Source organism: Hibiscus syriacus, unplaced genomic scaffold, assembly GCF_006381635.1.
Source record: "Hibiscus syriacus cultivar Baekdansim isolate YM2019G1 unplaced genomic scaffold, ASM638163v2 tig00110783_pilon, whole genome shotgun sequence".
Classification (NCBI taxonomy): Eukaryota; Viridiplantae; Streptophyta; class Magnoliopsida; order Malvales; family Malvaceae; genus Hibiscus; species Hibiscus syriacus.
The window spans coordinates 996,962-1,059,250 of NW_024062861.1; the positions used below are offsets into that span (position 1 = coordinate 996,962).

The following is a 62,289-nucleotide window of genomic DNA, read 5'->3' on the forward strand; positions in this document are numbered from 1 at the left end:
TCATTCTTGAGTAGATTTTGATCGGAGAGTTGTTTGACGAACCACAAATTTACAGTATTGATCACTACTTGGGAAAGGAATTGGTCCAGAATCTGGTAATCAATGTGTAAACAGGTGCTTTGTATTCGTTGATTTCTTTATCGGCTCGTCTAATATCCGGCTTTATGGCACTTGCAGTTGGTGCTTCGTTTTGCTAATCGACTCTTCTTGCCCCTTTGGAATCGTGACAACATTGATATGCGGATGTTTGAAAACCATAAAGTGGTATGGGGAAGGTACTGTACTGTTGATTAGTTTATGATATGCGGATATTTACCGTTTTTGGACTGACAGAACTTCATTAATTGTGAAGCTATAAATATTCTTTTGATATTAATCTCTACGTTCGTCATTTCTTCTGGTAGATTGTATTCAGAGAGGTTTTCGGAACTGAAGGTCGTGGCGGGTATTTTGATGAATATGGGTATTTTCCATAGCACTCATCCATTTTATAGCAAAACTTACGAAGAATCACCATGTTTGTGATTTTTATGTTGGATATCCACTTGGTTCTTTTTTCTTTTGTATCCTCGATATTATCCAAAATCACCTGTTCCAGGTAATTGTTATAAACCGAAACAAAAACAAGCTCGAGGAAGAACATGCTATGTATCATTAGCCTATTTAAGTTATTTATCGAGTTCATATCAACCACAGGTTCTTTGTCTTGTCGCGATGAAAAAGTGAAGGTGCACATCCTTTCACTCTATACTTTTGGAAGTGACTTCTAATTGTTTCATATCTATACACGCAGGACAAGCTGATTAAGTTCCGGATTACTATATTATGAAATCTAGGTTCTTCGATCGGTACTTCCAATTAAAGATGAAGAGGTTGTACTTGGACAATATGAAGGTTACAGAGATGATTCAACAGTTCCCGATCACTCGAATACCCCGACATTTGAAACCGTTATTCTCCATATACATAATGAAAGATGGGAAGGTGTATAACTGCATCATTCTTTTTCTCCCATATATAGACATTTCGGTGGCTTGGACCTAGAAAATCCGAGCAGCTTACCAAACTGTAAATTTAATTTAATTGGATTAGTTGGTTTCACTTATTGGTGTGTTTCAAACTTTCCAAGTGTCCCATTTATACTAAAGGCCGGGAAAGCATTGAATTCTAGAAAGGCGGATATATGCGTTCAATTTAAGGATGTTCCCGGTGATATATTCAAATGTGTGTATGACAATAGAACTCTAAGATTCTTTATAATTTTGCTTTCTTCGATTAAATTGTGAGGAAATGTGATAATCTTTCTTTAGCTAAAAAGCAAGGGAGAAATGGGTTCGTTATATGCCTGCAACCTTCTGAAGCCACGTATATGAAGCTAACGGTGAGTTTGCTAATCTTGTCGCGTTATCTAAAAGCTAATAGAACTAGATTAGCTATGCATGAGGATCTTATGAACTTTCTTTCTGAGATATTTTCAAAACCAGAAACTTTCGTTTCCTTATCGGAAATCTTTAGTTGTGGCTGGTGACGAGATGTGATGGTGCTCATTGTTGTGAATTTCGTGCTTTTGTTATCAGATTTCAGAAGCATTTATTTGCGTTGTCTAGTTTTTATTGACTTGCAATTTTTCTCTGGTGCAGGTGAAGCAGCCCGGACTGGAGATGTCAACGGTGCAAAGTGAGCTAGACTTGTCATACAGGCAACGCTATCAAGGTGTTACGATCCCGGAGGCTTATGAACGTCTTATTCTCGACACATATGATCCTTGCCCTTGCTCCGATCCTTGAAATATCATTGTCTGCAATGCTTACTCATAAAGCTAGTAGGTTCCGTATTGCAGATCAGAACCATGATAACTAGTTTCACTTTTCGGTTTACTGTTCTCATGTAATGAACAACTGAATTTTTTTTTTGTCACATAGGATAAGATGTGATCAGCAGCATTTTGTTCGTAGAGACGAGTTGAAGGTAAGAATTCGTATATTCTCAGGAAGACGATAACTTATAGGGGATTCAAACTAAGGTTCATGTTGCTTTGTTCGTCAGGCGGCATGGGAGATATTCACGCCTCTTCTACATAGAATCGACAATGGTGAAATGAAGCCGATTCCATACCAACCAGGCAGCCGTGGACCAGCAGAAGCGGATGAGCTTTTGGCTAAAGCCGGTTACGTTCAAACACATGGATATATCTGGATTCCTCCTACCCTGTAGATAGCTGTTTGCGGCATTCCGTCACCGTTGTTGTATGAGTTGAGGTTTCGTTAATGGCGTGTCGGTAACACATAGAATAACCAGGCCAGCCGTTGTAGCAAGTTACGGTAAGCCTAAGCGCATATTACCCCTTTTATGTTTGAAGTATGTACACCATGTATTTGTGGGTAGAGCATGATTCCGTATCCCTTTAAATCGTATTTGGAACAGTTTGTTAAGCGTAAGACTTCGATTTTGGTTTGGTTTTTCGATGGGTATAAAAATCAGGTTGCCTTGATCCTCGAGTCGTATCATAAGTTACTCGAATTTAACTTGATTAAAATTTGGTCAATACTCGAAATAAATAGACTCGATTCGAACTCGAATTATTAACAAGTCGAAATGAGTTACTTTACACTCTACTTTAAATCTCATAACTCGAAAAAATAATATATTAAAATTTTAATTTTTAAAATTAAATTATTAGTAATATTAAGACTTAAGGTATAATTTTACCTATGTAGTAGACTTAATTTATCATTTTCAAACTTATAGTATTTTTATATTAATTTAGCTCTCGAAGTTGTTTAAGGGTATCATCCTAACCCTCGAAATCCGTTTTGACTAAGATATCCGTTAATCTTTTGTACATGTGGATGTCAATAATTTTCACGTTAATTAATATTGATGATTTAGTTTGATTATGATATGAAATTTATTAAAAAAAAGTAAATAATAAAATATTTACTAAACACAACGGTTAAAAAAATCTCTAAATTTTTAACATAATCTCTTAATCTCACTTAAATAAATAATAAAATTTTGGAAAAAATTTCTAATCGTTGTGTTTAGTAAATATTTTAACATAATCTCTTAATCCACAAACGCATAAGACTAACGATTCTGCTAGTCAAAGGTCAACGGACTTTAAGGGTTAGAATAATGCCCCTAAACAACTTCGAGTATTAAATCGATGCAAAAATATCATAAGGACAAAAATATTAAATTGGGTCTACTATAGTGACAAAAGTAACCCTTAAGTCTAATATTAAAATGTATATGTTATTTAAAAGAATGTAATATAAGGTTTTTATGTAATTAAAATTTAGATCTAAGTTCGAGTTCCAATTGAACTAAGTTTGAAAAAATTTCAAGTTCAAGTATTTTCAAGTTCGAATTAGATTTCAATTTTTTATTTTAATATCAAATCAAAAAATTGAATTAAACTAAATTTTTAACTTTTCGAGTCTAATCAAATTTAGTAATACTCGGACTCAACTTATTCCATTTACACCCCTGATAACACTGATTTAATCAACAGTTTTATAATAATAATAATAATCTGCTAACCAGGTATCAAATCAGTGAAAATAATTGAAAATTAGTGTTCCAATCATAAAATTTTAATTTAATTTCATTATATTATTAATTTTTATTTAATCATGGATTTTAAATTTATCAATGGATTAATTGAGGTTAGATTTTGTAAAAATTATGTATGATATAATTTTTTCAACCTTATTTATTCAGCTCATTATTAGGTTTTTTGGTTCTAAATTATCAGAAAAATCAACTTTCCGGTACAAGAATGAAATTACAATAACTTTAATCAATTTGTAAACCTATCAATCTCATTCTTCACCAAATGGCAGCAATTGATAGGGTATTCTTTCATAAAAATAATAATATAGTATGAGAGTGATGAAGAATATTCAAATCAAATAATTCAAAGTTTGGATGATTATACAATTAGGAAGAAATTTCGGTTTGAAATTAACTTGGGATTTAAGAACACTATTTCCCTCAAATTTTGTTGCCGCCATAGTTAGCACTTTAAGCACTCCTCTCTATTTCTCACAGTTTTTTTTTCAACGAAAAGAATCAGCCCATGGAGAACGGAGAAATCCCAGAAAACGCTAATGAACGTATGCTCTTTATTTTCTTTATTCAATTTTGTGGATTAATTTTTTTTCTTTCTAGTTTATTAATTTTCTTCATTTATCTTCAGATTGTCCGGGCCCTCAATCGGAGTCGGCGGGTAAATCCGATGCATGCCAAGGTTGCCCTAATCAAGAAGTTTGTGCCACCGCCCCTAAGGGCCCTGATCCAGGTTTCCTCTTCCCAATATTTTCATTATATTTTCTGGGTTTAGTTTTTTGTTCCTTTTCATTAAGTATTATTTTCATGGTGATTTAGTGAACTGTTTTTTATGGCTAGAATAGAATTTTAGGTTTCTTTAGCATATGGAACTTTACTAAAGAAAATAGCTGCTGTTGATTAACCTGTATTGTTCTTACGTAATCGATTGGAGCTAGAATTTGTTAGATGGAGTTTTCCTGTTTTGAATGATAAGTTAATGCTTCAAAAGTTATAGTGTTTTATGTTAAGGAAGCTTACTCATGATGCAGGGTCGAATAGCATAGTACTTTAACTGGAATTTCGTGTAGGAAACTGAAATTTCTATTGGATGATTTTGAATATTGAGTCTTCGAAGTTCTTATGCTATGGTGGTAGTTCAATGGTTTCCCAGTATCAAGCTGCAGAGGGTTTTGACTTCTGAGTCGGGTTATCACCCTTCAACTGTCAAGTGTTTTGGTTGTCCTTGTAATTTCATTTTATTATTTTCAAGTGCTTGTTTTAAATTATGGTAATCATCGATATGAAAATGTTCTCTTATAATTGCTTTATCTGTCTAAAATTTAGCAGTGTTAATGATGCATTCTGATCAGTTAAGTTTGTTAGATTTTACCTCATATCTTAAATTCTTAATGAGTGAACATATGTGCCAAAAATGAGAACTGATGAATGCTTTTGGGCTATGTAATTTGCCTCTTTCCATTGGGGTTGTTATGTTAATTTTTTTCTTTTCCATATGTTCAAATTTATATTTGGTATATTTTGGATTGACTATATTCGTAGGGCTAAACACATTGGTGACGGTTTACAAAACTTAAATGTTTTTCTTGCTTCTGTTCTAGTTTGACCATGTTATCCAACATATGAATCTATAATCTGAAATTCTAATATTTAATCCATTGCATTGTGCAGACTTGGTTGCAATTGCAGAGAGAATGGCTACTGTTAAGCATAAGATTCTGGTTTTATCAGGTAAAGGAGGAGTTGGCAAAAGCACTTTCTCTGCCCAGCTCTCATTTGCACTAGCAGCTAAGGATTTCCAGGTGGGTCTACTGGACATTGATATTTGCGGTCCAAGTATTCCGAAAATGCTTGGCTTAGAAGGTCAAGACATTCACCAGAGCAACCTTGGCTGGTCTCCTGTTTATGTTGAGTCCAACCTTGGGGTAATGTCAATTGGATTCATGCTTCCCAATCCTGATGAAGCCGTCATTTGGAGAGGACCGCGTAAAAATGGGCTCATCAAACAATTCCTTAAAGATGTATACTGGGGAGAGCTTGATTTTCTGGTTGTTGATGCCCCTCCAGGGACCTCTGATGAGCACATCTCAATTGTTCAGTTCCTACAGGCTACTGGAATAGATGGAGCAATCATCGTCACTACGCCACAGCAAGTCTCTTTGATTGATGTGCGTAAAGAAGTTAGTTTCTGCAAAAAGGTTGGAGTACCTGTTCTTGGAGTTGTTGAGAACATGAGTGGCTTGTGTCAGCCATTGAGAGATTTTAGGTTTTTGAAGATGACGGAGAATGGTGAACATAGTGATCTCACTGAGAAGGTTATTGAATATATGAGGGAGAAAGCACCTGAAATGCTAGATCTCATTGCTGCCAGTGAAGTCTTTGATAGCAGTGGTGGTGGTGCAGCAAAAATGTGTACAGAAATGGGAGTACCATTCCTCGGAAAGGTGCCATTGGATCCACAGCTTTGCAAGGCAGCTGAAGAAGGCAAATCTTGTTTTGCTGAACGGAACTGCAGTATTAGTGCTCCGGCGTTGAAGAATATTGTTGAGAAACTGATGACGAATTATTGGCGTGAAGAAATGTCTGTGGAACAGTAGCCGAGGGTGAACTAATGTTCAGCTTTGCTTGGAGATCTTTGTGTAACAGAAATTTGTTTGCACGCCATGTAATCTTATAATTATTCCCCGAGTTTTAGGAATTTTCTGCGAGGTATATAGAAGTTCAATACTTGTAGTCTGAACTTTACAAAATGTATGCTTAACTGCTTTATACTGTTAAATCAGGTGGGGATTGGGGATTGGTATGTTAATAGGTTCACTTGGCCATTAGAACAGATCAATTGGTGCTCACCAGGACATGCATCTATCCCCAACTGTCCTTTAAATTTATGGAGGGTTGGATCGATGTCAATAACCTTGATTGGGGAATCGTGTAAGTGGATATAACTCTTAGTCGATATGAAAAGCTTCATCATTTGGTTTACAGCTAAACTAAAGCAGGCATCAGATCATGGTGGTGACCCTCTGACCATTACCACCACTGATAGTCAAATAATTGATATACAGTGAGGGAAGCTAGGTACTAACAAAAATAAGAAAGATAACAGGTAATGAAAATAGGCTTTTGCACCTTGGGTTGTAACAACTTTTCATACCAACTCTACCCATAGCTTTACCTTATTTATGATGTAACTTTTGAGGCATAACCAATGCTTCGTTATGCAAAAAATTTGAAGGACATTGATCTTGCTCTTTGTCGGAAAAACAATTTCCATCTAACGAAGCAACCCTTTTCTCGAGGTTATGTTTTTGCAGACATTATGGTAAATCACCGGTCAAAAGATTGGAAGACAAACCAAACACAAGGTGTTTCATTGCAAGACACGTTGTGGAGCAGCTTAGCAGTGAGTTTATTATCAGAGATATTGATGTAATCAATCGGAGACAATGCGAACAAAGATGGAGAGAAGTGACCGATGAATGGAGATGTCAAGCTTCCGAAATTGAAGATAAGAGCTTAATAATTTATTTGGATTTCAATAGTGACAACCTTGGGATTTAAAACTGGGAAATTTGGTGGAAAATGATTCTTTTTCAAATAAAAAACTTGAAGATTTCTCAAGTTCTGAAGATTGGGTACTTGGTCATACAAATGATATCCAGAACTCATTTTTGTTAGGTTACATATAATCACTACTTTACCTTGTTATATATGTAACAGAGTTGTGCAAATTCCTTGAGGTATCTCTAGTAGTGCACCGCCATGATTAACTAATTCCTCTGAATAATTCTATTACCAACAAGAAACCAAACATTCAAGTGTCCTCGATAACGTATGACTGCATTTACTTGGGATCTAATACTAAAAAGACATATGTTCCCAATCATATGATCCTCAAAAACTTTATTTATGCTCCTTCCTCCTACACATGAGATGCTTTCATATCAGAAAGTTACCATCAAGGCCTAGATGGATTCATAGCAAGAAGCATGTTCTGTCCGCCGGGAAGGTATGCCACATTAGGTGACTTAGCAAGAGTTGCAGCAATTTCCCTCGACGCCTCAATCCTCCTTAGCTCGATCAATCCCATGCCAGCGATCGCAGTGGCTTCAGAAATTAATTTTGCAGCCTCGCTTTCACCTTCTGCTCGGATCACAGCGGCACGTCTCTCCTGGTCAGCTTTCATCACAACATACCTCGATCGCTCTGCCTCCTGTTGTGCCACCTGCTTCTGCTCCACCGCTCTTGAGAATTCGGCACCATATGACAAGTGTGTGATCGCCACATCGGCTAGCTCAATGTTAAAGTCACTGGCCCGCTGTGTCAGTGAACTCCGGACCAATGCAGACACTTGGGGACGCTCAGTAAGAAGCTGATCAGCATTGAACTGTGCCACCACTGCTTTCAGCACCTCGTTTCCATCGTACTCCAGACCAAGGCGTTGATAGATTTGGGAAGCTTATCCACCTTTTGTTCATCGCAAAAGATTCCACCAATGAACATCCCCAACATCCATCATGCATTAAATATATACATACATCAAACATACATGCATTAAATACATACATCAATGAAAGTAGAATCAAAACTGCATCAATAAGCCTTTTTCTTTTCTTAAAATGCAAAACAACAAATCTAGATGCTTCAATAACCCATTTTAAGAATAATCAATAGATTATTAGATTGAATGAAATGCTATATTTGTAAAAGAGAAGACATATACCTTGGGTTTAGAAAGGACTCGAAGGGTAAGATTAACCATTTGGAGATCCTTGGTTCCAGAAATAGAAGAGAAGGTGTGAGGCTTCATGCGGATATCATAGATGAAAGGCTTCTGAAGCCATGGCACCAGAAATTGAGTCCCTTCTTCCGCCGTTTTATCCAACACTCCCCTTAATCGATCGAATATCACTGCTCTTTCGCCGCCGTCCACCGTGTACATCGACGCATTGAGTACATTCGCCGCCGCTCCTAGACCGAAGGCGGCGCGTGATCGCTGCTTGATTGCTTCCCATTTTCTTGGATTATGAGGGTTTCTGATTTCTCTGGGGAAATGATGCTTCTTTCTAGGCGTTTATGTATGCCACGGAACTTGGATGAAGTTGAAACTATTTTAAAAGTGGGCTATTTTCTCCATTTTATGAGCCCAAATTAGCCCACGAGACATTTCTTCTTCTTCTTCCTCCCCTTAAAGCTCTTACATTTGAACATTAAAAAGGAATCCAACTTTAGGAGTTATCCAGAAAGTTATTGCGTTTAACTTATTAGACTTTCCTATAGTTTGCCATTAATTTCCTAGAAACCAAACATAGGAAGCTCGTTTCTTTTCTCATACACCACCAATTTATCCCCCATAAGAAAAGAAATTTAATTTTCCCCCATATCCAGCACAGGTCATCGCATATGAAGTGTCCTTATTGCTAGGGAGGCAGTTCAACGAACATTTGCTGCCGGGGCTGGGATTTGGTTACAAGCAAGGCCAAGCTGAACCTACATCATTTGTGAAGCAAGCAGACGATGAGAGAAAATCAATTGATTTATGTTGATGATACGATAATCATCGGATATTGAGACTTCCACGGGCAAAGTTTTCAGTTGATCGCTTCAATACTTTTCTTTAAAGGTGAATGCCACGTAACTAACTGCTCATCAACTTCATTCTTTGCCTCTTTTCCATGGCCAGAGATGACGAGGTGATAATTAAATAAATTTATATTGTTTACGTATCTTATTAATTTAATTTTAATTTGGGAAATCAAATTTAGAATGTGTAGTGGAGTGAAAATTAGGAGCATCAATCATTTTGTCAAATCCGCCGTTTGATTAAATTAATAACCTATTTTACTAAACGTTATTTTATTAATTATAATAAATTAAAGATGAAGTTGGAAGATTTAAAATGGAGTTGTAATCACTCTAAATTATATAGAACAAATTCAAGTCTGTTTAAATAAGAAACTATTAAAATCTAACAGTTGATTAAGATTGACATGTTACATATAACTCAAATTATAGTAAATAAACAATTAATATATTGATATATAATATTATAATATTGGTGAAAATCAAAATTGTCAAATTATTATTATTTTTAAAAAATCATATGTAATGTTACGATTGAGTTTCATTTTGGTCACTTATAATTAAAAAGTTAACATGACTAGTAACGTGACAATTTGTAATATTTTTAATAATGATGTTATATTATCTTATGATGACACATCATAACATAGTTAATTTTTTAACAATAAACGATCAAAATAAAAAAAATTAAAAATTATCTGAGATGCCTACAAAATAACATTTATTTAAATTTTTCTTAACTATTATCAACATGCACATATTCTGTAAATACTCATAATTAAAATCTCAAGGAAAAATAACTTCCCCTAATATATATATGGTGCCAACCGGCAAGTGGCTATAAAGAAAAGATCAAGATGAAAAGACAAAGACGGAATTGGTTTTCAGAGTCTTAGTTCCCGTCTCGCTTGTCATGTAAATGTGTCTGAATTTTCCACATTTGTACTTTATTCCTTTACCATGTTTTTCATTTTCTCTAATTTGTTTAGTGGGTGGGTTGCTGTCGGCCGTAATTACCTAAATTTTTTTATAATTATTAATATTTGATTGATTAATTTCAACAAAATATTTAAATTTTTTTTATTATAAAGACGATCTAAGATTAATGGAATTATATGATATAAAATTTGACTTGGACTAAATTAACCTTAGGTGGTAGGACGTGTCGTAAGAGATTTTGTGTTGAAATTTTGGAATAATATTATGATAAGAGATCATTACAAAATTAATCTTGGACTATGTAAAAAAGAAAACATGTTTTGCTGGAATTTCAAAACTACGACACCGACCGAGGCCCACAGTCCACTTTGAATGTGGGAACATGGAAGATTCAGCCCATAATCTAAACACAGTTTTCCCCCTACTTTCTGCTTCCATTGACCATCCACATCAAAGCTTCTCATCAACTAGTTGCTAACTATATGGTATTATTGCTTTTTATAAACTCAAATTTGGACAACCAGAGCTTCAAAATCAAAGGGTACATCATCTTCTCATTAATAAATTTCAACTTCTTAACTTAAATTTTAAAAAAAATATATATATATCTAAATTTATACTTCTGAAATTGCTTAAAATATAAAGTAAAGGGAATTTTTAATTTATAAAGAAACACCAAATTCCTAGAATTTTCCAAAAATAAATAAAAAAAACAATCATTTGCTTAGAAATGAATTGTTTTTAGTAGCAACTTGATCCAGCTAAGAGCGGAAGAGGGTTGAATATGGTGCCCTTTTTGTAAGGAAGACCTAAACAAAAACAACAAGTGGGATATTTTTGTTTATAAATTCTACGCCCAAATGGGTTTGTGCATTGCTTCTCTCTTCTTTCATCGACATGGGAACTGAAGCTTCAGATTATGGCAGAAGCAACAGCACTGTAAGTAATCAATTTCTCCCACAATCCATCTTTCTTTCTATGCATCTACCGTTTCATTCCTTGAAAAAGTTTATTCTTTTAGTTGAGTTGAGGTTTGCTTATCCTTCTTTAAAAGTAAAAGAATTTAATTAATTGAGTGACAGAATTCTCACCTGCTTTTCATCTTGTATGAGTTCGAATCTTAATAGCCACGGGTAATTCATATACGTCTTTACGAAAAAGATAAAAATCCCATCATAAATATTTCTTCACAAAAGTTAAATGCTGAATTTGTTTACAGTTATTATTATTATTATTATTATTATATGCCCCAAAAGTGTTGACTTTTATTACTTTCATGTTCCAATATTTTCTTGCAATTAGACAATAGCTCAGCTGTGGCTGTATTGTCTAGCCTCTAGAATTTTGTCTGTATTTGAAGAAACTAGGTCTAATTCTATTTTCTGTCCCTATAGTCTTCGGACTTTTGAACTTTAGTCACTCTTCTTTCAATCTGGGTAATATAGTTCCTCTACTTATCTGATTTGAGGATTCAAATTCTTTATTTTTTTTTTAATTTGAATGCGTGTTATTAAATTCGAAAACGATCTGAGGGCCAGTTTGAGAATGCTTTTGGTAAGGGAAAGTGATTTTTCATCTCATAAGCAATGCTAAACACTTAAAATTTGATTTAAAATTATGATCGAAAAAGTGATTTTCAATTCAACATCAAGAGCTAAAATTTTTAACTTTTAATATGAAAAATCAATTTTGGGGTGAAATTATATTTTTGTCCTCAATTATTTAATTTTACTTAGTTCTAAAATTAATACACATACATTTATAATTATTTTTGTATTAATGTTCAAATTATTCAACTTTAAATATTTTCATTGAATACAAAATGATGTATTTTTTTACGATATTTATGTTGAGAATACAATAATTTTTATTTTAATTTTATTTCGAATTTGTTATGAATAAGTGTAAATATAATTCAAATATTATATATTTAATTTAAAATACAATGTCTAAAATAAATATTCAATCTTTTCAAAATTATATTTTAACAATAATCCTAAACAATTCAATTTTAAATTTAATTTTTTAAAAACACTTCTAACTGCACTTTTAATATCATTTTTTCAAAAATAATATCAAACTGATCGGTAGTAGAGGAGATAAGCGTGTTGAGATGGGAACCAAGTAAGTGGCCGACACGGTTTGTTGAATCATAACTTATATTTGGATTTTTGCCCCTCCAACGACTAGGGGTTTCCTCCACTCTCAGCCATTGTAGTTATCACTTATCTCCACTTTGGCCTATTTTTTAAAGGTTGAAACGAAACAAAAAAGTAATCTTTTATCATAGTAACGAAGGATAAATATTATTAACACTTTATAAATTTTAGATTTATTTTAAATATTGGCATGTTTGAAATGGTTTGCTGTGCTTCAAGATGAAGGAAACAGTAATTATAAGTTTTGTTTGTTAATCACAGTATGACGACGAGCAATTAGCAAAGCAGAAAGCAATTGATGATTGGCTGCCGATCACTTCATCAAGAAATGCAAAATGGTGGTACGCGGCTTTCCACAATGTCACTGCCATGGTTGGAGCTGGTGTCCTCAGTCTACCTTACGCCATGTCAGAACTCGGATGGTATGCTCAACAACTGTTCGTCTAAATTACCCAATCAAAAGATGAAAGCAAAAAAACCCAACATTTCTAATTTGGTTTCAGGGGTCCCGGTGTTGCTGTTCTAGTCCTATCATGGATTATTACCCTCTATACACTATGGCAGATGGTTGAAATGCATGAAATGGTTCCCGGAAAACGTTTCGATAGATATCATGAACTGGGTCAATATGCCTTTGGTGAAAAACTTGGACTCTACATTGTGGTGCCACAACAACTTATTGTCGAAGTTGGTGTCTGCATTGTTTATATGGTTACCGGAGGCAGATCACTGAAGAAGTTCCATGACACGGTTTGCAGTACCTGCAAAGACATCAAACTAACATATTTCATCATGATTTTTGCCTCTGTTCACTTTGTGCTATCTCACCTTCCCAACTTCAACTCCATTTCGGGAGTCTCATTGGCCGCCGCAGTCATGTCCTTAAGGTACCATCAAATCATTTCAATTGCCATTTCGGATAAATTAAGTCAGTCTCGATGTTAATGTTTGATTATTGTCTTGACATACAGTTATTCAACTATTGCTTGGGGAGCTTCAGTGGATAAGGGAGTTCAACCAGATGTGCAATATGGCTACATAGCTAAAACTACAGCGGGAACAGTTTTCAACTTCTTCAGTGCCTTGGGGGATGTCGCTTTTGCCTATGCTGGGCACAACGTGGTCTTGGAAATCCAAGCTACCATCCCGTCTACACCTGAGAAACCTTCGAAGGGACCAATGTGGAAAGGCGTTATCGTTGCCTATATAGTTGTGGCCTTGTGCTACTTCCCTGTTGCTTTAGTCGGGTATTGGATGTTCGGCAATTCAGTAAAAGATAACATCCTTATCTCATTGGAGAAACCAGCATGGCTTATTGCTATGGCTAACATGTTTGTTGTTGTTCATGTTATTGGAAGCTACCAGGTTTGTATTTCACTAATGTCATTGAAGATAATGTCCTCAATTCATACCAGATGGTTGATCAAGTGTCTTTGGCTATGCAGATTTATGCGATGCCAGTTTTTGATATGATGGAAACTGTATTAGTTAAGAAGTTGCATTTCAGGCCGAGTAGAACACTTCGATTCATCGTCCGCAATTTTTATGTTGGTGAGTAAAACTCTTCATTTTGTTGGAAATGAAGTTCATGATATCAACAACAAAGAGGGGTTCTAATTTATATATCAAATCTTTATTGCAGCAATCACGATGTTCATCGGTATTACCTTCCCTTTCTTCGGAGGTCTTCTTGGATTTTTCGGAGGATTTGCTTTTGCACCAACAACATACTTTGTAAGTCGCATTCTTCTCCTTACAAGAAAAAAATACCTTTCTCTTTCTCTCTCTCGAAGAATGTAACTTAATCTCTTTTTTGTTCTTAGCTCCCTTGCATCATGTGGCTGGCCATTTACAAACCAAGAAAGTTTGGGTTATCTTGGTGGACTAACTGGGTATGTAAAACTTGATTTAGATTCAATTAACCTTATTGCTTCAACGTGCTTCAAAATCGGTGCTTATTCAGTTTTCCATTCTCTTTTTACAGATATGCATTGTACTAGGTGTTCTATTAATGATTGTATCACCAATTGGAGGGTTGAGGCAAATCATCCTTCAAGCCAAGAACTATGAATTTTACTCTTAAATTGTAATCTTACTGCAGTCTGCAGTAGAATGGGTGGGGGTGCGACAAATTACATAGCAGAAACAAATGAAGAACATGATAGTTATGAACATTGTCAAAAGTCAATGTTGCTGATCTTGTTCTATGGAAATCAAAGCTGCAACCTACAAACATGAGAGACTCAAGTGTTGAAACCAGAGTACATGCATTGGCCATCACTGTTGCTCCATGTGTTAGTGTACGAATACAAAATATAGTTTGTTTTATTGCTTGTGAAGAGAAGGAGTATGCAGTTGTAGATCTTCAAAAACAAGTTACTAAAGTTATGTAATGTTTATTTGCTTTCAACAATAGTTTCCAAGATTTGTTTTATAAAATATTCCAAAATCATTTAATGTTTATCTTTCAGGGATTCTTATATTCTTTCCAAGAAAATCACACATAAATGCACAAAACATTCCACAAACCCTAAGTTCTTCCTTCCCTCCACCAAAACGATGAAAGAAAAAACCCTTGATGCTCACCTTCCCAAATGCCAGGTTTTCAGCTTCCCAAATGAATTTTACAAGTAATTAAAATAAATTATTAAGTAATAAATTATTTTTTAAGGATATTAGTATTAAATTATTAAAATAAAATATAAATACATAATTGAGTGGAACTCATACATTAGTAACGCTAAAATTATAATTTGCTTCTCAGATGCAAAGTTGAAAATGAAAAAGCTAGAAATCATAGGTTTTGCTATTGGTTTCAAACCTCCGTTTTCACCGTAATTTCTTTTCATTTTTACTCGTTTGTCATTGATTTTGCTGTCAAAACGAAATCAAAATAATAGTTGAGTGACCAAATACGTAGTTTACCTGTAAAGTTTTTTAAAAAATTTAAAAAATATATTTGTAGTGTCTTAAATTTACAAAATCAAATATTTAAATTCAAATTTTAATATATATTCTTAAACTTTGTTCCATGGAATAGTGGTTAGATTTGAGGAGATGCATGCCATTATGCCAAGCGAAATCCCATGATTGCATAAATAAAAATACAAAGGAGTGAGATCTTTTTATTATTATTATTGTTATTTTTTATGATAGACATATTTTTATCACTGAATATTGGATATTGTTTGATATGTTTAGATTTGGTAGAATCTTAGGATAACACTGACGATGGTGACTCATTTAAAGGTATATAGTTTCCCTAGTATTTATTAAAGGGATAATGGTACTAATGCCCCTTAAAGTTTATAAAAATTTTAATATGTTGTTTGTAGTTCCAAAACATTCAATGTTCTTACTTCGTGTTTACCTTTAGGGTAAACTACAAAAACGGTCAATAAATTTTGAGTAAATTTTCATTTTTTACCCTGAAGTTTCAAAAGTTATAAAATAGCTACTAACATTATCATTTTCTTACCAAATGGTCACTTAGCCGTTAACACCTGTTAAATGTGACAGAAATCTAATGTGACAGTTAAGGAGCTGATTTGTCACCCTTTGACCCCTTTAAAATAAAAACAAAAAGAACAACGTAATTTTTTTAAATCCTAAGCTTGGAATATAGTAGATTTGCCAAGCATTTTACGGTGTTAGCAAAGAAATTTGGGGTTGGAGCTGGATAGATCGATGGATAGCAACGAGACCATGGGAAGTGAGGATTCATTCTCAACCTATCCACCAGAGGAAGACTCGCGGTCACGGCAGATAGGTAAGTAAATCCAAGAAATAGATGAAAAATCCAGCATCGAAGAAACTTTTTTTTGAAATTAGAAAAAATGCTTCATAAGTCAAATGGTGCCACAACCGACGGCTGAAATAGGAAGGATTTACAAAAACCACGTTGTGTTTTTTGTTTTTAAAGGGGTCGAGTGACCATATTGTTAGAAAACGATAATGGTAGTGATTGTTTGTAACTTTTGAAACTTAAATAGCGAAAACAAAAACTTACACAAAATTTAAGAATCGTTTATGTAGTTTACCCTTTCCTTTATTAGTCAAGACTGATACCGTTAAATAGTGATGTTTGAGAACACGTGAACAATTTACTTGACGAAATGTGGTACATAATTCTGTGAGATAAAAAGTCAGAACAGTAAATTGACCATTTAATTTATACTCTTTAAATATTCACCATCTCGTTCATAATCCTAATTCATAGGATTTTAGTGAAGTATATAAAATATTATAAGATGTGAAATGATAATTTTAAAAGTCAGTGCCGGAGAAATCGAGCATTCACCGCAACATGATTTTATATTAAAGGCGAATTTAAATTTATAAAATTTTAAAAAATAAATTTGTACTTATAAAATTTTAAGAGATAAACTTGAATTTATAAAATTTTAGGAGACATAAACATATTTTCAATAGAAAACTTAAAAAAATATAAAATATATAATAATTTTAAATTTTCAGGAACACCACTCCATCCTACCGTACATATCATCCTTTAAAAGAAAAAAAAAGTCTATTAGAAATAAATTGGTGCAAAAACTGTGGAACGACTCAAATTTCAATATTCGAATACCCTACATAGCATTAATTATTCAATCCATACTGCAGATCGACAAACATAAACTATTGTTTTGTAATCGCAAACGTCTTCAAATATTTTCACCCAAATTTACATGCACAAGTCTTTGCTTTGTAATTTGGTGAAGTTTGGTTGATTTTTGGACCAAGAATCACAACTCTCAAGCCTTAATCTTTTGTGAAAGCTTACCATGAAATTTATTCAACATGACCTTTCTATAATCCCCTATGTTCAATACTTACCATGCGTATAATACACTTGCAACGTTTCGTTCTTCATTTCCGATCCTTCGACGTTAAACGGCCTTCAATCGAAAAACCTTGATAAAACGAGAAGGAAATGGTGTTAGAAATTATAGAGGGTTTAGGGTTTACTAAACCGTGTAATGGTGAAGAAAAATGTATTAGTTGTCATGCAAAATTATTAGTTGTCATACAACTAATAATAATTGTATAATACACAATAATGGTTCATAATGCATTGTAAGTTGACAACAATAATGGTTCATAATTAGCACTAATAATGGTTGAAAATTGACATGGCAAAATCTCACATTTAGTTTTGTAATTTAGGATATTTTCAAGATTAGTCCTTAAAGCTTCTACTATAAATACCCTAGTTCATTTAGCTTCAAAACCATCCCAAAACATTATAGCTTTCTTTCAATACTAGAGAGAATTTAGAGAGTTTCTTGAGAGTTGTTTTCTCATTTTTATCAAGAGAGAATTATCATTGTTTTCTCCTTGGTAGATTGAGAGAAGTTCTAATTCCTATTTTCTCATAGTGAAATTCTTCTACCGTTGCACGTGGTTTTTCCACTATATTATTTATGGGTTTTTTACGTAAATTTTATCTCTTTTATCTTCATTTTTATTTTCTCAAACTATCAGTTGTGATTTTGCTTTATTGATAGGCGTCTTCCGCAACAATTGGTATCATAGCCAGATTTGAGTGTGTAATATCTGCTTATTGTCTTTGTGGTTGTCACCAAAAGGTGAATCCTCCAACATAAGAAAGTAAGAAGGTATTACTCATTCTTTGAAGGTTCCAGAGAACTATTCACGATAGTAAAATAGTAAGAGCTATCCGTAATAGAAGCTATGACAACGAAATTTGATATTGAAAAATTTAATGGGAGAAATTTCTCATTGTGGAAATTGAAGATGAAAGTCATCCTGAGGAAAGACGGTTGTCTAGCAGCTATCAGTGAATGACCGGTAGATTTTACAGACGACAACAAATGGATCGAAATGGACGAGAATGCTATGGCAAACTTTCATCTAGCATTAGCAGATGAAGTATTATCAAGCATCGAGGAAAAGAAGACAGCTAAGGAGATATGGGATCATCTCACCAAATTGTACGAGGCCACATCGTTGCACAATAAAATTTTCCTTAAGAGGAAATTGTACACTCTCCGGATGTCAGAATCTACTTCAGTGACGGAGCACTTAAACACACTGAACACTTTATTTTCTCAGTTTACATCCTTAAGTTGTAAAATAGTAAAACAAGAACGTGCTGAACTTCTACTTCAAAGTCTACCGAATTCGTATGATCAACTCATCATCAACTTGATAAATAGTAATGTCACCAGTCTAGTCTTCGATGACGTTGCAGCTGCTGTTCTACAAGAATAAAATCGGCGCAAGAACAAGGAAAAAAGACAGTAAATCTGCAACAAGCAGAAACGTTGACAACGATGAGAGGGAGATCAACAGAACGTGGCCAAAGCAGCAGTCACAAATATGGTAGATCAAGTCGAGAAGCAAGAAGAATTTAAAGTGCTACAACTGTGGAAAGAATGGTCACTTGAAGATGGATTGTTGGAGTCTAAATAAAAACTCCAATCCACAATGCAATATTGCAAACACTTCAGATGATGGAGATGTTCTATGCTGTGAAGCGTCAACCAACTTAGAAGGTAGAAAGAAATATGCAGACATATGACTCATTGATTCGGGAGCAACATATCACATGACCTCAAGAAGAGAATGGTTCTATCAATATGAACATGTCTCATGAGGATCTGTGTATAGTTGTAATGATCATGCCTTGGAGATCATTGGCGTGTGAACCATCAAATTAAATATGTATGATGGAATAATTAAAGTTGTTCGAGATGTACGGCACGTGAAAGGCCTGAAGAAAAATTAATTATCCTACGGATTGTTGGATAATAATGCAAGTAAGATTGAAACACGAAAAGGAATCATGAAGGTGTTTCGTAGAGCGCTTGTGGTGCTGAAAGGCGAAAAGATAGCTGCAAACTTGTACATGCTGAAGGGAGAAGCTTTGCTAGAAGCAGAAGCCTCTGTTGCCTCATGTAGTTCAGATTCTAAAATGCTATGGCATCAGAAACTTGGACACATGTCAGAACAAGGAATGAAAGTCCTTGTGGAGAAAAAAATACTTTCAGGCTTAACAATGGTATCACTTCCTTTGTGTGAGCATTACATAACAAGTAAGCAACATCGGTTGAAATTCAGCATGTCAAATTCTAGAGCCAAAACTGTTCTAGAATTGGTTCACTCTGATGTATGGCAAGCACTAGTTACATCCCTAGGCGGAGCAAAATACTTTATCTCATTTATTGATGAGTACTCCAGGAGATGCTGGGTATACCCTATTAAGAAGAAGTCAGATGTGTTTTCCACTTTCAAAAACTTCAAAGTGCGGGTGAAACTTGATTTTGGAAATAAGATCAAGTGTTTCAGAACAGATAATGGAGGAGAATACACAAATGGAGAATTTGATGACTTTTGCAGGAAAGAAGGCATCAAAAGACAGTTCACAGTGGCAAACATCCTCAACAAAGTGGAGTGGCAGAGCGGATGAACAGAACCTTGATAGAAAGAACAAGAGCAATGTTGAGGGATTCAGGCCTAGAAAAATCATTCTGGGCAGAAGCAGTCAATACTGCCTGTTATTTGGTGAATCGAGCTCCATTAACTGCAATAGAGCTGAAGACACCAATGGAGATGTGGACTGGTAAACCAGTTGATTATTCAAACCTCCATATATTTGGAAGTATTGTGTACGTGATGTACAACGCCCAAGAAATTTCAAAGTTGGATCCAAAATCTAGGAAATGCAAATTCTTGGGGTATGCTAATGGAGTAAAGGGGTATCGCTTGTGAGATCCCACTACCCGCAAAGTGATCATTAGCAGAGATGTTATCTTGTAGAAGATAAACTACAAAGAAAAGAAGACGATGATAGCGCTGAAAAGTCAGAGACTACACAGATATATGTGGAAAATGAGTTTGAACAAGGAGATTCTTCTGAAGCAGAACCAGCACATGATGAACAAAAACCAGAGAGTTGTGAAGTTCCAACAACTCGTCAATCAGATTGTGTTAGAAGACGTCCCAATTGGCACTCAAATTATGTTATAGAAAGTAATATTGCATACTTCCTTTTAATAGAAGACGGTGACCATCAACATACCAGGAGGCAATAAACAGCTCATATGCTTCACTGTGGATGATGGCGATGCAAGAAGAAATTGAAGCCCTTCATAAAAATAATACATGAGACATTGTGTCACTTCCACAAGGAATGAAGCCAATTGGTAACAAATGGGTCTTCAAAATCAAGCGAAATGGTGACGATCAAGTTGAGAGGTATCGTGCAAGACTGGTGGTCAAAGGATATGCTCAAAAAGAATGTATTGATTTCAATGAAATATTTTCTCCTGTGGTTCGACTAACAACAATTCGAGTAGTTTTGGCAATGTGTGCTACATTGAACTTACATCTAGAGCAACTAGATGTTAAAACAACCTTTCTTCATGGAAATCTTGAAGAAGAGATTTACATGCTCCAGCCTGAAGGTTTTGAAGAAAAAGAAAAGAAGAACTTGGTTTGCAGGTTGAACAAATCTTTGTATAGTGTAAAGCATGCGCCGAGGTGTTGGTATAAGAGATTTGATTCCTTCATTATGTGCCTTGGATACAACAGACTTAATGCAGACCCTTGTGCTTATTTTAAGAGGTCTGGTGATAACGATTTTGTTATATTACTGTTGTATGTCGATGACATGTTGGTTGCAGGACCCAACAAAGATCATATTAAAGAATTGAAGGCATAACTGGCTAGGGAATTTGAAATGAAGGACTTGAGATCAGCAAACAAGATTCTAGGGATGCAAATTCATCGAGACAAAAGTAATAGGAAGATTTGGCTTTCACAAAAGAATTACTTAAAGAAGATCTTGACACGATTCAACATGTAAGATTGTAAGTCAATTTCTACCCCTTTTCCTATTAACTTCAAATTATCCTCCAGTATGAGTCCTAGCAGTGAAGAAGAGATGATGGAGATGTCTTGAGTATCGTATGCATCGGCAGTGGGAAGTTGAATGTTCGCTATGATATGCACAAGACCAGATATTGCACAAGCAGTGGGAGTGGTTAGTCGGTACATTGCGAATCCATGCAAAGAGCATTGGAATACAATAAAGAGGATCCTGAGATACATCAAAGGGACCTCAAATGTTGCATTATGTTACGGAGGATCAAATGTACTTATCAATGGGTATGTTGATTCTGACTATGCATGGGATTTGGATAAAAGCAAATCTACTACAAGATATGTGTTTAAAGTTGCTGGTGGAGCTGTAAGCTGGGTTTCAAAATTGTAGTCAGTTGTGGCTACATCCACAACAGAAGCATAATATGTAGCAGCTACACAAGCCAGTAAAGAAGCAATTTGGTTGAAGATGCTATTGGAGGAGCTTGGGCACAATCAAGAGTATGTCTCTCTGTTTTGTGACAATCAAAGCGCCTTGCATCTAGCAAGGAATCCAGCATTTCATTTAAGGAAAAAGCACATACGAGTTCAATACCATTTCATTCGTGAAAAGGTAGAAGAAGGGACAGTAAATATGCAGAAGATCCATACCAAAGAGAACATAAAAGATTTCATGACGAAGGCAATCAACGTTGATAAATTTACCTGGTGTCGATCCTCTTTTGGCCTGTCAGAAACATAAGCAACATGAAGGTACAAGGTAGAAAGAATTGTGTAAAGATATGATTATTCTAATCAAATCTTCAAGTGGGAGATTATTAGTTGTCATGCAAAATTATTAGTTGTCATACAACTAATAATAGTTGTATAATGCATAATAATGGTTCATAATGCATTGTAAGTTGACAACAATAATGGTTCATAGTTGGCACTAATAATGGTTGAAAAGTGACATGACAAAATCTCACATTTAGTCATTGTAATTTAGGGTATTTTCAAGATTAGTCCTTTAAGCTTCTACTATAAATACCCTAGCTCATTTAGCTTCAAAATCATCCCAAAGCATTCTAGCTTTCTTCCAATACTAGAGAGAATTTAGAGAGTTTCTTGAGAGTTGTTTTCTCATTTTTATCAAGAGAGAATTATCATTGTTTTCTCCTTGGTAGATTGAAAGAAATTGTAATTCCTATTTTCTCATAGTGAAATTCTTCTACCGTTGCCTGTGGTTTTTACCCTATATTATTTAGGGATTTTTTACGTAAATTTTGTGTCTCTTTTATCTTTATTTTTATTTTCTCAAATTATCAGTTGTGATTTTACTTTATTGATAGCCGTCTTCCGCAAAAAAAAGAAATAGTAAAATACTATTGTATGCGTGCATGGATAGTGGATAAACTCGATTATTCTTATCCAAAGGCATTAAGTTTAAGGGATCTAATTAAAATTTTCAGCAAGTGTAAGGGATTTAATGAAAAATTCAAACAAATTGAGGGTCTACTTAACTTTTTGATATATATAACTTTATTTTTAATGTGATTGCATCATTTTTTTTACTGAAATAAATTTATTCCCTATTAATGCATCAAATATACCAATATGCATGATCATCGTTTCTCGTTTGGCCCATAAACGCACCATAAACATAATATATATGCATAAATAATAGGTTCATAACTTTGAACATGACACAAGAAAATCAAATAAAACATGATAACAACATATAACAATACACAAATTATATAATACGAGCTATTAATATGTCAACATTAATTTATATAATCATATAATTACAATAGGTTAGAGTGTGAATTTTTTTTATAGACATACTAAAAATTGTAGAGTATAAAATTATAAAATTTTAGAGATACAAAATTAAATTGTTTATAAAATATAAAAAGAACCTAGATTATATGAAAGTTTTAAAATTTTCAGATACGATTTTTTTTCAACCCTCTATCCATCATTGATCATAATACTCAACACTAAAATTTAATTCCATGTAGGAACCCTATTGTTCAACCTAATTATCCTATCGTGGGATGAAAACATTGAGTCCATAATTTTTGTCTAACGACAAGTTTAGTCTTATATATTTATTTGAAACTTATTAAATAAATCTTATATTTTTAAATTTTGAATTAAATATTTATTCAATTCTTATTAATTTTGAAGTTAGATAATTAAACTCTTTTCATTGTCTATTTTTGAACAGTCTATTCTCTTAATCATTATAATTGTTTATGAGAATATAAGAATCAACGGGGATGAAGGTACATAAGGTTTAGGAGAGACACTTACCCCTTCTAAATTCTTTATCTAATATCATTTTAGATTCCTTTTAATTTAATAAAATTAAATATTCACTCTTTCTATTTTTTTAATAAATATCTAACAAATATTTATTATTGAGAACCACCCATTACTCTAACATAGTAATTATATATATATATATATATATATATATAACTGATATACCCTGACTTATTTAGGTTTATCCCAACACAAACATGTAGGGTAAACTCAATATCTAGCCTTCCACGAGTAGCAGCTACAACATCTGTTCAACCAACAGCTTGTTGGTTATATACATATATATATATTATGGTAGTCTTCATTGTAGGAGCATCCACCACCTGTCAATTACATGTCCCGATAAAATGAAAGAGAAGAAAGAAAAGGAAAAAAGTTATTGGTAGCAGGTGCCAGCAAAAGCTGTTTTGCCAACCTAATACTTAGCTATCAACACTATAAACTGCAATAAATATAGAATTATTAAAGCCAAAATCCAAGAGTAGAGGATTCCTAAGCATACACCCGTCTTTGTTTTGTGTTTTAGGTAGAATTCTCTTCTTTTTAGTAAAACAAACAGTCCACATTACCTGATTATTCTACAATTTCGTCTCCTTCTCTCCCTTTATTTACCCCTTTGGATCCTCATTACCCTCACCGGCCAAGACTGAGCGCAGCCTCCACGTCCAAGCGCCAAGCGAAACCACCCTCCATTTTCCACACATCACATGGCAACATTCTCGAAAGCTTCTCCTTCTTCCACGTATACTGCAACCTTACCTTGCATGAAAATTCAGTGCGAAACATAGGCAATTCTTGTTTCAACACCAGCCACACCATTATCTCCCGTGGTGGAGCGTCATTCGCTTCCGTTCCTACCATCAACATGCTCTTGTAAGCTCCGTTAACCCACTGAACCCTATGCAAACCATCTGATATAAAACCTGGACACGTGTCAGTCTCCAGATTCTTTATCCTTTCCACGTCCGTACTCCCTAACTCCCTCACTTCCATGCAACTGTCCGTCACGCTCTCCACCGTCACCCACGACTCCACCACCGTTTCCTTCCTCCTTTGAATCATCAACATCGTGCGATCGGGTTCTTCTACAACTCCCATGCGATCAAACCAACGGTCGTTGAAGTTCAAGTTATATAAATAAACTGGATCTTGATTTTCCTCCAAAACTCTTCCGTTATGATTGTTTACCGATCCGTTCCCTTCAGATTTCTCTGGTAATAACTGCAAAGTAACAATTTTTTCAGGATTCTCAGAAGCTTCATCGTGATGAAGTGGATCTGATGATGATCTTTTCTTTCTCCTCATATTATTCTTTCGAACCCTAACGTACTTTCGTTTAGCTCTTGGCTTATAAAGCAACAAGTTTTTGTTATCAATTCGAGCCCCATCGGTACCTGACTCGACGGATACCAGTTTAGGAGCTATCGGCCGGAATCTTAGCATTATCGAGTTGATCACCGTCTTATCTTGTGCACCATCCGTGTAGCCAACCATGCTCCACTTCACACCGCTGGAACCACCGCCAGAAAAAAAAAGATCAAAGCTTCTTCTACTTTCTTTCCCCTTCAAACTTTCCTCCCTTGAATTTCCGGGTAAAGGTTTTGTGTAGGAGAGGCGATAAGAATAGCGGCAAATTTACAGAGAACCAACACGTGGTCAGGGCAAAAAAAAAGGACATCTGAGTTTTTTTATTGGTTGAAATTTAAAGGTGGGGTCCACGTAAAAAGTAGATGGACCCACCGTAGAAACCAATGAAAAGAAGGTTAGTGTCCAGCAGTGCCGAAAGACAGGGGACACGTGGGTATAGTCTCGAGAGCGGAGTATATTTTACAATAAATGAAATGGGAAAAGAGCAGACGGAGGTTCGAGAATGTGGACACGTGGTCCTTCATCATTAGCTTTGTGACATCTAAAATCGGTGTGTGCACTATTATATCCTAATCCTTCCACTCGCTAATTCTCGCCGTGTACTTCACCGTTCAACTAATAACACTACCAAATTTCTCAACCATACTGGATAATGGCTACACCAGAAAAGTTGGAGGAAAAAATATAAAAAAATAAGATAAAATACTTCACTAAATTATAATTAATGGATAATTTTTGTGATTAAAATTTTAAAAAAATTATTAAATTTATTAAGTTATTATAAATATTTATAATATTTTGGATCAATCAAGTTGTCTCCATGGTTAAATAATATATTATTCAAGTACGAAAGTTATCAATGATTAAGAAATATTTTAAACATATGTTATAATTATTTCAAACTTTTCAAAAAAATATTTATAATATTTAATAAATTATTAACAAAAATGTTTTAATAATTATAAAAATTTAATACCTATTTTATAATATTTTAAATTATTTGATGAATTCAATTAGATAACTTTTATAAATAAATAATTAAAACGTTCATATGAATACTTTAATGACATGATATATAAAATATTAAAAATATATTGTAACACCACATTATAGGATTTTTTATATATATAATAAAAATTAAATATACATATAATTCACTTTGATAATAAAATTAAGTTTTAAATCTATTTATAAAAAATAGTTTTATTTTTTTTAATAAAGTTATTTCTTTTTAGTACATGATATTAATTTAATTATAAATTTATATATAGTGTAGGTACATCTAATAAATTACACTTTAACCATAAATGGAGCTAAAAATCTACAAATCAAATTGAAAAAATATATAATAAATTTCATATTATGTTAATAAATATAAATAATACATTAGTTGAAACTTGAATGAGTAAATGGAGTGAAGCGTTTACGTGGGAACATGGCGCGTGGAAAAGGTAATTTAGTGAAAGGAAACAAGAGAGGAGGAAGAGGGACGCGTGGCGTATTCGATAAAGATGTTGGTGAAGGATTTGTGACGCCATCGGATTTTATCTTGATTGTGGGATTGGAATAGGATGGGTGTTGTCTGCTGTTGCCACGTATTTTTCTTAAATTACTGTATATTTTATTTTTTTTACTAAAAAGACAATTACTGCTACTTTTCTCTCTTAATATAATATTGATAATTTTTACTTAACTAAATTAAACAAAGAACGTACATTGTTTATAATAATAATTATAATTATTTGTATTTGTTAATGTCTTTCAATTTACTTAAATTATATTTAATTTTATTTTTTGTGTGCAAAATGATAACTTTAAACTGAATCTTACGAGAAATTATTAGTGTTGTGATATAGCTTTTATGCTTTTAATTGAATAAAGCTTACATTGTATCGGTAACAAAATTATCTGATATATAAGTTATATAAATTTTGAATGTTATTTAATATATGGTGATTTTAAACCTTAAACATTTTATATTTCTAAAACTCTAAATAAAATAAATAAATGTCAAATCATAATAATTTATATTGTTAACATTTATAATATCTTATATAAATATTATCTAATATAAACGTTTTATATAATACCTAAATTATTTATAATTTCTTTAAAATTTAAAATTAAATAATTATTCTTAATCTAATCTCAAACCCACCGATATATATTATAAATCCCCCCTTCCCTCCTAATCTAATCTAATCTAATCTAATATTTATAACTATATAAATAACATATATATATATAAGGAAAATTATTTTTGTTTTAAAGCCCTATTGTTGTATAATATTTTGGTGAGGATAAATTACCTGCAGAAAGATGGGAATGGCTTAGAGTCCTAAAGTGAGGGCAGCCTTAACATCAAGCCTCCAAGCAAGCCTACCGGAGCTCATGTTCCACACGTCGGAAGGAACCATTCTCCACTGCTTCTTCTTTCCCTTTCCATCAACGTACTGTAACCCTACCCGGCATGAGAATGCACCCCGTCCCCGTGGGAACTCTAACCCTTCTTTCACCACCAACCCCACGGCGGTTCCTCCTCCCATCATTTTTTATAAGCTTCGTTAACCCATAAAACATGGTTCCAACCGTCGGATACAAAACTTAAACACGAGTCGTGCTCAAGATTCTTTATTCTCTCCACGTCCGTGTAGTTTTCCGTCTCTCCTTCATCCATGCAAGCGTCCGTAACGCTCTACACCGTCACACATGACTCCAGAACTGTAACCCTTCTTCCCCGGGAGACTATCGACGCCGCCTGATCCGACGACCCTACTGCTGCAACCGTTTTCTTCAACTTCAAGCACGGCGACTGTGGGTCATGAGATTGATAATTATCACCTACCGTCCGACTGATATCACAATCACCCCCAACCGTTGACTTCTCCAGATCAGCACTCTCTGGCATCAGCTGTAGAGTTACGGATCCCTTATTTCCTGCGTTATCTATTTTACCTTCATCCAAGGCTCTTCTCCTATTATTTTTTTGCAAACCCTAAAGTATTTTCTCTTTACTCTCTTGCTTGTAACACTCGTGTTCTTGTTACCAAACGATGACTCACCCGAAACTGAGTCTCCGTTCACAGGTTTTGGAGCGATCGGCCTGAATCTGAGCATTATCCGGTTGGTTATCGTCTTGTGTTGTACACCCCCAGTGCATCTCAGCAACTTACAAGCATCTCCACCCTCCATTTCTCGTTCTAAAGAAGTTAAAAGAAACCAAACAAACAAACCCTCTAGCTTTGTTTTATCTTAAATTTGGATTTTGTTTTCCCTTTTTTTTCATCAAAGGGCAAACGGCTTTGCCGGAGGTGAATCGATGATCATAGCGGTAGTAGTCGTGTCCAAAATCAGGGCACTCCACGTGTCCGATGACGACACTTTAAACAGTGACTAGATTTGATTGGTTGAAACCGACGGGGTGAGTTGCAGTAAAAGTTAGATGCTTTTTGCGTGTTTCGAAGCCTGTGATCGGCTCATCGTGTTACTCAATGAAAAATAAGTACGTGGCGAAAACCCGTGAAAAGGAACACACGTGGCTGCACCTCGGGAGAAGACATAAATATTCTGTTTGAAGTGGAATAACTTTTTCTTTTTAAAAAAAGAAAAAATAATATGGGCGGATGGATTACTCATTCTGAACACGTGGTGTTTTGTGATTTGTTATGAAAGAGAAAGCTCAGTTGACAGTCACTTCCACATTTCCTGCACTGAAGCGCGTGAATACAAACGTTGATATTATTTTTACTCAACAATAGGCTTGTGAATGAGTATAGTCGTATCACAAGTTATTTAAATTTTATTTAGTTAAAATTCGATCAAAATTTAAATTTAATAAGTTAAATTAAAGTGAGCTATTTAATATTTAATTAAAAAAATTTACAAAATATTAATATATTCTTTTAAATTTTTAAATTAAACTTTCAATAATTTTAATAATGTATTAATGGGATGACGGTACGATAGAGAACGCGTGGAAGGTGTGACAGGAGGGGCAGATCTTTGGGCATACATTTTTGATGTGAACGTGGAGGGAGGGGGTGATCGGGACATTTCTGTCCGCCTATGTTTTCCAATTTATCAGCGGTGTCTTCAAAGGTTATTTGACATAAGTGAGACTAATTTTCTCTAATATCTTTTTTTTTGATACCGTTTGAACAATATTTCTTAAAGTAGCATTTTTTCGGTTGAGATGGAGAAAGGCGTGTCTTCGGGGACGCGTCTTACCCGTGTTTTCGCTGAGTTAGATGTCACGTATGGAAGGCGCATCCCTGGGGACGCGTCTTTCGCCAGCTCGACTGTCACTTGTGGAAAGCGCATCACCGGGGACGCGCCTTACATTAAATGCCATAAATGCCCCCATCCGTTTTCCCTAACTACCCCTCCTCCCTTATATAAACCCCCTCAACCCTCCCTCATTCTTCATACCAAAATCATATTCTCCTCTCTTATATAACTCAAATTCTTCAACTATTTGAGTTTTAAATTTGTTATTAGTGGTAAGAAATTTATTTTATGTTAGTATTTTTTTAAATAGTTATTATATTTTATATTAATATATTTATGTAAATATTATTTTTTTATTAAAATAATATTTATATAATTATTATTTATTTAGAATTATTAATTTTTTTTGCTAATTATATTGTTTTGTCTACAGTTATAATGGAAAACGAAATGCTGTTGCGATTGGATATTGATCATATCTACAGACATTTTAGCGATATGGTAATATTTTTTATAATTAATGTTAATATTTAAATTTATTTTTATATTAAAGTTATTATGAATTTATATTAATTTTTATTTTTTATAATGTATATTATTTTAGGATACTAATCGTATTTTAGAGATTTTATTAAAAATTCACGTATACCGATACCGGAACGTATTTTGCCATATTTGGCTTCTGCCGGGTTCGGGTATATTGCAACAATTATAGGCGGTTGCAAACTCGAACCTGTCCTAATTTCTGCACTGGTTGAGAGGTGGAGGCCCGAGACACACACTTTTCACCTTCCATGTGGAGAGGCCACAATTACATTGGAGGATGTCTCTATGCATCTGGGGCTTCCTATCGACGGAAATATGATGTGTGGTATGGCGGATGGTGATTGGCAATCAATGTGCATTGATTATTTTGGAGCTGCTCCGCCAGAGTTTAATGGAGGTAGAATAGCTTTATCTTGGTTGAAAGCTAATTTTGAGGTTTTAAATGAAAATGCTTCAGAGGATCAAGCAAAGGCATGTGCTCGGGCATATATTCTATGAATAATTTGAGGAATATTGATGCCCGACAAATCTCGCAACCAGGTGCATTGTATGTGGTTGCGGTATCTGATCGATTTTGATGAAGCTGGAAGATATAGTTGGGGAGCTGCTGTTTTGGCATTTCTCTTTAGAGAAATGTGTCGGGCGACGAATTATAAGAAAACTGCTATCGGTGGATGTCTTCTGCTTCTGCAATCATGGGCGTGGTTCCGCATGCCTTTCTTATGCCCGATCGTGAATGAACCATGCGTATTCCCCTTATTGTTGAGGTAATTTTCGAACTAAATTTTGATTTAAATATTTTCAATTAAATAGGGTTATATTTAGTTTATATTATAATTCATAGGTGGTCGATGAAAAGAAAGGACCATAAAAGTATACCTACTGGGTTAGAGGAAATTCGTTTACGTATTGATACGAAAGCTGAGTCTGAGGTATGTTTTTAAATTTGTTTAATTATTAATATTTTAATTTAAAATGCTAGATATAATTAGAATATTTTATTTATTTGAATTGTATATTTATATTTCAGTTTCAGTGGATACCTTATGCGAGCGATGAAGTGAAAGCTTGCATCCCACCCCACCTTAGTAGGTCATTAGAGGTATGGATATCAGTTATACCTCTTATATGTTATGCTATTATTCAGTGGCATCCAGTTGATCGCGTGCTCCGTCAGTATGATTGTACGCAATATATTCCTGGAGCACCTAGGAATTTAGACGACGTGCATAACATAGATAGACGAGGAAAGAAAGATGTTAACTGGGTGGTGAGACACAGAGATTGGATTGCGCTTTGGGAGAACCGATATACACTGTTGGCCCCTCGACAATATTACGCTGAAACTGGTCATATGGTTACGGATAACTATATGGACTGGTTTAATGAAAATGGGAAGCCGTTTCTACTTTCGGCGGAAGCACGAGGGGTTAACATTCCTAGGTGCCGAGAAAGACGTCAACTGTCTCAATATCATCGTCCCCCGACGCGTGGACGGAGAGAAGGCGCTATCGGTTCTGCATCAGTCCCACCACAACATCCTTATCCGTCGATGCCGCATGGGTACATGCCCAGCCCTCCACTTCATATGCCAAGCCCACCAGTTTATATGCCATCTCCGCAGGGTTACATTCCGAGCCCGCAGGGATACATTCCGAGCCCGCAGGGTTACATTCCTAGCCCGCCAGGTTACATGCCTAGCCCGCAGGGTTTTATACCATATGGAGGTGCATATACGACTATGTTTAATGATCCAGCATATGGTTCATACGCATCTTATTTGGCTGGTGGTGCTTCTCCGCAGACACCTCAATCTCCATCTGGATCACAGACATCGATGCCAATGTTTCCACAGTTTTCACAGTTCCCGGGGAGCGGTGGGATTGTTACTAGCACTCCTCAAGGGTCGTTATTTTATATAGGCCCTTCAGCCCCTTCAGCATCATCTACACCAAATGAAGAAAATGTTGCTGATGATGATAGTGAAGATGAGGAGACTGAAGAACAAGTTCCACGAAGAAATCATCCATGAAATAGAAAACCACCGCCATGTGGAACTCATTCAAGAAGACGACATCAGTGATCCAATTGTATTTAATGTTATTTAAATAGTTATATTTCATAATTTTATGTAATTTGGTTATGTTATTTAAATGTTTCATGGTTGTTATATACATATTTTTAATGTTATTTTTTATTCACATTTAACATTAAATGTTTGATAAATGTTTTTAAAATACAAAATATATTATTCGAAATTTAAAATAAAAATAAAAATAATATTATTCGAAATTTAAATTTAAAATATAAATTATAGTATTCGAAGTTTAACATTAAATTTCAACTTAATATTCCAATTGTATTTGAAATTAAAAGTTATATTCCAATTATAGTTCACAATACTTAAATTGAAATTAAATTTATTAATACATATGATTTTATCATTAACATATATATTAAAAACGTATACATTAAAATCAACTTATGTTGAGTTAATCGATCGACGGAATCGGCCAAGAGGGGGGTGAATTGGCAATTAAAATTTCGGTAGAAGCTTTTGCAGAAAATTGAAAAGAGTTGCACAGCGATTTAGAGTGGTTCGACTTTCTCAATCAAAGTCTATGTCCACTACCTTAGCTATCCACACTAAGGATTTTCCATAAATTCACTAATTTATTTTTCTTTTGAGGACAAAGAGTAACCTTACAAACCCTCAAGAATTATACCCCAAATTCAGGGGGGGAATCGGTACCCCCTTGGGGGGAATCGGTTCCCTCTGAGTAATCTGGAATTTTTGGCTTTGAAATGGTTCAAAATACTTTGAAAGATTATTTTGAAATTGTTTTAAGATTAAAACTTAATTTTTACACTTAAGTAAGGATTAAAAATGATTTTTGAAATATTTGGAGTAATGTTTTGATATTCGAATAATTATATCGAATATACTTAGGAAATCATTTACTGATATATCTAGTGTCCCCGAGGGACATGAGTGACATAATAGGGCAATGATAACATATTCTCTGACAAAATAATGGAAGGCGCGCCCCCGGGAACGCGCCTTCATATGAATAGTGAAATAATAGGTACTGATATATCTAGTGTCCCCGAGGGACATGAGTGATATAATAGGGCAATGATATCATATTCTCTGACAAAATAATGGAAGGCGCGCCCTCGGGAACGCGCCTTTATGTGAATAGTGAAATAATAGGTACTGATATATCTAGTGTCCCCAAGGGACATGAGTGACATAATAGGGCAATGATAACATATTCTTGACAAAATAATGGAAGGCGCGTCCCCAGGAACGCGCCTTCATGTGAATAGTACTCCGATTATAGACACTATTATATGCAACATATTATAAACTTTCAAAACAAACTTCAGTTCACAAGCTTTCAAATTCTCAAATTCCCAAACTCTAAATTCTCAAATTCTCTGAAAATGAGTCGTCTTTCTGCTGTTGTTTTGTATGATGGAGAAATTAAGGAAGCTGAAGAGGGGGTTGTTTTTGAGTCAGATCATTATATCCCCTTACCCTTGAAGAGAAACATCACAATTGAGGAGTTAATCACAAAAATTTCGTTAAAGATTCGTGTAGCAGGCCAGAGAAGACTATATTCACTTTAGTACAGATTTCCTACTGAACTTTTTCCGCTCACGTATACATCATTTCAGCTTTCAAACGATGATGATGTTTCTATGATGGTTGATGCTCATATGGAGAGTTCACAATCTCTTATTGAAATGTATGCCACTTTTATTGAGGTTCATGCAACTCATGGTCTCTCATATTCCTCTCACTTTGGCATTGCATATCAAACTGATCAAGTTGATAGCCCGACACAACTGATCTGTAATGATTTTACATCATTAATGGCGGATCCAACGCCAGATACCATGTCATCAAGTTCAATAGGAAGGCATTCATCTGCAACTGCTTATGATCTCAACCCACGTGGCTTCACCAATAATCCATATGGCAACATCTCTTTTACTTCAAGGGGCAGACATTCATCTGCCAATGTTTTCAACTTACATATGGAAATGCCAACGAGACGACAGTCTATTCACATCCCACATGATACAATGACCTCAAGTTCAAGGGGAGGGCACGCAAGCGGGAACTTATTTGACCTCAACATTGGATTATCGGAGGAACCCTCATCTCCACCAGAAGAACCTCTTCGGGAGCCAGGTGTAGATGGTGTTGAAACGGGATTATTCGTTGAACCTGACTCACCACAGTTTAACGTACATTCTGATGATGACGAGGATGACATTCCGATAAATACAACACCAGCCGAACTTCCTGCACATATGTATGAGGTCGATTATGATGCAATGTATGAGCCTGAATTTCCATATCTTCCTGATGTTGGCAACTATGGACTTCAATCATTAGTCAATGACGGTACTTTACATATTGGAATGGAGTTCGCATCGAAGGAGGAAGCAATGATGGCAATAAAGAGTTACAATATTTGTAACTCAGTTAAGTCCCGAGTTGATCGATCTAACACGGAGAAATATGTCTGTTACTGCGTCCAACGTGACAACGGATGTCAATGAATGGTCCGTGTATCAAAGAGGAAGAGGAAGAACAACTTATGGGAACTAACTAGATACAACGGTCCTCATACATATTGTGCAACAGGTATAAACCAGGATCATCCCAACTTGGACTCCAACATTATTTGTCAACAATCATGCCCATTGTGAAGAAAAGTTCTCATATAGCTGTTGCAGTGTTGATTTATGCTATACAGTCACAATATGGGTACACTGTCTCATATAAAAAAGCGTGGTTGGCAAAACATAATGCCATTTGCAAACTTCATGGCGAATGGGATTCCTCTTACAACGAGCTGCCCAGTTGGTTTCATGTTGTGCAAAGACTTAATCCCGAGACAATTGTTGAGTTCGAAACTCAACATCATTACGTGAATGATCGAATGGTTCGCAATCGCTGCCAATTTTACCGTGTCTTTTGGACTTACCCTCAGTGTATTAATGCAGTCAAGTACTATAAACCAGTTGTCCAAATTGATGGTACTTTCTTGTATGGGAAATACAAGCAAGTTTTATTATTGGCTGTGGTCCAAGATGGAAACCGCAATATTCTTCCTGTTACGTTTGCCCTCGTTCAAGGAGAAGACACTGAGTCTTGGGCTTTTTTCCTTAAAAATTTACGTTTACATGTTGTCACCAGGGAACGAGTATGCATTATTTCAGACCGAGGAGCCGGGATAAAAGCAGCAATGGAATCTTTGGGTACAATGTATAGACCTCCACATGTTCAACATCGTTATTGTGTCCGTCATATTGCTGCAAACTATTACAGAAAATACAAGAAGAACGATGAACGTCAGTTAGTCGTGCGGATGGGTATGTTACTTTTTCCCAATTTTTCTATCAATTTCTTATTACTTATTTATACTTCATATTAACTATTACATATTCCTAATGGCTTAGGTTACGAACTCTTACCTCAAAGGTTTGAGTCGATGCTACAAGAGCTGTTTGGCAAAAATAAGAAGGGGTGCGAGTACATTATGGACATCAGCAAAGAAATGTGGACAAATGCATATGACGGGGGGTATCGCTATGGTCATATGACAACAAACTTGGCTGAAGCAATAAATTCAACCTTAAAGGGGACGCGTCATTTACCAGTCACGGCGTTGGTTAAAACGACTTATTTTCAACTCTTTGCAAAGCTCGGTGGACAAGCTCTTACTTGGATGCAAAACGGACATATTTACCACCCAAGACTAGTAGTTGATTTACAGAAAAAAGTGGCTGCATCAAATGGGATGTTAGTTACAAATTTTTCTCGCACCCGTGAATTGTTTCGTGTAACCGAAATGCCACGTCCGCTGCAAGGGATTGGAGCTTACTCTTTCAGAGTTAATCTGCAAGAGAGGTGGTGCGATTGTGGTTTCTTTCAAGCACTCAAATATCCATGCTCTCATGTCATTGCTGCTTGCTCACATTCGCATTTGGACTACAAAAATTATGTTGATCCCGTATACCAACTTTCACAAGTATTCAAGGTATATGAATTTGAGTTTCCGCCCATAGGAAACGAAAGAGACCCAAATGAGATTCAAACTTGGCTTACAATTGTACCAGATCCATTGCTATTGAGGGACTCAGGTCGTCCAAAATCTACTAGAATACATTGTGATATGGATATTCGGGAGAAGTCAACAGAACAAAAACGATGTGGGCATTGTAGAAACATCGGGCACAATAGAAAAAAATGTCCAGCTCTGTTATCATCATATAACCGTTAACTCTTATGTAATTAATATTGTATTTAAATGAATGTTTTGTTTCTAATAATTAATGTTATTGCATTTATATAATTTGTCAATGTATGTACACCTAAATAATTTTTTTAACTTTTAAATACATAAATATTTTTAATATATTTATTTAATATAATAATTAATATTATTAGTTATAATTTTTTTAAATATAATAATAATTCCACCTTCTAAATAGAGAAAAATATTAAATTAAACAAATTAAAAGTTATTAAAAAATTTATGTATGCGATGACACATTTCATGTTCTGATTGGAGGATTAAATTTATTAAATTAAATTTTCAATAAGACTAATTTCATAAAATATGTAAGTCTTGAAGATTAAATATGTAATTATACTAATTTATTAACTTATGCATCAATATTTCGTTAAATATTGATATGAGATGACTAGATTGATAACATTTAAATAATTAACTAATAAAATTAATAGATCGATAATCAAAATAAAAAATAATAATATAACCATATGTGTAATATTATAATTTCATACATTTTTCCTATAACTATAATAAAGTCAAAACTGGTTTTCATATATTGTTATATCATATTAATGTAGATAATTCACTCCACCTTTAACACACATTAACAAAATACATTTGATAATTCTTACATTATAATCGAAACACTTTACATAATATATTATTAATTTAATATAATAAAAATAAAATATTTATTATTAAATAAAATACGTGGCAGTCGAGCTGGCGAAAGGCGCGTCCCCGGGGATGCGCCTTCCACACGTGGCATCCAACTCAGCGAAAACACGGGTAAGGCGAGTTCCCGGGGACGCGCCTTTCGCCAGCTCAACAGAAAGGGTGCTACTTCGGGAAATATTGATCAAACGGTGTCAGAAAGGGGATATTAGAGAAAATTGGTATCAGTTATATCAAATAGCCGTCTTCAAATGAGGCTTAAAACTCGAAAATGTCCATAATAGTCTTCAGCCGATCAAATATACCATCAAATGGGTAAATTACAATAATGGTCCTTATACTCTTAAGTATCTCACATATTTGTTACCATAATATATTTTTTCAGAATTGGTCAATGACTTTCATCATTTTATTTTGGTCAACAATTGTTAAACATTTAATGAAAAATATGATTGGGCTCTCTTGGGAAAAAATGGATATTTTAAAATTTTGATGCATATTTTTAATGGATAAAGATAACAATTCCAATCATAAAGTTACGATTTTATACTCTGTTCTGTAAGACCTTTGCAATGGTGAGAAACTGATATTCAAAGTAAACTGATTGTGAATTATGTCGAGAAAAATGGAAAGCTTATATCCCACTTTGGTGGGATACCATGCGTGGAAGGTGCTTATATATATGAACTTACTCGCGTGCAGTTGTAAGGGGTGTAAATTGGAGTAAATCTAAATTTGATGGGGTTGAGGGCGCACCTTAACGACGTAGACGATGTGAAATATCCAGACCGAACGGGGCTTATGGATATTTTCCTTAATAAATGAGCATATAGTACACAAACAAGAAAAAAGAGAAGCATTTGGCATGAGGCATAAGCTTTCAATGACATTTTATTTCAAACGGAGGTTTAATGATTGTATACTCGATGATCAACCATTTCGCTTAAAGAGCAAAACAACAGGTGATTTTTAGTTCACCGATTCCATTCATGGATACATAAATGACATATCTTACTCCGCAATGAGAACAGCGATTCAAGTATTCAAACATAAGAAATAGCATCGGAAACCATAACTAAAAGAAAGAATGAAATTCAAGCAAAGAAGAAGAATGATGTGTGCACACCGAGTAGCATATTTCTTCACAACCCAAAAAAACAACTCATTAGGTTAGTCCATGACCACCAATTGGTCAGAGAGGGAGGCTAGTTGACAACATCAACAACCAGCTTGCGAGATTTGAGAACAGACCACCTCAAGCGGCGGTAGTAACCAGCTTGAAGCAATGCCAATGATAATAAGAATATCCATTTAAAACCCATCTGCATTACAAGACGGAGATATCACAAATTATTATTTTTTAAACGTCATGAAAGATTCTTTTATGATATAATACTCACCAGCTTCCTTTCTTCCATTTCTGGTTCTGCTGCCCATGACAAAAATGTCACCACATCTTTCCCCATCTACACCATATGACAACAATATTCAAGTGTGCACATGTGCATATAATATGCAAATACTTAGGAGGGTTCTCAAACCCATAGGGAAAATGAACGAAACAGAAGGTAGAGGCCGACCTGAGCCTCAGTTGCAGGCGTGCCATCTTCATACTCTACAGCACCATCAATAAGCATTTTAGGCATGGCAATTGCTCCCACGGGAAAGTAAGGGTTATAGTGTAACCCCCCTCGAATCTACAAAATTGAGAAATGAGGACTTTAGGGATTGATCTCAACAAAGAACATTCAGTCGTGGCTAACTATTTGCAGCCTGCTATTAACATCAAGTGTACACGTGCGTTTACGTGCATGTGCCAAACACTTGCATACAAAAGCTATTCGACAAAAAAGAACAACAGTTCAGTGTAAATCAATGCTTCAATCTGAACTATACAGTGACAGAAAGACTTGGGCCTTGCATTTAAAACATACCGTCTTCACAAGACAAGCTCATTGATAAACAGCAATTAAATTATCCAAATTCAAAAAGCTATGGAACGTCATCCTAACTTCAGACCCACATTGTATCTTCTGATGCCCACTCCCAATTGCCAAATATATAAATATGCAGTACCTTTGTACAAAGCTATACATATTAGATGTTTGAACATAGTGTAGAGCAGAATTTTCCGTAACACCCGCAGGAGGATCATGGTAACCAGTTAGAAGAGCAAACACATAATTCTGACCATTATGACGAGCCTGAAAAAATAACCAAGTATGATGTCTTGAGGATATATAACCGATAACTTCCACAGTGATCTAAAAAGGAAGGCAGGAATTACTTTGGTAATGAGAGTTAGATCTGGAGGATAAGCTCCTCCATTTGCAAACCTAGCTGCTTGTTCGTTTGCATATGGCTGAGTGAAGCGGTCACTGAGTTTACCCGGACGAGTAAACATCTCGCCCTCATCATTAGGACCATCAACCACTTCAATCTCAGCTGCCATAGCCTTCGTCTCCTCTTCCGTATATGCAACGCCAACCAAATCACGGTATGATATTAGAGACATAGAGTGGCAGGATGCACAGACTTGCTGGTAAACCTGGTGACCACGACGAATCCTGATCATGCAAAATCATTCTCACATTACGAACATTATGGTAGCAAGAAAAATCAAATATTCGCAATGGTTAACCTAAAATTACAATTTACAACTACAATGCAAGACTCTAAATAGATTCCCTCCCTTTCACTGAATGGAACTTGAGAGCTTAGACCGATGTAAAGGTTTTTCCTTATGAGGAGAGTAGAAAACAATAGGAACTAAAATTAAAGAAACCGTTCCTAAAAAGAAGACTCGATGGCCCCTGATTATATATATTGAAATCATCAATGTTTGTACTTGGATCACGTTTTTAAGTAAAGTTAATTCACTTTTGTGCATATAACCAAAAAAATTAAGGACAATCATAAAACTCACGAGGTATGGTCATATGAACCGAGGATGCCCTGGTGAGGCCAAGGATAATTTGGAACTCCTAACCCGTGTTCTGCCTCATCAGCAGATGCTACTGTTGCAAAACCTAATAAACCAGTAACACCAGCTCCAATGAGTGCAACTGTCCTCATACCAGCAGAACCAGCATCGTCATTAGCTTTCCTTGATGTAAACCACGATAAAGCTTGAACCTGAACAATAATGAATAACAAGTATTGACAAGTGGCAGAAAAATATTACAGGTTAAATTCTATAAAACTTTCATTATTATTCAGAGATGAAAAGACACTACAAATTTAACAAAAACTACGTAGTTTACAGAGTCTTCATAAGCTCACTCCATTAACAAGCATGATTTTAATGAAGGAAAACTAGGAAAGAAACTTACAGCAGAGTGAGATTGAAATTTCCTCCTTAAAACCTGGTGGATTAATCCTCCAGCCATTTCAGTTAATATCCCTGAAAAATCAGTTGAATCTAAATAAGCAAAATCATATTTACGAACAAAATTCCAAAGAGAATATCAAGGACCAAATGATATTAAACAGTGAATCCATACAATATATTCTAACTAGTCGAAAAATATTTTTAAGTCAAGTAATCATTAATTCTCCACACAAAAAAAAAAAGGAACTTTAGAGCGTTCAAACAACTGGGTACCCATAAAACCAAAGGATAAAGGTGAAAACGCAAATACCGGTCAGTTTTTTGTTGTTGCATAAACCCAATATAAAAAATAGCACAAAGAAGCTAGAAAAGGTGAGGTTTTAAGATTAAAAGGGGAAATGTAGAAAACCCTAGAATAGGGGATCGGGGGAGATCCAACAACTATGGAAGAGAAATAACTTGAGAAAGAGAGGCGTGAGAGAGAAAGAACTAACTCGAGAAAGAGATCGAAGGTCTATCACGGAGAAGTGGCGGTCAAAGGCACCGGAGGCTGCTTCACAGATCCAAGGGAAAATAGAGAAATCAGCTGAATAGTAGGAAGATAACAAAGAACAAATTTTGTAAAGAGACTGGAGATTGATTTCGTTGTGTGATGGAAAAATATCCGGATTTAGACCCGATTAACGATTCCATTTTTTCTTTAATTTGGACGATAAAAAAGTGATATCTCAGCTATTTATATATTTTAACCTCATCCAGGGTTAAAATACGAGTGTACAGATAAGTAATAGATGATGATTTTATAAATTTTAATAATTAATAAACTATAAATATAACACCATATAATTTAAAGATCATTTATATATTTTACTCTAAATTAATTTAGATCCGATTAAAAAAAAAACCACCGACCGACCCTCAAAACAGACAGCATTCTCTCTGTGTTTACACTTTGGGAAAGACATAAAATCATAAAAGGTCTAATTGTGGTATTGTCCTTGTACTATATTTAATTTTATGATTTAGCTTCTATGCATGATAAAATTCTTCTATTAATCTTTTCACTAGTATATAAATTGTGGAATAGTACTTTACTCTTATATATTTTTAATCTTATATTTTTTAACTTTTGAAATTAGAGTTTATATTAGTTAAATTAAATTTTACAATGAGTTTTTTATGTTATTTGTATATTAAATATTTAGTTCATATTATTTAATTTGAAAATTTTAAATTCTTATAATTTAATCAAAAATTTTATTTTGTTTAAATCGTTATTAAAATTTTAAAATTCTAAAAAGAAAGAAACGAAAAGCAACTAAATTATAATATAGTAGTATTAATCCTGCTCTTTAATCCATATTAATATCCTTAAAATTGATGTGAAAATATTAATTAGTGTTTAGTTAAACGATAAAATATATTATATCTTTAAAAATAATTTAAACTTGACTATTGGAAATAATTTTATCATTTTAAAAGTAGAATAGCTCAACCTCATTCTTTAAATAAAAATACAATATACTAGTAAATAAGGAAGTAAGCCAGGCTAACGCATAAGGACTAAGTCCCAAGTTAACTAATATCACATGGACTAAAAAATAAATTCTACCAAAATTCTAAAATACCAAAAGTGAACCTCGAAATACCATTAGAAAAAAAACCGTTGGCGCCCTACATATTTAGCGGCTGTCTCAAGCTGAATATCTTCTACCCTAATAAATAATGGAGATCGGAAATAGTATTGATGAAGCAGCTGCAAAAAGAAAATGGGAAAGAATCTGCATCACCATCAACATCAAAGCAAGAGCAACAGTTGCAGAAAACTTGCGTTCATAGTGTTTCTTGCCTGTCTTTTGGGACTGGCTTGCATTCTGAATCTCTTCTGGGCATCTTCTTCTTACTTTTCCTCTTCATATCTCAGCTTTGCATCCAATTGGGTGTCTCAAAAACCTCGTATCTTTGTTGCTCAACAACAACAAGACAAGGTTTTCCCTTTTGTCTCACCGTCTTTTTTGTTACATCCAATCGTCTTGTATTGATTTGGTTTAATTTTCGTTTGCGCGTTGCAGATAGGAAACAGGAAGGGGCATGGTTCCGAGAGATTATTATCAGCTACATTTGCGGACTTACCAGCACCGGATTTGCCATGGGAACAAATGCCATCAGCACCGGTGGCACGTCTCGATGGATCGGCAATACAAATTAAGAATCTTTTCTATGTTCTTTCAGGCTATGGCACCCTTGATTATGTAAGAGTATCAATCTCTGAACCCTTGATAATTTCAAGTCTGGGTCATTTGTTATTGCCTCGATCGGGTCTTGTAGGTGCACTCTCATGTCGATGTGTTTAACTTCACTGATAATACATGGTGTGTGAGGTTCGATTCGCCGAAAGACATGGCCAATTCACATCTAGGAGTGGCAACTGATGGGAGATACATATATGTGGTCTCAGGTCAATATGGTCCCCAATGTCGCAGCCCAACTGCTCGTACTTATGTTCTCGATACTCAGACGAAAGAATGGCGCAGTATGCCTCCTTTACCGGCCCCCAGGCATGTGTATCCGATCCGTGGTTACATTATATCAAACTGAACCTCATTCAATGAGCCAATATTCTGAAACTGAAATCTTTTTCAGGTATGCTCCAGCAACTCAGTTATGGAGAGGCAGACTCCATGTGATGGGGGGCAGCAAAGAAAACCGCCACACGCCGGGATTGGAGCATTGGAGTATAGCAGTAAAAGATGGCAAGGCATTGGAGAAAGAGTGGCGGACCGATATCCCGATTCCTCGTGGAGGACCGCATAGGTTTCTTTACTGCTCTTTTCCGAGATGTTAATACCTTCAGGATTCTGTTTTAGCTCTGAATGATTGACTGATTATTCAGCAACTGATCGTTTTAACAGGGCTTGCATTGTGGTAAATGACCGATTGTTCGTAATCGGCGGTCAAGAGGGAGATTTTATGGCAAAACCTGGTTCACCTATCTTCAAATGTTCTCGCAGGCATGAGGTATGTCATAGCTGGTTGATGGATAAGGTCATTGCAAGATGATCATTATTCAGACATATTGGATTCGCTGGTTTCTTATAAACTTAAATGCTTCATCAATGTTTTAGGTTGTGTATGATGATGTGTACATGCTAGATGCCGAAATGAAGAAATGGGAAGTGTTACCTCCATTGCCGAAACCGAACTCTCATATCGAATGTTCTTGGGTAGTCATCAACAATTCGATCATAATTGCAGGTGGTACAACAGAGAAACATCCAGTGACCAAAAGGATGATCCTGGTTGGGGAGGTTTTCCAGTTCCACTTAGATTCAATGGTGTGTGCTTTGTCTGAACATAACATTCCTAGTACTTTTTCTTTGTTTTTTAAGGCAATGAAACAGATTATAGATTTGGTAATTGCAGACTTGGTCGGTGATCGGAAAGCTTCCTTACCGTGTCAAGACAACCCTTGCTGGTTTCTGGGATGGATATTTGTATTTTACGTCCGGACAACGAGACAGAGGACCGGAGAATCCGCAGCCGAAGAAGGTCATCGGAGAGATGTGGAGAACCAAATTGAATATATGAATCTTAACCATGTTTTTACATTATTATTATTATTATTATTATAGCACTTCTCCTTTCATGGAATACAAAACTTACATACACTCTTGTAGCTCCCACAGCTTTGGTTTATGGTGGCAGTAATGCAAATAGTGGGGCTAAATTTGGAAATGACATGATGGTTAGAATGGGTTATATTTATTTTTGTAATTATATAATTATATATACACAGATATCATTGATAAATATTTGAATGCAATAAAAGAGAAATGAGATTCATGATTTGTGGATCTTAAGTCCATTTAGTTGAGGAATTCATGGTTCAACTTAATTTTCTAAGTTCCATATACTCTTACAAAGTTATAAAAAGATTTATAGTGTACATCCTTTCTTATCTCTATAACAAATAATGTACATGTATAAGATTGAGAAGGACTTGATGAATTTATTAAAATTAAATGTTGAATTTTACACTCGTAATGAATTCATAAATCAATATTTAGGTGGTCCTAGTGAAATGTACTTGATGGATTCATTAATTTGAAATATTGAGTTTTACGCTTTAAAAAGTTCATAAATTAGGATTTGGGTGGTCGTTGTGAGAAGAATATGATGAATTCAATGAGTTGATGAGATGAACTATTAAATGTTTTTAATGAATTCATATTCTAAACTTTGGGTGTTCCTTATAAGATGAATTTGATGAATTCACCGAATCTTAGAAATAGAGAGGTCGGGTTTACTAGATGCTCTTAATGGTTTCATAGTCATTATTTTTGGGTGATATGTATTGAAATAAACTTGATGAAATCAACTACGAAAATGTGAAAAATTACCCACCGTCTATGAAAGATTTGGGTTGTCTTTCTAAAGCATTTACTAGCATTCTTAAGTATATTGACTAATTTTTTTTATCTATCGTGAAACTTACTTGGCAAATAAATTAGTCGTGCATTGTGAGTTTACTCTTATTTTAATAAGTTTTAGATTTGTTCATTAATACTTTTAAAATTACACTAAATTGGATTAAATTATTTACGGTTAGCGATTGAAGACCTTTCAAAACCGAACCATGCTCATAGACAGACCCAAAAACTTGTGGGCCTGTCAAGTTTCAACTAAACCCGAACTAACATTTACACTTGGATAGCTACTTTCTTCCTTCTCTCTGTTCTATCAAATCAGATCAGATCTTCAAATTTATCATTCAAAGCTTTCAATCTTCATCTCAATGTTCCACTGAGAAACCCTAACAAAATTGTTGTGAATGGATATTCTTTTTGCTCAGATCCAAGCGGACCTCCGCTCAAACGACGCTCTCCGCCAATCCGGCGCTCTTCTCTCCGCCCTCCAACAATCAGCTGCCGGTCGCGACATTTCCGTAATAGCCAAATCCGCGGTAGAAGAAATCGTCGCCGCCCCAGCCTCGGCCGTCTGCAAAAAGCTCGCCTTCGACCTTATTCGATCCACTCGTTTAACCGCCGACCTTTGGGATTCCGTCTCTACCGGAATCCGTAACGACTTTCACTTCCCCGATCCTGATGTCGTTGCTGCTGCAATCTCCATCCTCGCCGCAATTCCATCTTATTCCCTCGCTAAACTTATCACAGATTCCAACGCAGAAATATATGCTTGTTTCGATTCTCCTTCGGATAATCTTCGGTTTTCCATTACTGAGACTCTAGGATGTGTCCTCGCTAGAGACGACCTCGTAACGCTATGTGAAAACAACGTTAATCTCCTCGACAAGGTTTCAGCTTGGTGGGCTCGGATTGGGCAAAATATGTTGGACAAATCCGACACGGTTTCGAAGGTAGCATTTGAATCCGTTGGAAGATTGTTTCAGGAATTGGATTCAAAAAGGATGAGCAGATTAGCTGGTGATAAGCTTGTAGATAGTGAAAATTCTTTGGCTATAAGGTCTAATTGGGTTTCTTCAATGGTTGACTTCGTTTGGAAAAAACGTAGCACTTTAATGGCAAGGTCTTTGATTTTGCCAGTTGAGAGTTTCCGAGCTACTGTTTTTCCGTTAGTGTATGCAGTTAAGGCAGTGGCTTCGGGTGGATTAGAAGTTATAAGGAAGATTTCAAAGGGTTCAAAAGTGAATGGGACTGTGGTGGATTCCAATGCTGAGAAATTAGTTGGGGTTTCAGATTTGGTCACCCATTTGGCTCCCTTTTTGGCATCTTCGCTGGAACCTGCATTGATCTTTGACGTTGGGATTAATATGTTGTATTTGGCAGATGTGCCTGGTGGGAAACCGGAGTGGGCTTCACAGTCAATAATTGCGATTTTGACACTTTGGGATAGACAAGAGTTTGCTTCTGCTAGAGAAAGTATTGTTCGAGCTGTTGTTACAAATCTTCATTTGCTTGATCTTCATATGCAGGTACCTATGCTATTATCTTTTTTATTTTTACTTTTTGCATACATTAAATATATTGATTTCTGAGTGTGCATGAGATAGATTGAATCAGTGGTATGGAGAGTTTGGGAAATTTTATTGGTGTGAGTGTTTCCAGGTTAGCTGTGACATAGGTATAGAATAATGAGATATCATGTTAGAGTTCATTCTTAGAAGTTTCTTTATTGCTTTTTTTTTTGGAAGTCAGTCCTGATATTGTCTTTTCAGAAGTGACTTGTGATTTCTGTGTCATATAAGATATGTGTAAGAGCTTCAATTGCTTAGAGTCTTAGGCTTGTATTGTTTGAACTTGATGTAGAAAATGACCTAATCTGCTAAACTTTCACTTGAAGGTATCATTGTTCAAGAGGCTACTTCTTATGGTAAGAAACCTGCGAGCAGAATCGGACCGTATGCATGCTTTAACATGTATTTGTCGTACAGCTTTATGCGTTGATCTATTTGCAAAGGAAAGTGTCCGGAGAGGTCAGAAACCTCTTGCCGGAACTGATATAGCTTCCCTTTTCGAGGATCCTAGCGTAAAAGATGATCTTCATAATGTTGCAAGTAAAAGCTTGTTCAGAGAGGAGTTTGTAGCAACTCTTGTTGAAAGTTGCTTCCAGTTGTCATTACCTTTGCCTGAACAAAAGAACTCAGGTATGGAGAGTAGAGTGATCGGAGCCTTGGCATATGGAACAGGTTATGGTGCATTAAACTGGACAGAGACAGCTCTTGAAGTGGTGGAAGTTTGCAGACCATGTGTCAAATGGGATTGTGATGGAAGGACTTATGCAGTTGATTGCTACTTGAAGCTTCTTGTTAGGCTCTGCCACATTTATGATACTCGGGGAGGTGTGAAAAGAGTCAAAGATGGGGCTTCCCAGGATCAGATATTAAATGAGACAAGATTGCAGAACTTGCAGCGTGATCTTGTAAGGGATCTACGTGAGGTATGTGAGATTTTATAGAGAACTTAAGTGCTACACCATATATCTTACAATATATGTTCTGCTCTGCAAATAGCTTTTGTTTTGTGATAGGATTTTACTATTTTGATGGTGAATTGATAAGTAAATATTTATTCTAATTTCCAAGGGTATTTAGGCTTTATTTTGGCCTGATTGTTGCTAGTGTTGTTAAGTTATGTAAACCTCTGGGTTGTTGGTGTTGTTTCATCATGGTGTTCATTTGCTAGGTAAATACCTCAAGAATATGTGCACGTCTTCTTTGGGCTATTTCAGAACACATAAACCTGGAAGGGCTGGATCCACTCCTTGCTGATGATCCTGAGGATCCTCTAAACATCATTGTGTCGAATATTCGCAAGGTCCTCTTCAACGTAGATTCATCCACAGATTCCACAAATAGGCCTCAAGATGTTCAGGCTGCTCTTCTATGTGCTCAGCGGTTGGGATCTCGTCATCTTAGGGCTGGGCAGTTACTAACAAAGGAGCTTGAAGAGTTCAGAACCAATGCGCTGGCTGATTCTGTCAACAGGCATCAGTGCCGTATGATTTTGCAGAGAATTAAACATATCTCTAACCACCCTGAAAGCAGGTGAGATTTATGTTTGTGTATATTCTGAAGTTCTAGATTTTAAAACAACTGATCACCCATTGGATGTTTCTTTAGTGTAAAGTGCTTTAAAGTTCCCTTTGACATGATTTTTTTTTTATAAATATTTTGGGCTGAATTTGGGATGGACTGCATTTTTGGTGAAGGGCTTCATGTTTGTTATTAACCATAGTGGGCTATAGAAAGCTTCTTCCCTTGTTAAAAAGTGCTATTTCCATTTTTATTGCTATAATAATCTTGTTAAACTAGTTCAACTGGAGTAGATTCTTCCTTGTATGTTTCCCAGGTCTTAACATGAAATGCAAAAATAGACCCATTAGTATTTTTGGCATTCTTATTAACTGCTATGAGATATGGAATGTTTTTTTTTTCAGGTGGGTAGGGGCTAGTGAAGCCAAAGGAGATTACCCATTTAGCCACCATAAACTGACTGTTCAGTTTTATGATGCATCAGCTGCCCAAGACAGAAAACTGGAAGGGTTGGTTCATAAGGCTATTTTGGAGCTTTGGAGACCTGATCCCAGTGAACTTACACTTTTGCTGACAAAGGGAATTGACTCCACATCACTCAAGGTTCCTCCAACTGCTCGCACTTTGACTGGTAGCAGTGATCCCTGCTACATTGAGGCCTATCATCTGGCAGATGCAGGAGATGGAAGGATCACTCTACATCTGAAGGTTAGACTAGTTTATTATTTTTAACTTCTTTGCCTCTTAAACCCTTTTTTCTTTTAGTTTCTATATGATCCAACTTCTAAGGTAACGCGTCTGTTGGTGGTCCTGAAGCATATGTTGAATCGAGCTAACTTAATTTATTGAAACTTGATAAATGAATTTTGAAACTTACTAAATATAGTTTCATAAATGTTCGACTTTATGGAGGCCTTGCAGGGTTATCTTGAGTGCTTTCTAAGTGGTAAATTTACCCTTTTCTGTAGTAAAGTTTTAGTAGAAGGTTATGTAGTAATGCTAGAGAGATTAAAGTATTTCATGCTTTTACACCATTCTATTAATGCATCCTTGTCATATTTGAGTTACGAATCAAATTTTTTTCGTGTTTCCATGTATATGGCAAAAAGCAAGGTCCAGTCATGATAATCCGGACATGGTATCCATAATAAATGTTGGCTCTTTTTTTGTGTTGTGGTTCTTACTTGCTATGATAAGTAATGCCTGCTAATGATATTTCCTGGTTGATTGGTGAATTTTGAAACTTGATAAATGAATTTTGAAACTTACTAAATATAGTTTCATAAATGTTCGACTTTATGGAGGCCTTGCAGGGTTATCTTGAGTGCTTTCTAAGTGGTAAATTTACCCTTTTCTGTAGTAAAGTTTTAGTAGAAGGTTATGTAGTAATGCTAGAGAGATTAAAGTATTTCATGCTTTTACACCATTCTATTAATGCATCCTTGTCATATTTGAGTTACGAATCAAATTTTTTTCGTGTTTCCATGTATATGGCAAAAAGCAAGGTCCAGTCATGATAATCCGGACATGGTATCCATAATAAATGTTGGCTCTTTTTTTGTGTTGTGGTTCTTACTTGCTATGATGAGTAATGCCTGTTAATGATATTTCCTGGTTGATTGGTGAATTTTGCAGGTTCTTAATTTGACCGAATTGGAGCTAAATCGTGTTGATGTTAGGGTTGGATTATCTGGTTCTTTGTATTTTATGGATGGGTCTCCTCTAGCAGTACGGCAGTTGCGAAATCTTGTTTCACAGGTTCCTTCTCATCTTTGTAAATAAAAAATTTATTTTCCTTTCAGTTGTCTGGTTCTATGGTTTCAACTACACCATTCTTAAAATTTGTCTCATCTTGCAGGATCCTGTGCTTTGCAGTGTGACGGTAGGTGTTTCTCAATTTGAAAGATGTGGCTTTTGGGTTCAAGTCTTATACTACCCGTTTTTTGGAAGTGGGACTGTGGGAGATTATGATGGCGATTATTCTGAAGAGGATCCACAGATTATGAGGTTAAAGAGAAGCTTAAGGCCAGAACTTGGAGAACCTGTGATTTTGAGGTGTCAGCCTTACAAGATTCCATTGACTGAGCTTCTCTTGCCTCATAAAATTTCTCCTGTTGAGTTTTTCCGTCTATGGCCTAGTTTGCCAGCTATTGTGGAATACACTGGCACATATATCTACGAAGGAAGTGGCTTCAAAGCTACCGCTGCGCAGCAATATGGGTCATCTCCTTTCTTGAGTGGACTGAAATTGTTGTATTCCAAGCCTTTTCACAGAGTTTGTTCCCACATTATTCGCACTGTGGCTGGATTTCAGGTAGGATTTATTTTCTGGATATCTTTAAAACCATATGTTTTATAGATATATTCTAATTGTTGGTCTGAATTTGCAGTTTTTTACCTAATTGTCTAGTGAAATTGATTATTCTGTCAAAACAAATTTAGTCATTAACCCCAACATGTAACAGCTATGTTATGCTGCAAAAACTTGGCATGGAGGCTTCTTGGGCATGATGATTTTTGGAGCCAGTGAAGTGAGCAGAAATGTGGATTTGGGTGATGAAACAACCACTATGATGTGCAAATTTGTGGTCCGAGCTTCGGATGCATCAATCACTAAACAGATTGAATCGGATCCACAAGGTTGGTTGGATGATCTAACTGACGGGGGTGTTGAATACATGCCTGAAGATGAAGTGAAGGTGGCTGCCGCTGAGAGGCTTCGAATTTCAATGGAACGTATAGCCTTGTTAAAGGCTGCACAGCCAAAGAAAACTCCGGAAACTGATGATAAATCTGAGGATGAGAGCGAAGATGAAGATAAAGAGAAGAAAAAGAAGAAAGAAGGTGAGGAAGACGGTAAACCGAAAGGACCTTCAACGCTGTCGAAGCTAACAGCAGAAGAAGCTGAGCACCGGGCTCTTCAAGCTGCTGTGCTGCAGGAATGGCACATGTTGTGTAAAGATCGAAACATGAAGATCGGTTAGCTTCCGTTATATTCCATGAAACAAAGAGCCATAATGTTTGTTACCGTATCATGATTTTGATTTCCATTAGTGAGTTGTCGAAAATTGGTTTGAGTGCCTTTGTTCATCTTCTACCGGCTTTATTCGTTATTCATGATCAGAGATCAATTGTTCAACGCTAGACCTTAGATTCCATTTGGCTTGCTTTGTTTTGTATTAATCTGTTTGTATTCAACACATTGTGTATATCAACATGTAGGGGTGAATATTTGATGTCTCAAATATATCTACTCGAGTTTACAAATATTAGTTTATCATTTAAAATTTATATGAAAATTTTGAGTGTTGATTCAATTGAATATATTTTAGTTTTTGTTCAAATTTAAATATATTTATTTATAATATTAATTGAATTTTAATTTAAATTAGCTCTCTTTAGTTTTCTTTAAGGGTAAATTATACAAATAGTCATTAATGTTTAAGTAACTTCTTGTTTTTCCCATTGAAGTTTTAAAAGTAATAAATTGGTCACTTACATTATCAATTTGTAACAAATTGGTCTCCGTTAAATTGATGACGTGACAACATTAACAAAAAAAAGTTAATATTTAGTTTTACTCTTACGCTACTATTAAAACATCAAATAAGTCCTTAAACAATGATTTTATATCAAATTTATCCCAAACTTTCTATTCTTGAAAATAGCATGACAATGCCGTCCTTGGAGGAGTTGTTCCCGTCGACACCGGGGAAGTTTAAGAGTCAACAGAGGGCACAATATGAACCGTCAATTCCATTGTTGTTTCGCTTGGACCAGCACCAATGTTAACATTGTGTTGCCCCCTGAAATAAGCTTGTCGCTCATGAGTCATGATGGCCCAACTCCAACAAACATTTCCATAAAATCTGACGCAGACAGAGAGAGGAAAGGCACAACAGATTCACCAACAGTTGCTTTTGCAACAAGTGTCTTCCTAGGAGAACCAACCAGAAGAGCACCTTTAACTCCTAATTCCTCATATTTCTTTGGCTTCTTTAAGAAGTTCAGTAATTCCATAATTTATTGCTTTGCCTCATCTCAACCAGCAACATCTTTAAAAAAAACCTGAGATAGCAAGTAAACCATTGCAGGAATTATCACAACCTTGACTGTTTAACACCTTTTGTATATGAGCATGACAACAGCAACATATAATTCCAAAGAATAACACAATTCATTTACCACTCAGGCCGCTTGGCTTATACTCCTTGTATTGACTTGTCTTTGTTCGGGAAGGGTCACCATTTGTTGGAGTTTCTATAACATCTTTAGTTGAATTGCATTGCGTGGTGAGCTCCTCACATACACTTTTGCAACTAATTTATTTGAAACAACAATTTTTGAAACTAACATGAAGAGCCAACTTAAAGGAAAGAACTGAAGAGAGAGAACGGGAAACTAGAACAGTTGCAAGGGAGAGGAAGAAAACAAAACAAAACTTCTCCGGCGTCGACGGGAACAGTTCCTCCTCCAAGGAGGATATTGTCGTACTATTTTCAAATTAGAAAGTTTCTGTCTTTGGGGTAAACAGCTAAGTAATGATTTCATTAAAAATGGATAAAGTTAGTGATTAAAATATAACTTTTCAAACTCCAATGGTTAAAAAAAGAAATTAACCCAAATTTTAAACATACTTGATATAAAAAGAGAAAATAACCCCAGTAACCAAAAATGCCTTATAATATACGATTTTAACCAACTTTTTTTGGGTTTGCCAAAATGACCAACTAAATCGCAATGCGATCGATAATTCGCAACGCGATCTCCGGTATCGCAAATCAGTTTCCAGATTCGCAACGCGATTCTGACTATCGCATTGCGATTTTCCAAATTCGCGTTGCGATTTTCCTAATTCACAATGCGAATACGTAAATCGCAAAGAATTTGGAAAATCGCAATGCGAATACGTAAATCGCAATGCGAATACGTAAATCGCAATGTGAATACGTAAATCGCAATGCGAATACGTAAATCGCAATGCGAATATGTAAATCGCAACGCGAATCTGACTATCGCAATGTGATTTACATAGCGCCATTCGTATCCAACGCGTATTTTTTTTCAAATTCCAAACACGAATATATTAATATATCGGAACACTGAACCGTCTACAGTATATCCCGTAATCATAACTCATAACCTAAAACCCTAAATCACAACTCAGTTTCATCTCCATCTCTCACTCTCTAAGGCGACATCCGTCCCCATCTCCGACGAAATCAATCCCCATCTCCGACGATATCAGTCTCCATCTCCGGCGAAATCATTCACGGTCAAAAATGGAAAATCAACCAAATCAACCACCGAGGGTTAGTTTTTTTAATTATTTTTATTTTGAAATTTTTGTATTATTATTAGGTTTTTCATATTGAAATTGATGATAAGTTTACTGGTCTTTTCAATAATAGATTAACCATTTCACTTAGATTGCTTATTATATTCATTCGTTTGCTGCCAATACTGCTAAACTGTTTAGTCTTTAACCCTGTGAAGTTAGTATTTGTCTTTGTTTTGTCTTTTGGTTGAAGTAATGCAATCCATTCAAGTTTCTTTCAATTTTAGTATTTGAAACCGAGAATGATTATCGCAATGCGATTTTGTCGTTGCGATTTTCATTTCGCTTTGCGATAGTCAAATTCGTGTTGCGATAGTCATTTTTGTGTTGCGATTTTCATTTTCGTGTTGCGATTTTAAGTTTCAGAAACTATTCTTCTTCTGCAAATTGAAACTTGAATGAATTGCATTACTTCAACCAAAAAACAAAGACAAATACTAAATTCACAGTGTTGCAAATTTAAGTTTGAAGAATAAACTATTACTCTTTATGTTTATTGTTCTTGTTATATCTTCACAGTGTAGTTTTTGGTATATCTAACTTGGTATGTTTATTGTTTTTGCAGAACTTTAATTCGGCTCAATTGACCTTAAGAAATAAAGTAAGCCTGGCCAAAACAATTGCGTCGAAGCTTTCATCTGCACAAAGAAAAATATTTAAGGATATTTGCTTCGGGCCATGGCTGAAAGTACAACATCCGGGTGGAGATGCTATGTTGACCCATCTGTTTCTTCAAACCATGACTAGCGATCTACCAGAGACTATACAACGTCGTGATGAAGAGATATGGTTTGATTTTCCACCGGCGTATACGTGTTTTGGGAGGGAGGAGTTTTGCTTAATCACCGGTCTACGCTTCGGACACGATGATATAGATCGGTACACTAGACATATTACCCGCCTATCATGGTTTTCCCGGGTTTTTCTTGAGCTGTCGAATTTACACGTGGAAGACTTGACGAGATTATTGAATAAGAAAGATGATTTTACTCGGATGGATGACGTCGATGTTGTCCGAGTATACCTTCTAATACTTTTGCAAGTCGGCTTTTTAGGTAGAGAGGCCCGACAACCTATTCCTAATGATCTAATTAAATTGGTAGAGGACCTAAATACATGGAAACTGTTTCCGTGGGGTTTGTATCTATGGAGAGCTACATGGAATAAGTTGTCGTCTGCCTTTGATGATCGAAAAAGTTTGCGTGGCGATGGTTCCAAATACACTTTGTCAGGCTTTATTTGGGCCTTTAAGGTAATAATTTTTATATAATGTTTCCAAAATTATAATTAATTCTTTAACAATTACTAATGTTTGTTATTATATTGTTTGTATATTTGATATTTGAGGCCTTTCCCGCCATGCAGACATATGCATTAAAAACTTCTAATGATATTCCTAGGGCTATTTCCTGGAAGAGGAAACGGTCCTTGCAGCAATGGGAAGATTTACTACCGTATACTACAATAAATAATGTAAGTTAACACAAATACTACCATATGTTTATAAACAAGTTATTACTAGTACACGTTTAACTTTGTGAGCTTTTATATTGTTAGGAGGCCAACACTCCATTACAGAGGCTGACACCCACGGAGTTGAGCTTGCCACTGATTGGTGGCAAGCTAGTAAGCTTTTTTTTTATGGCACGGATGATGAGCAGCCACCACTTCGAGAGTCATCACCTCACCCAGAGCCATCACCTGATCGACCCGAATATACACCTCCACAACGAGAGTCATCACCTATTCTGTCACATCATCGAGCCTCTTCTCCACCATCACCTCATGATAGGCGACCGAAAAAGATGCCACGATGTTTATCTCCCTGTTCTCCACCTCCACGGGATGAGTTAGGGGAGTTACGTAATGAGGTCAATGCCTTGCGTGAGGAGGTCGGTACTTTACGCGATGACAATGGTACATGGCGTGTTGAGGTGTCTACTTTACGTGGTGAGGTAGCAGCTCTACGTGAGATTGTAGCATCGTTGTAGAACGAGGTTCATACTCTACGCAACGAGGTAAGTTTAATATTTTTTTATATTTAACTTGATGATAAATTTACTCGTAATTTCACTTAGATTTCTTAGTAAATTCATTCGGTTGCTGCCAATACTGTTTAACTGTTTATTCTTTAACCCTGTGAAGTTAGTATTTGTTTTTTGTAGTCTTTTGGTTGAAGTAATGCAATCCATTCAAGTTTCAATTTGCAGAAGAAGAATAGTTTACTATCGCAATGCGAAAATGACTATCGCAACGCGAAAATGACTATCGCAACGAGAGAATCGCAATGCGAAATGAAAACCGCAACAACAAAATCGCAACGCAAAAATGACTATCGCAATGAAAAATGACTATCGCAATGCGAAAATGACTATCGCAATGTGAATTTGACTATCATAATGAAAGAATCGCAATGCGAAATGAAAATCGCATTGCGATTCTCTCGTTGCGATAGTCAAATTCGCATTGCGATAGTCATTTTCGCGTTGCGATAGTCATTTTCGTATTGCGATTTTAAGTTTCAGATTCTATTCTTCTTCTACAAATTGAAACTTGAATGAATTGTATTACTTCAACCAAAAGACAAATACTAACTTCACAGTGTTGAAATTTAAGTTTCAATAATAAACTACTACTCTTTATGTTGTCATTAAACCTGCACTAAACCTATATGTTGTCCTTTTAAATGTTTATATAAGTGCTTACTTCTGGAATGTTATCTGATGCATTTTGTGAACAATGATATAATAATGACTTGGGTGAATACCGTGCAAGTTTGAAATATATTTTGTCTTTGTTTTCACTGTTTAATATCATGTCTGTTTATTTACTGATTTATGTATTAATTTATTTTTAGCGGCCCGCTAAGGTGGATGCTCTACGTCGGGTTTTTCTTGCAAGAAGGAGTTCACGCATCAGACGGCGTGCACGTGCCATTACGTCTCCGTTCACCTCAATAGTGCAAAGAATCCGTAAGAAAAAGCCCGAATCACCTGTCATCGTTCAAGAGGCCTCCCCTATCGTTCAAGAGGCCCCTATCATCCCTCAAGAGTCCCCTCCCACCGTTCAAGAGGCCACTGTCATCGTTGAAGAGGTCCCTCCCAACATTCTAGAGCCCGATTTATATGACGTAATATATCGAATTATTGAGAAGCCCCCTTACGTGCCGGACATGATGGATGACTGTTGGCTTTCGTATAAGTTACCGACCAGTACCATTCCAGCAGATGAAGTGGAGAGGAAACAACTACCAGAAACAATTCTGGATAATACCCTTTGGGCTAAGACCGCAGTTGATTTTTATCTACATGAGCGGAGCCAAGGGTGTTACGCTGACATATACAAACTCAACGATGATATGCATTTGTTGATTGAACGGTCTTGGTGGGGTGTATTATTAGAAGTTGAAGACAACGGCTATTTCGATGGGGGGTAAGTCTTATATTTCTTCTTATATTTCAGTTTGATTAATTTTTTTTAAAATTTATGTAATTCACTAATATATGTCTTTTTTAAACAACATATTGATGCATGGGTGACACGTCTTCTAATTGTAAGGAAATTGAAGAAAAATATTAAAAAAACGTGATATACAATTATGCCGACGTCTTTTCACGTAGTTTACTTAAAGAATCAACGACATGAATCATAGGTGTTGGCTAATGGACAAGCTAAACTTTATCCTGCATGGTGGGAGGTAAATTAGGTTAGTATATTTGTTTAAATATTTTAAAGATGTTCATAAATAAGTGTGCAATTTGAATTATTACATTTCGATGCAGGTGTTTATCCCTATTTTAGAACGTACTCATTGGCTTCTCGTCGAGCTTCAACTCTCATCCGTAAAGACAATAGTATATGACAGCATGATAAATTACATATCATTGTCTGATTTGAGAGATATTATTAAGGGATGGAGCTCTCATTTGGCTAAATTCTTGGATGCAATTAATTATTGGACTAATTCTGGAAACAATAAGCCAAAGAAGTTCAATGTTACAGTTATCAGAGACGAGACCGCGCCACAACAAACGAAGGAAGCCAGATGGGATTGTAGTCCTCTCGTATGCATGTGCTTGGAGCGTTTGATGACAGGAAGTACACAGTTTCTACCTCTCACCGATAGAGATAGAGGTGCAGTAGGCTTGTGGTTTCGGCATTTTATGGCTAGAGTGATATATGCGAGACGCTGCCTACCTGCATCCGCGTTATGAAAGTGTCTATAAACAATTTGTAAGTCAAATGCAAGTGTTGTTAAACATATATACTCTTTTTGGTTTGAAAATGTTTGGTTAAGTAGCTAGAATTCAATAATTTGTTGTTTGTAGGTTTTAGATGTGTAGAAAGTGTTTTTGATTCAATGTTTGTTTTCTGCAGGTTAATCCTGAAGTGAGCTGCGTGAAATGGATGTATGGGGTGCAAAAGTTGATTCAATAATAATTGATGAAGAAATAATTCTTATTATTATTTTTTGATTGTTTAATTGATTTGTAAAAGATGATTTGTAAATGTTGATTTGTTTAATTGATGTGTAAATAATTATTATTTGTGCTTGTTTAATTGATTGAAATGTAGTAGTTGATTTGTTGATTTCAATCTGCATTATGTTGAATGCAAAACAGACTATCGCAACGCGGAAATGACTATCGCAACGAGAGAATCGCAATGCGAAATGAAAATCGCAACGAGAGAATAGCAATGCGAAAATGAAAATCGCAACGCGAAACTAAATTCATGTTGTGATTTTCATTTTCGCATTGCGATTCACTCGTTGCGATTTTCATTTCGCATTGCGATTCTCTCGTTGCGATAGTCATTTACGCGTTGCGATAGTCATATTCGCGTTGCGATTTCCGCATTGCGATAGTCAAATGAATGTTACATATCATAGCAATGTTCAAACTCAAGTTACTAATACATGTCTAACTGAAAATGTTAAAAGTTCACACATAATATATACATAATACAACGTTTACATTTAAAAATCACCTAAGTTAACAGTCCCAAAAGGTGAAGCCAGTTGTGATTGGGATTTTGATGAGGATCCATATTTTGGTAGAGAAAAAGATGACTGTGATGGCACTGGTGATCCACATGTCAACCTTGTATGACCACTTTCCTTGCACCGACTACATGTCGATCTCTTCTTCTCTTCACCCTTAGACGGTATACGATCGTGATTTTTTGGTCGGCCAGGTAGCCTTCTGTCCATGGCTGGTGGCAAAACTGTTTGTAAGTCATATGGTATGTCCCACTCAGAAAGATGTGGAATAGGGTAGACAATCTCGACATAAGTCTGTCGATATACTTCTGTAGTGTAGTAATCCATAGCGTATGCGCTTGAATCATCTTGGTTTAGATGAAGAACAACTTTTATAACATGGCCACACGGATAACCAGATGTTTGCCATTTCATACAACTACACGTCTTTGCATTTAGATTGACAAGCCCATTTAAGTTATTATCCAGTACTTCAAATAAAGTGTTTGAACATGGTTCAACTCTCCATGACGTTAACTTCACAACACGTTTCATTATCTTTTTTTCAGTCCATGGTGTAACACGATGTTCCAATGTTCCTATAAATTTAAATAAATAATACTTAGTAAAATATATGATAAGTTACGAATTTAAAGAAATAATACCTGCATGGTTTCTTTTCTTGTAGTACCACTGTTGAATAGAGGCTCGAAAAAACTCCATTAACATAGTAATGAGTAATTTCCGGGAATGACGACTTAGAGCGTTGATTGATTATGCACTATTAGACGTCATGAAACCATATCTTGCTCCAAGTTGATGTACTCTTGACCATCTTTCAAACCCGACATCTTCTAGTGTTTGAGCACACTGAGGCAAAACACGTCTTAAACAGTTTATATGCTTATTAAAATCCACTTCCCGATAAGCTTTTACAGCCTTCCAGTATGTCCATTTGTGATTTTTTATACCAGCAGACCTTGATTTTAGATTTCTATACAAATGAACACCACAAAGTCCATGAAAAGCATCTGGGAAACACCTTCTAACAGCGTTGTCAATTGAGTTTGCCCTATCGGATATGATTTTCAGATTGCTAATAGGACCTATGCAATCCCTAAGATACCCCATAAACCATGTTTATGAATCAGAGGTTTCAGATTTGCCAACCCCGTAAGCTATTGGCAGTATCCCATTGTTAGCATCCATGGCTACTGCTAATAAGTTTACTCCAAGGTATCGATCTTTTAAATGTGCTCCGTCAACTATAATAACTGGGCGCATGCAAGTAATAAACGAACGAATCTACAAAATCATATACACAAGAAATATAATCATTTAAATGTGAAATGCATGTAACTAACAAAAATGAGTCAACAAAATTATATTGATTTACTAACCGCAGCACCAATGGCGATAAACAGTAACTCAAAGCGTCCATCTCTATCTGTTTTGATATGAGTTACTGACCCAAGATTTTTCAGCTTTAAATTGTGATAATAAGCCGGCAGTTGGGCAAACGATGCTTCTGGCGACCCCCTCAACAATTCCAAGGCATAATATTTGGCTCTCCAAGCTTGAGAATATGAGATACTAATCTTGAACCGAGCATTCATGTCAGCCATAATTTCATGTCCCCGATATACCCTACCATTCAAAAACATTAACTCAGCCAGAAAACCACCCAACACCTTTTTGTTTACCTGTCTATGGTGAGGAAAAACTTGGGTTCTTGAACATGTATGTTTATCAATAAAAGTCCTAACTTGAAACATTTCGTAATCTTTTATCCTCTTTGCAATCATACGCCACGTACAGTTTTTGTCAATCATACACCTTGTTTCGAAACGATCTTTGCTTGATTTGTTAACTTTTAGTTGATAGCCATCTTCCACACATTTCGTATACAAAGCTATCTTCAAGTCTTCCTTTGTATCAAAACAATCATCTTTCTTGATACGAATAATTTTTGTGTAACAATCAACTGCTATCTTTACCAACTCTTCTTCCGGTATCTGAAGTAATTCTGGCATATTCCAGTTATACTCTCGTGGCATTTTCTTCGGACATTTTTCTTTGGGGATTTCTTCTTCTTCTTTTTCTTCTTCAGTGTTATATGAATTACAGAATGGATGTTCAACATGTTCATTCACAATCGTAACTTCCTCCTCATTATCATCAACAACATCTTCCTCGGCAGCGGCTGTTTCATCATCAAAATTCGGGTATTGACCAATATCAAAATCATTACACGTAGGGTCTGTTTCTTCTTCTGAAACATCATCAAAATCCGAGTATTGACCAAGATCAAAGTCCGGGTATTGACCAAGATCAAATTTCGAATACCGACTAGTACTCATAATTTTTTCTGTTGGCTCATCGTCGTCTAACTAGTTAATACGAAAACCGAAATTTGGTGCTGAAAGTTGATTGAGATTTGGATTAGGGAATGGTTGTGGGTTTTGAGATTGTGTTTGGTATTGGAAATGTGGTGAAACAAAATTTGCTTAGTGATGAAATTGTGGTGGAACCATTAAATTTTGAGCACCATAAATTGGGGTTGAAAAACTTAGTTGATTACTACCCGCTACTGACCCAACTTCACTACTTCTAGGTTCAACAACATACAATGTAACATCATCTTGCGAAACAATAATGTAAGCAATGAATCATTTAACATCTTCATTGTCGGTTAACAAATAAACTTTACATTTTCTCTGATAAGATAACCTAAATCTACTTAAGGGCTCTAAATTCAATTTATTTGCAACACGTAACATTAGAGTTTCATAAGTTAACTTTTTTAATGACAGTTTTAGTTGAAGATTCATGGGTAAAGGCATATATTGCAAAACACCATGAACATTCTCCCATGACCCTCCTAAACACAAATCTATCCAAACATTATCAACAATAGATGATTTCATTATTGTAAATTAATTTACTAAACAAACGAGCTGCGAAACTAAAACATGTTGCCGGATGGGGAAGGATGTCGTTGGATATATGAACGGATGTCGCCGGAGAGAGTTATAGATGGAGATGGAATGAGTTGTAATTTAGGGATTTAGGTTATGAGTTGCTGCTGCTGTGTAGTTATATACCCAAAATATTTGTGTTGCGAAACTAAAACCTGTTGCGAATTCAGAAATCGAGTTGCGAATTTGAAATTCAGTATTGCGATAGTCAGAATCTCGTTGCGATAGTCAGAATCTCGTTGCGATTTACAGATTCGCGTTGCGATTTACGTATTCGCGTTGCGATTTACGTATTCACATTGCGAATTAGGAAAATCGCAACGAGAATTTGGAAAATCGCAATGCGATAGTCAGAATCGCGTTGCGAATCTGGAAACTGATTTGCGACACCGGAGACCGCGTTGCGAATTATCGATCGCATTGCGATTTAGTTGGTCATTTTGGCAAATCCAAAAAAAATTGGTTAAAATTGTATATTATAAGGCATTTTTTGTCACTGAGGTTATTTTCTCATATAAAAATAAGTGTTCAAACTATATTGTTTTTCTCAAAGCGATGCTTATATTTTTTCAGGTCAATTCAGGTGTCTATGTTATAAACGTTATCACTTTAGATGTCTCGGCTATAACAACCATTAAAAACTTCATTAAGTGACACATGTCACGTTATGATAAATTTAAAAAATTTATTTAAAATAAAAAACTTAAAATTATGTCTTAATAAAATCCAAAATCTTTGATTTTTTTTAAATCTTCAAACTTTAAAAACTCTAATTTCAACCTTAAACTCATGCCGGCCATCGTCTTTTGTCGTCGACAAACCTCCACCCAATGACCAATATCCCCACGAATAGCTACTATAACAAAAGCCAATCAACGCGACCTCTATGAACCCCAACGCTGCAAATCATGACATCATATGATCTCGACAAACAATCAACGACAAGGATAACGACGTCTGATTAAGGATATGTTAAGGAATATGTCAGCGATAGCGGTGTGACTAGCAAAGAGGTAAGGTTAGGGTTGGGATTTGGGATTTGGGATTTGTAGGGATTTAATTTTTTTTTTTGTAATTTAAGAGAAATTAGGATTTTTTAAATACAATAATATTTTAAATAAATTTTTTAAAATTATTATAACATGACACATGTCACTTAATGAGTTTTTTTAACAACCGTTACATTCGAGGCACCTAAAATGATAACATTTGTAACATTAGGCACATTGATTGACCCAAAAAAAATTAGGCACAACTTTAAAAAAAACAATATAGTTTGGACTATTGTTTTTATATATAAGCCTATTAAATAAGGGTATATTTCATTTAGTATTTTTTTAAGGATTAATACAAAAAGCACTCAAATTATACTATTTTCTCGTTTGGGTGTCTAAATTTTTTCAGCCAATTAGATGTCTAACGTTACAAGTGTTACCATTTTAAATGCCTCAACTATAAAGGACGTTAAAAGGTTCATTAAGTTATACGTGTCACATTCATATATTTTAAAATTTTATTATATATAATCAAAATCCTAATTTCTTTAAAATTATAAAAAACCCAAAACCTCTAAAATCAATCCTAAAAACCTAATTTTAACCCTATCA

General features: G+C 35.4%; 6 protein-coding genes and 2 pseudogenes across 8 annotated transcripts; 5 read left to right on the forward strand and 3 right to left on the reverse strand.

Moving 5' to 3' along the window:
• Window positions 1-2,321, forward strand: part of LOC120140307 — a 5,728-nt pseudogene extending 3,407 nt beyond the window's left edge.
• A 1,680-nt stretch (window positions 2,322-4,001) lies between these two features.
• LOC120140354 (cytosolic Fe-S cluster assembly factor NBP35-like) lies at window positions 4,002-6,282 on the forward strand. The gene is made up of 3 exons (XM_039155343.1): window positions 4,002-4,118; window positions 4,202-4,303; window positions 5,242-6,282. Exons 1-3 carry the CDS (start codon window positions 4,082-4,084, stop codon window positions 6,165-6,167), a joined length of 1,065 nt encoding a protein of 354 aa, XP_039011274.1. The 5' UTR covers window positions 4,002-4,081; the 3' UTR covers window positions 6,168-6,282.
• A 1,088-nt stretch (window positions 6,283-7,370) lies between these two features.
• LOC120140190 lies at window positions 7,371-8,600 on the reverse strand (annotated as a pseudogene).
• A 2,333-nt stretch (window positions 8,601-10,933) lies between these two features.
• On the forward strand, window positions 10,934-14,407 carry LOC120140191 (lysine histidine transporter 1). Its single transcript, XM_039155206.1, has 8 exons — window positions 10,934-11,031; window positions 12,513-12,673; window positions 12,755-13,138; window positions 13,223-13,616; window positions 13,697-13,802; window positions 13,894-13,985; window positions 14,075-14,143; window positions 14,236-14,407. Exons 1-8 carry the CDS (start codon window positions 10,990-10,992, stop codon window positions 14,332-14,334), a joined length of 1,347 nt encoding a protein of 448 aa, XP_039011137.1. The 5' UTR covers window positions 10,934-10,989; the 3' UTR covers window positions 14,335-14,407.
• Window positions 14,408-24,041: 9,634 nt separating this feature from the next.
• LOC120140308 lies at window positions 24,042-24,902 on the reverse strand. Its single transcript, XM_039155300.1, has one exon. It carries the CDS (start codon window positions 24,900-24,902, stop codon window positions 24,042-24,044), a length of 861 nt encoding a protein of 286 aa, XP_039011231.1.
• Window positions 24,903-37,488: 12,586 nt separating this feature from the next.
• On the reverse strand, window positions 37,489-40,393 carry LOC120140381 (cytochrome c1-2, heme protein, mitochondrial-like). Of its 3 annotated transcripts, none has more exons than XM_039155371.1 (8): window positions 40,379-40,393; window positions 39,874-39,948; window positions 39,468-39,676; window positions 38,829-39,108; window positions 38,674-38,745; window positions 38,122-38,238; window positions 37,942-38,007; window positions 37,489-37,863 (listed from the first exon to the last, which is right to left on the reverse strand). In XM_039155371.1, the coding sequence occupies exons 2-8, from the start codon at window positions 39,928-39,930 to the stop codon at window positions 37,747-37,749; spliced, it is 918 nt and encodes a 305-aa protein (XP_039011302.1). In that variant the 5' UTR covers window positions 39,931-39,948; window positions 40,379-40,393; the 3' UTR covers window positions 37,489-37,746. The 3 variants fall into 3 exon arrangements, 2 of the variants coding, with proteins under 2 accessions (XP_039011302.1, XP_039011301.1); XM_039155370.1 differs by having other exon boundaries at window positions 39,874-39,944; window positions 40,367-40,385; XR_005517720.1 differs by having other exon boundaries at window positions 37,791-37,863; window positions 38,618-38,745; window positions 39,874-39,944; window positions 40,367-40,386.
• Window positions 40,394-41,591: 1,198 nt separating this feature from the next.
• Window positions 41,592-43,587, forward strand: LOC120140220 (kelch repeat-containing protein At3g27220-like). The gene is made up of 7 exons (XM_039155232.1): window positions 41,592-41,860; window positions 41,945-42,124; window positions 42,201-42,430; window positions 42,516-42,686; window positions 42,785-42,890; window positions 42,998-43,207; window positions 43,296-43,587. Exons 1-7 carry the CDS (start codon window positions 41,642-41,644, stop codon window positions 43,458-43,460), a joined length of 1,281 nt encoding a protein of 426 aa, XP_039011163.1. The 5' UTR covers window positions 41,592-41,641; the 3' UTR covers window positions 43,461-43,587.
• LOC120140219 (protein TPLATE-like) lies at window positions 42,155-50,564 on the forward strand. Its single transcript, XM_039155231.1, has 9 exons — window positions 42,155-42,167; window positions 42,575-42,578; window positions 44,652-45,825; window positions 46,194-46,790; window positions 47,036-47,397; window positions 47,790-48,093; window positions 49,021-49,143; window positions 49,244-49,699; window positions 49,851-50,564. The coding sequence occupies exons 3-9, from the start codon at window positions 44,704-44,706 to the stop codon at window positions 50,367-50,369; spliced, it is 3,483 nt and encodes a 1,160-aa protein (XP_039011162.1). The 5' UTR covers window positions 42,155-42,167; window positions 42,575-42,578; window positions 44,652-44,703; the 3' UTR covers window positions 50,370-50,564.
• Window positions 50,565-62,289: the final 11,725 nt, after the last annotated feature.

What these genes read in the sequence shown, in the direction of transcription:
- LOC120140219 (XM_039155231.1), top strand. Translation starts at nt 44,704, where the DNA reads ATGGATATTCTTTTTGCTCAGATCCAAGCGGACCTCCGCTCAAACGAC. An exon ending in TTGTAAGGGATCTACGTGAG is followed by an intron (nt 46,791 to 47,035) that starts GTATGTGAGATT and finishes TTCATTTGCTAG; the next exon opens with GTAAATACCTCAAGAATATG. An exon ending in TGCGAAATCTTGTTTCACAG is followed by an intron (nt 49,144 to 49,243) that starts GTTCCTTCTCAT and finishes CTCATCTTGCAG; the next exon opens with GATCCTGTGCTTTGCAGTGT.
- LOC120140220 (XM_039155232.1), top strand. Translation starts at nt 41,642, where the DNA reads ATGGGAAAGAATCTGCATCACCATCAACATCAAAGCAAGAGCAACAGT. An exon ending in CCTCGTGGAGGACCGCATAG is followed by an intron (nt 42,687 to 42,784) that starts GTTTCTTTACTG and finishes TCGTTTTAACAG; the next exon opens with GGCTTGCATTGTGGTAAATG. An exon ending in AATGTTCTCGCAGGCATGAG is followed by an intron (nt 42,891 to 42,997) that starts GTATGTCATAGC and finishes TCAATGTTTTAG; the next exon opens with GTTGTGTATGATGATGTGTA.
- LOC120140308 (XM_039155300.1), bottom strand. Translation starts at nt 24,902, where the DNA reads ATGGTTGGCTACACGGATGGTGCACAAGATAAGACGGTGATCAACTCG.
- LOC120140191 (XM_039155206.1), top strand. Translation starts at nt 10,990, where the DNA reads ATGGGAACTGAAGCTTCAGATTATGGCAGAAGCAACAGCACT. An exon ending in CGTCCGCAATTTTTATGTTG is followed by an intron (nt 13,803 to 13,893) that starts GTGAGTAAAACT and finishes TCTTTATTGCAG; the next exon opens with CAATCACGATGTTCATCGGT. An exon ending in TATCTTGGTGGACTAACTGG is followed by an intron (nt 14,144 to 14,235) that starts GTATGTAAAACT and finishes CTCTTTTTACAG; the next exon opens with ATATGCATTGTACTAGGTGT.
- LOC120140381 (XM_039155371.1), bottom strand. Translation starts at nt 39,930, where the DNA reads ATGGCTGGAGGATTAATCCACCAGGTTTTAAGGAGGAAATTTCAATCT. An exon ending in ATCTAACTCTCATTACCAAA is followed by an intron (nt 38,746 to 38,828) that starts GTAATTCCTGCC and finishes TTATTTTTTCAG; the next exon opens with GCTCGTCATAATGGTCAGAA. An exon ending in AAATGGAAGAAAGGAAGCTG is followed by an intron (nt 37,864 to 37,941) that starts GTGAGTATTATA and finishes CTTGTAATGCAG; the next exon opens with ATGGGTTTTAAATGGATATT.
- LOC120140354 (XM_039155343.1), top strand. Translation starts at nt 4,082, where the DNA reads ATGGAGAACGGAGAAATCCCAGAAAACGCTAATGAAC. An exon ending in CCCAGAAAACGCTAATGAAC is followed by an intron (nt 4,119 to 4,201) that starts GTATGCTCTTTA and finishes ATTTATCTTCAG; the next exon opens with ATTGTCCGGGCCCTCAATCG. An exon ending in CCCTAAGGGCCCTGATCCAG is followed by an intron (nt 4,304 to 5,241) that starts GTTTCCTCTTCC and finishes TGCATTGTGCAG; the next exon opens with ACTTGGTTGCAATTGCAGAG.